Genomic DNA, 72,089 nt, shown 5'->3' with positions numbered 1-72,089 from the left:
ATATTGGTTTTTGTACATACTAGAAAGGCTTGATTCAAACAGGTCAAAGTTCATTTCTGACCAGGTTATCCAAGACCAAACTCTGCTTTACACAGAGCAGGAAAAATATGTAGTGGCAATAAAGACAGTCTCTTTTCCAGAAATGTTAAACTGAAGGTCTTGTTGGTTGTTTTTCTGCAATTTTTCATGAAGCTTTGCTGGTTTGTTTGGGTTTTGTTTTAAGCCAAATCTCTAAAACTCTCAGTTTTCATCCCAAACTAAATACACTGTTAGATTGCCCTTTTTTATCTTAAATGTTGCTGAAATTCTTCATCTTCATTTCTTTTTGTAAACATAATTCATGAGTAGGTTTCCTTTTGCAGCACTTGCACCAAGTAAGTCAACGAGGTTTTATATTTGTGCTCTTCATTTCCATTTTTATAAGGACATCATGGAAACCATAGTGTCAGCTGGGAAGCTGAGCATGTAGATGAGACTGTGAGCATGAAATATTCATGCTACATCTCCCTGAAAGCCTTGCATTGATGTAGAAGGGCTTGTTTTCTTTCCCTTTCCCTCATCCCCCATTATTTTGCACGGAAAAATTGGCACCATCTCAAAAAATAAACTGGGTCAGGAAGACGCAGGACATGTGAGTCTTTCTGTTCCTCTGCAGGGCATCGCTTGCAGCAGATTTGGGAGGAGAAACTCCTGAAAATCTGGTTTTTTTAGACTCATCCCCCTGCCCTGTGTTTCAGGAGGAGGCAGCTCAATGGTACTTGTTGCCCTTCACCTGCTCATTTAATCTCCTCTATGTTTTCAGACTGAAATTTTTTTAAAATTTGTCTTGACGTGATTTCTTGCAAAAAATTACAGTTCTGTATGCTTCTGTGATAGTGAGCCATTTCAGTCTGAAATTCTCATGAAAATTTTAACTTTTTGCAAACTGTTGTTCTAGGTAATATTATTGTTTTTTCAGGGATTAATTTATTAACATTTAAAAAAGTAAATCAGCATTGAACCCAAGGATATTCCATTTAAAAATTATAAAAATGGAAATATGTGTCTTTCTTCATTCTCCTGATAGTCTTTAAAAGTCAGTGTTCTTGGTGACTAAATTGTGAATGTGTGCTAGAACATTTTTTTCCCACTGGAAATGAATTAGTCATTTTTTTTTTACCAGGTTTATTTATTTCTTTATACATTCTCATGAGCATTTTTCTGGAATTATAACCCTAGTGTGCTTATATTTGAGACAATGAATGGGAATATTTTGATTTCTAACATATAAATTCATTCATTTATATGTTAGAGATCAAAATATCAATATATAGATTTCCATTATTTGTGAAAAATCTCACAATTTTCAGAGAATCCAAGTAATATGTTGCCTGAAAGACCTCTAGATCTAACTACTGTAGGCAACTAAATTTTTAAGCTATTTTTCCAAATAAGCAAACCAGGTTTTCTTTTACTAGTACTGTGCAGAGCAAAAATAATGAACAAATATAATTATACTAATATACACATATAATTATCATTATATGCACTAATATTATATATTATAATGATATACAATATATAATGACATTATGTTGTCTAATTAATAATTAATAATATTAATGATTAATATTTATTAATAATTTAATAGTAAATTTATATAATTGACTCCTTATTAGAATTATTAAAGATATAGAATTAAACATTAAAATTATATATACTAATTCTATAATATACATACTCTATATATATACTAATTATATACACTAATATGCAAATATAATTATATTTGTGTAATTTACAATAGAGAAGTAATTGAGTAAAAAGGAGGGCTCCATTATAGGCATTTTTGGCAGAATTTGAAAATGAACTTGGGTTTTCTTTGACTCATTTGTCCTTTTTCCTCTTGTGTTTGTTAGATGCTGTCAGTCATTATTTATGAATATATGGAAGTGTGCCACTGAGTTACACAACCTCGAAGTGGAATCAATCCAGAATTTTCCATTGTCTGTTCTTCACTGGACAGCTTGGGACTTAAATTTGGTTATGTCTGATTTCTAAGAAGCAAACTCACCTGAAGATTAAGAGGAGTAATTTTTTCTTGTTTAAAAGCTGTTCCATGGGAGTTTCAGACAGAGTGCAGCTGCTTTCCTTGCCTTCCTGAGCTGGGGAACGTGTTCCTTGCTGCATTTCTGTATTTACTGGATTAAAAGTGATCCCTCTGTCAGGGGCTGCCCAAACAGCCAGGGTGGTAAAGCAGGTGGCACAGGGAGTCCTGTAAAGATGAGAAGTGACATTGGTGCACCAAGGTGTGGGCTGTGAAAAACTGCTTTTCTGGTATTTGCTGATGGCTCAAGATTTATAAAAGAGATAAAGTTTATTAAACAGATCAGCTTTCTACAGTTTCTACCATAATATTCCTGTTCTGTTTATGCCTTTCTCACATTTGTCTGTTTGCAAGAGGAGAATATCTCTAAAACTGTTGGTTATTACTACTGATATTCATATTTTGAAAGTCTGCCCCTTACTCTTATAATGAAAAACCTGTGTTAGTTTCCTCATGCTGTGGTCCTAAAGCTAATTTGGTAGAGCTTACAAGCTGTTTGAACCATATCGAGTCTTGCCTCGTTTTTTCACGGTCACATTTGAAATGATCTGTCAAATAATCAAATATTGCTCACATTAGACCTTAGAGGAGAATAATCTGCACAAACTGTGCAGTTACTGATTGCCATCCCCTCACCTCCAAATAATAAATAATTTACAGCTATCACGTGTTCCTTCTACAGTTGAGTATAGAGGCAAAAAAAGAAACCATCTTCATTTCATCATTAGCTTAATCAAGGCAGTGTATCAGTAACCTGCAGGGAAACTGATTGCTGAGGAGCAGGGGCAGTTGATGGCTGAGTAACAAATGAGTTTTTGAACCTTAGGACTTTTGAATTTTAGTCAATTTTAGCTAAAGTTCCTGAATACTCTTAAGTTCTTTTCTATCAGAAGTTATGGTATTTTGAAAAGACTACATGAGAAAACAGTTTCGAAAATACTCAAACACCATAATTTCCTTGTTCCTTTTCCTTGTTTTTTCCAGTGTGAAACGTGATTTCTTGAGCCTTGCAGGACAGGGTAACCTTCAAATCCAGCATCTTTGACTGGCAAGGGGCTGCAGACCCTCAAGCCCTTTTCTCGGCTGCCCAGCATGGAGGCAGCAGTTCCAGAGTGCTGCTTTTTGTAACAAAATCTCTGGGTCTCCAGCTTTTCACCATGAGGTTGAGAGCCAAAATTCAACATCTGAATAAAGCCAAGGCTTCTGGATGGAAGCTGAAGCAGAGGAGCATGAGCCAGAGGACCCAGACCCAGAGCCCCAGACACCAAATCCACAGGGATGTGGAACTCGAGTCTCCCAGCCAGCCAGGTGATTGTGGCTGTTCTTGCAGAATTCAATGAACAAATTCACATAAACAAAATTTGAATGATCGTGAAGGATTATCTATTTTTTTTTGTTTGGGAGTTGTATGGCTATTTGTAGTTCAGAGGCACAAAAGATGGAATAGCAGAAACTCTTCATGGGTTATAAAAATATATTCACTATCCAAGCAACTTCAGAGTCATGGTTTTTATGTGAATTTTGCCCTTAAATACTTTGCTTCTGGATGATGAAAATAGTAGGCAACTGCAGTCTTCTCTTGGAATTACCCCCTTTCTTCTATAATAATCTGTTTTTCCCACTTTCTTCCAGACATCCTATGGCCATTTTTGTTCTTCTGTCTATCTCCAGGCTTATTTTTTTAATATTTTTTTACTTTCTAGAGTTTTAAAGCCCTCAGGTAAAAAAATATGAAGAAGGCAGATCTGAAATGCTCAAGAGAGTTCAGAGCCTATAAAAAGAGCAGTGAAAAATCAAAATTGGGAAAAAATTACTGAAAAGCACAATGCACAGGACCTAGAGGTTTAAAGAAGGCTTAAAAAGAGACTTTCAAAAACAAATTTTCCCTTTGAGAAGTATTCCATCAAAATGTTTCAGCTTCTTTTATCTCCTGTGTCTTCTGTGAGTTATGTTTTAACACTGAAATAGTCCCTTGAGCATATATAAACTCAAAATGAACAGGGAACTAACTAGAGATGCAGGATTCTCTTTTGTTCTTTAGATGCTCTGGTTATTGGTTATTTTTTCTTCACTGGGATGGATATACTGGATTTTTCTAGTTTAGAGATAGAGGTAATTCTGGAGTAATGGGTGGCAGCTTTTATTTTCCATGACAGAGCTAATTCCTTGCAAATGTTTTGATTGAAAACATTTGAAAGGCTTTTCTCAGCATCAAGTCACAACCATTTGCCTCATGTTATTTAAAGCCAATACTGTAAGAGATCTCAACTCAAGATATAAACAGTATGAGAGTGTCAAAATAGCTAAAGGATTTTGGGGGACAAGCAGCTAGGAATGACAATGGCAATCTCTAAAATTATGAAATCAAGTTACAGAAATATGAAATATATTGACTAAAGAACGGCATATTTTCAGTGGCATGAGAGATAGACCAGTCAGGAGTAAATTTTGGGCTGCTTTACTTTTCCTAAGATCCCATTAGGCCAGATTCTGACCTAGATCAGATAAATATCAAATCAGAGTAGAGCAGTAGAAATGAACCAGTTTGTAGCCATTGAAAGAGAGATAAGAATCAAATATGTTGATGTCACTGTGGCTGCAACTGAAACAACTCATTTCAGACTAAATAAAACATTAATACCTTCACACCCTTCTCTATTTCATGGAATGCTCCAATTAAGAGTTTGAGCATCCCCAGGTAGGTTTCAGTGCAGAAATTTGTTTGGAAAAGGGTCCACTGAGGATTCTGTGCTAAGTTATCTAACAAAGAATAAAGTGAGTCAGTGTCTCATATGGATTACTGCCTTGCTGAACCTGCTGCTGTATTTGGTGAGGTGTGAACAAAGACTGCCTTGATATAGATAATCTTGTTTAACAGTGTTAAAACACTGAGAGAGGATTGCAGCTGGTGGATAGGCTGAGGGAGGCTGCTGGTGTGAGGAGACATGGGGGCACTTTTAATTATAGCAGTAGGGAGGCCCTACCTGTGCGGGAAGGCTTTAGTGTGAAATTCAATCTGAGAGTTTCTGGCCTTTACAAATGTTCTCAGTACTTTTGTGTTCACAGAAGAGATTTATGATTATTTTTATTGCTGGTTGGATTACAGATAATGTAAAGGCAGTGTAGATACATAGAAGCTTAGAATCAGGGATTTATTGTTAGATGTCCAAATAATGTCTGGATGGACCTTGAATTCAGAGCTGATCCTGCAAATAAGACCAGGTAAGATTGTATTTATATATAAATTGAAAAAAAGGTGCCATTCTAAAACCACAAGAAAATATCTCTTATTTTCTCCCTTACTAAGGAAGACTGTAAAACACAAAGGCAGTGGTAAAATGCCATGGTTGAAAAAATGCTGAGGAGATGACTGAATGACCCTGATAAATCCCCTTTCCTAGGTGCTGGATAGAGGTTCCCTAAACACAATCTCATTTAATGGGGTAGGAAGCACTGGATCCCTCAGAGTGCAGGAAATGGGAAATCACAATTATTTATTGGGTCAAACACTTGATTTGCATTCAAATAGGGGTGAAAGAAACCCCATTGCTCTGTCTGCCTGACTTATTGAAGGCTGGAGTTTTTATTTATGAAGGTTTTTAAAGCTCTCATCAATCTGAGCAGCCAGGGTGTGCTGGTGAGGGCAGTTCTGGGGCTCTCCTGCACCCTGCCCCTGCCAGGCTGGGTACCACACACCCCTCTGGCAGCACCTCTCGCCACATCCATGGTCTCAGAGCGACCATCAAGATATTCTGTATGAACAAGCAGAAATTCTGGGCAGAAAACAGAGAACAGGATCTCCACACGGATTTATTTTTTCTCTGAGAAGTAGCTCGCACTCTCATGTTGGGTTTGAATTCCTGCAAACAGTTTTCTCAGAGTTTCTTCACCAAAATGATCTCTGTGTACTTTAATATTTCCAAAAGGAGACACTAGTGTGCAAGGCAGTCAGAGGAGATGGGAAGCAGATTTCCCTGGAGTGTAAATGGAAACTCAGAGCTGGGAGACGACTTTTGCTCTAGTGAGAGTTATTTTCCCACCCTTGAAGCACACCAGCCCTGGAGCTGACACAGCCTCAGTTCTGGCAGTGAAGATCAGCTCTGTAAATTGAGCAAAGAATCCCTGAAAGTCACTAGCCAGACAATCCTCCCAATATTGCATTCAGGTGTGAAAGTTTAAAACCACGTTGCTCAGGAAGGTAGAATCAAAATGCTTTTCTGCAAAATTACATTGATTCTCCTTGCTACATTCTGATGAACTTCAATAATTTTTTCCCCCTCCAGTGATCACTGATTAATCTAAAAAACTGTGAAATTAAGTTGTTTGAACCAGGAATTAAAAATTTCCAGCAATTAAAAACAAAGAAACAAACCAAAACAGCCACCAGCATTAGAAATTGATTAATCATGACAACAACTGAGATGCTGAAATTAGTTGTCCTTGTTCCAAAGGGTTTGTAACTAGTATGATGTTTTTGAAGCTATTAAATGATAGTTAGGCCGTGTTATTATTTGTAAAGCAGCTACTTTTGTATCCTGAGCCCACTGAGTAAATGTTTTGCACAGCAGGAGACTGTAACATAGCAAGCCTAATCATTGTCATTTTACTGTACAAGAGGTAATTTTAGAAAATGATTCTTTAAATTACAAGATTCAAACAAAGTCAAGACTCTCCAGCTGGGAACTTTTTTATTTTCTGTCATTGGAAAGTTTCTTTCTTCTAAATACTGTGAATCTTGGGCAGATTCACTACTACTGGTCTAAATATAGTAAAGGAAATTTAAAATTTTGCGTATTTAGTAATCTTTCTCTTAGTTAAAGTATAATGAGTTGTCCATAGAGAGGGCACTGGGCACACAATGGATCTGATTCCCTCCTGAGTGACTCTGGCTTGGCTCCAGAACATCTGTGCTGCAATTGATAACACAGCACTGCTGTGTATTTAAATAATGTGAGAAAGACTCAGATGAGAGGAATCTAACATTTGGATTAAGGGTGTGCTAATACTTATACACTTCTAGCAGTCTGGACTTTAATCAGTACCCCCAGATATGCAGATGAAAGCTGCTCTACTTTTGCTACACAGCTTTTGGAGGGTTGCAATGTAATACATACATTTCACAAGCTTTTAGAGTGTGACCTACCACAACCTCCTCATTTTCCTGTCCAGTGTTTTGCAGTGTGTGCTCTTATAAAAAAGATATTCCATTTTTGTGTAGTTTTCTGCAGTAAGATTACCTTATTTTTTTCCTAAATGAATTGCATAAACTTTTCATTTGGCTCCTAGTTCATTCAGATGATTTAAAATATTTTTCCCCTTCTATATACTGACTTTAACTTTCACCCTGATCAAAATGTCACCTCTATTTAGTATCAGATTTTCTATCTGGTTGTATTTCCAGATTACAAAAAATTTGTTCAAAATACATGTCTCGTTCTGAGGTTCCAACATTTGCCCTTCTGTTGGCATTTTTCCCTCTCTGCAGTCGATGTCAATGCATTGCTAATTTTGATGTGATAGCATTTTACACTCGCATTTCCGATTGCAATGCAAAGTGCAAGGCAGCAAGAATTAGGCCTGCAATGCACTGGGAGTCTCATGACAGTCAGCAGCTGATGAAATTTGAATTCCACCCCATCTCCTCAATTCACTTTGCACAGGGTGTTCCTTCCAAATGCTGTTGGTGTGGGACAGGTCTGTCTTATTCCCCAGGGCAGCATCTCCAGCATCAGCTGGTGAACCTGACATGAAACCCAAGGAGTCACTGAGGAACACAGACAAATCATTTAGCCTGCTGTTAGACTGAAAGGTTTTATTTTTAGTTTTATTTTATTTTATTTTATTTTTATTTTATTTTATTTTATTTTATTTTATTTTATTTTTATTTTTATTTTATTTTTCCTTGCTGGCTTGCACTTGGTTGCCAGAGTTGTCTGTAGGTGACCACTGCTCTGACCAGTAGGCGTGTGTGAATGTGCCTGTTGCCATCATCTCCCCAGTCCTGGATCACTGAGGATTGACATCCCTGGCAAGGAACAACTTTGGGAAAAGGCTGCATGCAGAACAATGCAGCTGTGCACAGGGAACAGTGTGGCAGAGAGGCAGGAGGAATCAAACAACTACTAGAGTTGCTAGAGGGGAGAGTTTAATGACAAGTTACTGTGACATTTATGACCAGATCGATTATGGAGACTGAAAAAATCTATGGTATATTTCCAGGGTATTACTGTAGAGCCATCTGATACAGGGGTTGCCATGGCAAGTACAGATTTTCTATTAACCAGGAAGGTGATTAGTCTCATAAAACCTATGGAAGTTGTTAGTGAATAAATTGCATATGGGAAGCACCTCTATTGATCCCTATGGAAATTTAATATTTTCAAACAAAGCTGTAAAGTCTTTTCCTTGGTTATTTTTAAAAAACAGTCTGGAGTACTGTCAAAAGCAAATGCACCATTTCTGGTATTCCCCATGTCTTGAATGACAGCCTAGACAGATTGGAAAATCAGCACTCAGCTAAAAATACTAGTGTGGAGGCAGCAGGGTAAGAAAGTAAGTTAGTGAATATTGTTAAATAGGTCTGTCTGTAAAGCTTTGATACTTGGTAAGGTTAAGATCTTCATCATCACAACCTGAGAACTAAAACAAATATACTTGCACTGTTTAATACTTGATTATATAATTTGTGACTAATATTTTAGGAGACCAGTAAGAACAGGAAAAAGCATTATTGTTAATGCAAATTGGATAAACTGAGCAAAGGAAATTTCATCAAGGATCTATATTTCACTCCATCCCCCCAGTGCTGTATGCACACAGAAAAGAGTCCCCTTGCTTATGTATTTTAACTGCACAGAAACAATCCAAGGATAGAAGGAACAGGTTGTCCACAGAATTTTTGGCTGCCCCATCCCTGGGAGTGTCCATGGCCAGACTGGACAGGGCTTGGAGCAGCCTGGGACAGTGAGTGTCCCTGCCCATGGCAGGGGAATGGAACAAGATAATCTTTTAAGGTCTTTAAGAATTCTGTAGTTCTGTACTTCTGTGCCTGGGTAAATTTTGAGGTGTCTTTCTCAGGCCCAGACATGCAGACACAAAACTTGCTGTGAGGTGCTGGTTGTAGCAGAATGGCAGGAACATTCCTGTGCTTTTGCCATCTTCTATATAACAAACACAGTGCTGTTTGCTTTTACAGCAATTTTGGTGTGCAGCAGAACAAAACAGTTGTTACTAGCAGTAGAACAATGAACTTTTTACTAAATACTTTGCTTTCACTGTGTCTCATGGAGTATAAATGGATCAGTAATTGTTGAGCTTGGGAAAGTCTAGATGAATACAGAAAATTTATTGATATTTCACTGGGCAGCTCTCTTGTTTGGTGGCAAGCATTTGTGCAAAGGGTCGGGTCAGATGCTGCCAGTCCAGCAGGAAATGTGTTGCAGCTGTGGATGTATTCACTGATGTGATAGAGTATGTTCTTTACATAAAGGAAGGCAAAATCATCAGTTGTGTCCCACTGTTCCCATTTCTCATTCATGCCAGAGCATGTCTGCTTTGACTTCTCTTCCCTGTCTCTGCTCCTGGCAGCTCTGCCTCTCTGGCCTCTCCATGTGAGATTGTTCAGGATAACAGGATAACAGGCAGGATAACAGCTCAGAAACAAGGCTGGGTTTGGTGGCCATGCAGCCTTCAGTGAGCTCTGCCTGTCCAGCAGAATGAATCCAAGCACTTGGAGTCACAGCTTTCTCTTATCTGCACCAGGTAATTTCTTGCTCACTATGCCAGCTGTATTTCTGTTAGCAATCATCTTCAGTCCTACACATCCTTATTAACAATTTATTTTGCCCATATGCTAAGGATCTGCTCTAATAATTAGCAATGTTGTGTATCCATTTAGCACCATATCTTTTTTAAATGCAGTATGTTCCTATTTCCTAGTCCACATATCTTCCCCCAAGCAATACCACAGGTGCTTCCTTTAGACCTCTGTTTTCCTTTGAACTACAGTGGTTCAGCTCATTAGCCTGTCTCACTTCTTATCAGTCACACTTGCTTCTCATTACTCTGGTTGCAGAGCTACCATAATTAGATTTTATATTTTTAGGCATTCATAACACTGCTTTAGTGTACACTGTGCTATCAGAAGCGTTTTAGAAAAACCATAAGACCAAACTAATTAAAATGTTCCACAGAGACTTTTTAAAGGAGAGTTGCTGCTGCTGCTGACTTGGTGAATTGAGGCACACGCAGCTGTGGGGGCAGAGGGGCTGACAGGGGAGGTCACTCAGCTCTCCTGCCTCACAGGACCCCACCCCACAGCTTTTGCCATTATCTCTGATGTCTCTCAGTAGAAGATAAGCTACATTTGGCTCTAAAGACTTGGGTTTTTTTTCCCCAAGCTTAGCTTTTCACTCCTGGAAAGGTTCTTCCCTCTTGCCAAAAGCAGTGCAGAGATCTTGAGCATCCAACTTTGTTCAGGTAACCCAAATACTTCTCAGAAACTGCAACCAGGGTGTCCCCACCCTATTCACAGATTGTGCTCATTGTATTCTCTCTCATTTTGTAGTCTCCTGCAAGAGACTACAGAGGTAGAATCTCTGTGTTCATTTCCTTTCCTGAACAGCTGCATTTTCCTCCTCCTATGAGTTGCTGCTCTCTTGTTCTTCTGGAATGGCTTAGATGGGCTGAGACTGTTTCCTCTCTTACATAGGAGCATCTCTAGACAGATGGACATTGGTGACAGTAAGGGAAATGGGTCTGGAAGGCACCTGCAAGGCTCTGCATACCAGTAAGAATTCATGGAATTATTGCTACTTCTGTTTCAAAATGGGGATTTTTGCAGGGGCATTTGCCACACACTCAGCAGTATCTCTGGAGATGTAACTTATTCAATAGTCTCTATATAGAATGGGATATTTTTAGATGGGAGCAATTTTGTACACAGGAAGCTTTAAGTTTACTTCCTTTACTGAAGTATTTTCTGTGTTGAAGAGAATCTGAGCTATTGAATTTCACTGGCTCCTAAAATAGCATGCACAGATGTATTTACGTTTATTTTATAACTTAATTTGTATAACTATGCTGCAAATATTCCTTCTGAAACAAGAAAAATGACCTGGTGTTGTAGTAGGTTGCTCATTTCCCTGGAAACCCAGCTTCTAACATGAAGCTTACTTGGAAATTAGTTACAACAGGTGTAATCACTCTCCATCCTTCATCTCATTTATTCAGTCTCTGCTAGCAATAGAAATCTTTACTTTGGGGAGGCAGAAAACTGTATTCTACCAACATAATCACATTCTTCTGTCATTCAGACACTTATTTTAGAATTAGCCAAAAAAGTTAAAGGTCTGCTTTACAATAATAAAAACTCAATTGCTGGAATCTCTAAAGGGAGTAAGTAGCAGTAAATATGAAACAAGTCTATTAGTATTTAAAAATAACTACTGCAGTGCAAATTTACATAAATAACTATTGTTCTTTCAGAACCCAAAGCAGTATATTTCCTTGCTTTTTCAATAGAGTGCTTGCTGCTGGGTTTTCATAACTATTTATTATTATTATTATTATTATTATTATTATTATTATTATTATTATTATTATTATTAATAATAATAATAATAATGTTGTTGTTGTTGTTGTTGTTGCTGCATTGTTGTTGTTCTTGCTGCTGTTGTTGTTTTATTAAATTTTGGAAAAGTGGAAAGTATTGTGGAAAGTATTGGCTTTTGAGAACCTTCTTGAAATTTCTTACATCTGTTTTATATCATGTTTTACACTAGAATTTTCAAGGCCATCTGTATGAGGGAATTGGAGGCCACAGATTCACTAAGGGACACTGGATTTGTTCTGTTTAGCGGAACAGAAACTCCACACTCAAGGGCTTTGGGAGGTCACACCTTGATACATGTAAATATATACACAAACTACAGGGTTGTTTCCATCTGGTGAAGTACTCTGCATCCTTGAGCAGTATTTGTTTTTTGCTTCTTCAAGTGTGTTGTGCCAGTGGACTCTGACAATTCAGCCTGTTTGTCCTGTAAATTTGAACCGAGAGAAGCCCCAAGCCCTGCAGGGTTGGGCAGTGTCCACATGGGGCTCACCTCTTCCTGGGCATGTGTCCTGGGCTCTCAGGCAAGTTGCATTTGCTCCTTTCTCTCATTGTCCTCTCTTCATATAAAGTGAAGGTCTCTTTTTTTTACAATCAGGTGGTTTGCTTTGTCTAGCAGAAGTAAGAGCTTGCATTGTTATTTCTGCCTTAATAGCTCAGCAGAGGTTTCAGTCTATTTAAAGATTCTTGTAATGATTTTAGTGGTTTTTATGTGTATACAGCATGGATTTATTGATGTATGAAAGCCAATATTAAGTGTCAAAGACATGAAATAAGAAATGTGCCCATGTATGCAGGCTTTGTATATAAACCTACAAACCATAATCAGTTGTTAATGATGTTGATTTTTCTTTTTCTTTCGTGCCATAAGAAGAGTTTCAGAGAGGCTTTGGAGCCTCTCTGGATCCAGCTGTGCCTTGTGCACTCATTGTTCATGGGCTGGTGATGACAGCAGCTATCAATACAACACCACAAGAGTTGGTCAGGGTCTGTGTGCTGCTTCTGGCTCTTCAGCTGAATTCCCCTCAATTGTTTTCTGTGTTTTACAGTCTTTCTCCCTGTATAAGTTGTCAGTTCTTTGTTTATACTGAGACCATTGTCTTTTCTAAAGCACTTTTCTCTAAAAATATTCTACTTCTTTAACTTCATAGTCCCAAGTCCTCACTGGGTGCCAGCTTCTGTCCTGCTGAGACAGGAGGGAGCAGGTGGCATTCATCCTAGAGGAGATGTGATCTACTACAAGCAGGAAAAATACAATAAAAAGGACAAATTAGGGTTGTATAAAAACGCAATGCAGTAATTATGGCAAACCTGATAGCTGGCATTATCAGCACAGGCTGATAGGCTGGAGTGTCTTTTGTTAGCCTTTTTGTTTATCTCTGGAGCAGTGGTCCAGCAGTTTGCTGGAATATGGTGTGAGTTGCTTTGCCCACAGGAGAGGAGGAGGTGCTAAAACAACATGGCTTCTGCAAGGCTGTAATTTGGATATCAGAGCAGAAAATGGAGCTGCAGCTGGCATGTTCAGGATGTTCAGGACAATTAAGAAACGTAGCTCTTCATTTGCATCCTTGCTGCACTGTTAGACAGCCCCCAGGAAAAGCAATTCTGCATTTCTGTATCTGGATTTTGAAAGAGGAGATGGGAATGGAAGCTGTTATCCCTCTGAGAAGAACATTTCCTGTTTGGTAAAGTGCAGCCATCCTTTCTGATGCAAGGAAAATTCATTGGTGAATAGCAAATGAACCTTAACAAGAACTATCCATTGAAGGGTAAGAGGAAATAGAGAGCTCATGGGTTCTGGTATGGACACATACTTTTCAAACAGATTAAAATCACTGAGAGAACATTTCACTCTTCTACTGGCAAATGAACTGTTTAACCAATGAGCTGTTGTATTTATTTTTTCTTTCCTATGCAGGGAAAAAACAGTGGAAATTCTTATGGCCAGGTCTGGCCTCTGACTTAATAAATTCCAGCTGAGATTCAGAGGACTCAACAGCTTATTCCATACCCAGTGGTCAGGAGAAATCCAGACCCTCTGTCATGTTGCCTCTGGAGAACACTTTACAGTCCTTGCTCTGAGGTTGTTCAGAATTGAGACCTGCTCCTTTCAACACCTTTCTGGTTCACATCCAGAATGTATCCCCAAAAACAAGGCTCAGCTGAGGTTTATGCAGTGTGGGATCTTGCACTGAGTGCACGTTGGCTCTTCAGCACAGAGGTGCTTGCTCCCAGGCCAGCAGCTCACACCTGACCTTAGAGGGTATTCCTTCTCATACAGCAGAATATTCCTATTGAAAATTCGTGGGAAATAAACAAGAAATGAGAATAATTCAACCTGCATCAACCCAGGATAGCAAACAGTGCTATCAGAGCAGCAGTTCCCTTTCCCAAGGCAGGTAACAGCAGAGCAGTAAAGGGCAGATCTGTCTCACTAATTGGCCCAGTCACAGTTCTCTCTCAGCAGCTGGAATATACCAGTATATTATATATATGTTATATATAATATAACAGTACCTGTGTGCTGTACATAAATTTCAGCAGCTGGAAAATCGTGCCCATGTACTGTGTAGAATGTAGGCACATGGATGTAACCATTTACCAGGACTCTGCTTGCAGAGTCTGGGGTTTTGTTTTGCCTCATTTCTTGAAGACACTTTTTGGAGTGCAGCATCACACAGAAAATCTTTTCAAGATCTCCCTCAGTTCTAGGTCAGCAGTGCTACAGAAACCCTCCTTAGGCCTAAACCATTCATAATATATCAAATATGTGCAAGTTCTGTAGACAGAAAATACCTTATTTCCGTAGTATTTTCTGAAAACATACTCAAAAGTCACTTAAAGAACTGAGCCAGAACTCACATGCAAAAGAATGTGCTTCCTTCTCTGCATTACAAGAAAGCAATTAGTGAACACTGGAGGCAACAGCTTTTGCTAATCAAAAGAGCTGAGTCTAACTTCTGTCTGCTTAAACAATTCTGTTTTGAAAGAAAAGGGAAGACCAGACATACTACTGGACTATCAATTAAAATGAAAACATGCAATGCAATGCAATTAATTCTTTTAAAAGCAAGAAATTTTCATTCATAGAGCAAATGTGTAAGGAAAGTGACATGGCTAATAGTCTTTGAACTCTGTTTTATGTGAATGACTTTCAAGATTCAATCTTTCAAGTTCATGTCTGTTGGTAGTGAAATATTTTTTGCTTAAATGCTTCTAGAACATTGACATCACATTTTCACCACCCTTTTGCATTTTGATTTTACTATTGATAGGGTGTTTCATCTTTGCTTTGCCATCACATGCTCTTCATGCTCCATAAGAAGAATTTGGTAAACTTTAAACAGAGGCTTGAGGAAAAATAGGTCTTTTACAGTTATCACTGCATTTGGCTGAATAAATATTGTCCTTTTTTACTTCCTCCCCTCTCTTTTCTTTCTTTTACTGTTGTGACTTTATAAGACATAAGGAAAATTCAAATTAACTTACTATTTTAAAACAGTTAGTGTTTTTCATGTTGCAGACATCAGGCCCTACAGCTTGTCCTGACAGTTTTATTTCCAGCCATAATAGTTCTGATTTAATCTTTAAAGGAAACATCCCTACACAGGATTTGTTATTATTCATTTACACATTAGCACTGAGGGAAAAAACCTCTCCTGGAATTTGGTGATATCCAAAAAAAATTCTTGACTTTGCCACAGATTTCTTGCTTGTTGAGTTTGTACACCTGAGATAAATCCTTTGATGATATAAATGTTACACAGTTGTAATAGTTATTACTCTATTGTTGTTTCTATCAGAGCAGTCAAAACCCCAAAGAACTTAAATTTTTTATTTCCCTACAGTCTTTTGACAAAGCTTTTGTCTCCAGCCGAATTCAGAGAGCTTGCTTGTTTGACAGATGCATTTTAAGGGCAGGTGAGTGTTTTTCATGGCTGGTTCATCAGTATGAACCAACCATTATATTGGCAGGCTAATAAAAGTTGGCCTTTAATGATCATTTTAGTCTTGGGGTGAAGGGATGAATTCAAAGAATTCTTTCTGTCCTGTCCTGTCCTATGCCTATCTCTGTGTAAAGTAACCTATCAAAAACTCTGCCAGTGTTCAATGAAAGAGGGAGATGCAGCAGCCAAAAACCTTCAGGTTATTTTGCTGTAGTCTCCACAAGGATAGAGTTTAGAGAGAAAAGAATGTATAATCTAATGTTTTGCCTGAGATGTGATGTCTGCTTTCCAGATTATCAAAATGTCACTGGTATATTTTTCCAGTCTGTTTTCTCTTTCTAATTAAGTTTCCTGTCTCCCTGTCATGCTCCCACCCCCCACTACCATTTTTGTTCGTCTCCCTCTCAAAGGTACCAAAGGAACAGGCCAGTTTTGCTCCTGCTGTGAAGTTAAAAAACTCCAGATAGTGTTAAACTGACATGGGCTGTGCTGCTCTGCCAATCTCTGAAATGTCATTGCCTGGGCAGCCCGCTGGGCTCAGCTCAGCACCACGGTGCCAAGACTGCTAATAACAAAAGATAAAGGTTAATGAAGGAGGGAGAGGATGGAGGATGTGTTATTATCCAAAATCAAGTTGTCTGCTTTCTATCTGTAAGGTTTGCTCAAGGCCTGAGGTTTTGATTTTTAATTCTTTGTTTTTCCCCCTTAGCAGTGTTTTTATTTAGTTCATAGGGTAAATCACAGTGGGTTCACCGGACCCACTCCAGCATTTTGCTTTCAGCATGGTGTCCTTGACTTCTCCAGTAGTCCTTGAAGTTTATGAGTGAGTTATCCTCAACTGGCCCTGTGTGATTGCAAGGCATAAATGAGGTCCTTTGTGGCTTTAGAGGTCCCTGTTTCTAGAAGCAAGAAGATGAGCATGCCCAGGGCCCTGCTCTGTCAGTGGAGATGCCTCTTGTCCCTTCCAGTGTAAATTGTTCCTGTGCCCTGGCTCTGCTTGCTGTGTGTTTGTGGTGTGAGGGTCTTGTCACAGCTGGGTTATTTCTCTGCTAATGTTGGGTGGTTGCTCAGGATTTTTGCCTGTTGAGCCCCATCAGAAGGCTGTGCTGCTGTGAGCAGCCTGTGTGCAGTGTAGGGGTGACTGGAAGAGAAAGAAAAGCCAAAGGCCACTAGACACAGGTTTTCTCTCCATCTACCAGAGCACAGTAGCTCCATTTCAGCTCTGGCACACCAGGCTGCTGCTCCCACCATCTGTTCCTGACCCTCTCCCTCCTGCCATGCCCTTGTGAGATGTCAGACCTGGCGTTTGTGCATTTGTTCCCACACCAGCCCTAACTCACACACAATTCCTTCATCCCAATACCCTCTGTGCTCTGTGATGCTCTGAGCTTGGACTGCAGCTGGTTCCTGCTTCTGCCTTGTTTCTCTGATATGACCTGACCTTTCTGCACACAGGAAGCAGATCTGCCCTTACTCTCCACCTTCTGCATCTGCTTTTGTCACTGCAGTCACAGCTGGCTTGTTGCTACAAAAAAAACCCAAAAAACAACACATAGGATTTAGGATTTTTGTGGGTCTGTGAGTCTCAAGCCCATGAATTTGGTTTTTATGGTGAATTTGCAGTATTAGGATATTGCTGGTACACAACTCCATAACTTTGAACTGCAGCCGAGATGGAGGCAGTTAAGTGTCTGTCCTAGGGTGAATTTTTATTTTTAGAATTATGAAAAATAACTTACTGTACAAAGGTAAGGATGTGTCTTACCTCTCATTCCACCTTACTTTAGTAACCCCCTGAAAAGCAGACAGGGAGGCTGACAGAAAAATTCTCCTCAGCAGCAAATAACAGGTTGGAATCTGACAGCTAGAAACTAATGTTCTTAGCTCTAAGTCATACTTATGGTAGCAGAGAAGTCTGAAAAAGTCCACTTTTTTACTTGTTGAAAAGCTGGTCCCAACTTAGGTGATTGCTGTAGTTATTGCTTTTTTACCTCTTACTGTAAACTGTTTTGCAAATATTACTTTACTGATTTTTAACAGATTAAAAATAATGTCATATCACAATGGAAACAGTATAAATTTGTGTGAGACCAGGATAAAAATGTATAAATGTATGTGCATGTAAATACAGCAGTGCAGGTACTCACCCATCAGTGTATCCATACAGATTTACCTATAGATATGCATCAGAGAGAGACCAAAAAGACCAGGTCTTGTTTGTCAAGCTTTATTAAACTGGAAGTCCCCAAACTTAAAAACAAGAGCTGTCACAACTGGAACAAACTAAATGGTTCTCAGAATTTGCAGCTCTAGGATGTTCCCTTTGTTATGTGAAAAATGACAGAAATTTACAGTAGTTGCTACCTGTTTATAAAATGAGTGGGAGGGTGGTGGGAGGAAAGGAGATTATTTTTTTAATCCTGCATTGCCACCAGTACATTAACAATGAAGAAAAGTGTTTAAAGAAAAAGAAAACAATGCACCTTACCTGAAGAGTAGAGGGATTTTGTTGTTTGTTTTTTGACTTTGAGGTTTTTTATAAATGAAATACTTTAGACTTGGGCAAAATACCAAAACAAAGTCCAAATTCAGCAGTTATAGGCATTCTCCATCTCTCAGTTAAGGCAATGGAAATCCTCCCATTGACAATCCCTGTACATTGCACAGTGCTGGAGGCAGAATACACAATGGGAGGGAAAACCTAATCTAAGTATTATGAGTAGATACACCCAAGTGTTGCATAAAATGGTTTTGTAGAGTATTATGCAATGTAGTAAAAATGTATGACAGTAAAATATGACTAGGGCTACTGTATAGAAATACCATAGAAATAAAATAGTTTAGAGCAGAATAAAAGAAATGGAACCAGATACTCTTGACAAGAAAGTAGAATACTGTGGTAAGGAGGAAAAAAAACCATGATAAGCTGAGTTTCTTGTTGAAAACAATTTAATATACAGCTTTATATTTTCAGTTATAAAGGGCACTGTTTTAGAGCCTTCTTCAAAGAACTCCACTATTGAGACTAACTCAAAGGAACTTTGAAACAGAAGAGCAAAACTCCCTTGAAGGCAGGGAGCAAGATCTCTCATTTGCTTTGGAGAAGCTGAAGGAATAAAATTCGTGCAGAGATCCCTCCCGTTCCCTTAATTTTCATCGAGCTTTTTCCCAGGCCGCTCAGAACGTGACTCCCTGGGGCACATTTTGCCAGCCCCCGTTATCAGCTGGAGTGGGTCGAGCTCTGGCCCTGCTCAGGGATGGCTGATTTGTCAAAGAGGGAGCGTGGCTGCTCAGGCATGTGCTGATGAGTGTGCTCACATCCCACATCCTGCGTGCCACACCAGGCATTTAATTGTTCTCATTGTGCTCCTAGAAACTCCTCACAGCCCGTTCAATAGCTGCTGCTCTCAGTTACATAAACACTGGAAGTTTGCTTGTGCTGGAGCTGTGTCCCAATTGCAGCTTCTCAGCTGAAAAATTAAAGGCAGGAGGAAAGAAAATTCCCTTCTCCCTCTCAGAGGCCCATCCATGGGGACATCAGCTCCTACAGAGGCTGCTGTGTTTTGTCAGACCCTAAAAAGGGCCATGTGCGTGGCCCTGTGTCACCTGTACAGAGTACATGAGGCTCATGGCTCAGAGTAGTGTTTCATCTGATTTTCATTTTTTTGCTCTAACCCTTTAGAGGAAAATGGTGAGAGAGGGGATCAAGTCTCTCTGTTTTGTCTCTCTGCTTGTCTCTCTGACAAGCTCAGTTTCAGGCATATTTGAAAAATGAAGATTCTGCTTCTTTATTATATCTGTTTAGAATGGCAAAGAGAAATTATGTTCCACTGATGTTCAGTGTCTCTAATTGTAATTAAATGTCTGAGAGTGAACAAATGAATTTGTATTCATGACTAAAGAAAAAAGTTTGCTAGTTCAGCTGCCTGTTTTTCGTGAAGTTGACTGAATTGGCATTTAGAATAAGAGCCATCACAAGGAAAAGGCATCTCTTCTACTTATGGGAAATAGATCTTGATTTCTTTTAAATATTATTTAAATTAGACCCTTCTGGCCATATCCATCCCTGCTCTCATTCTAACCAGCAGTTTCAAAAGCTGAGTGAATGACTATAGTCCCTTGTTTTTATGAGCTGCAGTTAAAAATCCATGAGTTTTCTTTATAGAAATGGTGTCTTTTGAAGCTATACATGAATTGCCTCTTTTCCCTAGGTTATAGGAACCACTGAATTAATCCAGAATCCACATCCATTTCTATCATCATTGCTGGGTTTGCTTAAGTTTAATACTTTCCTTGTCAGTTTCTTTTGTCTACTTTAATATGATTTTTATTTACTCTGTAGCAGCAAATACCCAGAACACCTATATTTGATTGAAACTTTACCATCTGTGATCTTCATATGTGTGGGACGTGTCTGGTAAATCCAAGTGTAACACTTTCCTGTTTTGCTGGTGCTGCAGATGGGAATTCCTTTTTGATGAGCAGTTGATTTTCCCAAGGTGCTGTAGGATCATGGCACTGCAAGGTAGCCTTGGTGTCCTCCAAATGTGAGTCCTCAGTGTTCTCCAAATATATACCCCTGACTCAAGGCAGCTTTCCTTGAGTTTTTCTTTCCCCCTACATTTTAAAGAGAACTGAACAGATCTTACAAAAAGTTTTGGTGGAAATTTCCTGACATTTATCCCAGTTACAGCCCAATATCTATTACTTAACTGGCAAGAAAATTAGATTCCTAGAAAACCTGATGTGTCTTTTATTTTTTATGTGAGGCTAAAGATTAAGAGCAAACTGGCTTTTTTTTTTGCACATGACGTGTGTGTAGGGTGGGTGGATCTGGATGTGCAGAGTCTGGAACCAAAATGTGGGAAAATCCCATGCACAGGCACTGGGTCAGACTGCACGTGGGCCAGGTTGGGTGCAGATACCAGCTCTTCACCCAGCATTTATCCCACACTGTTTCCACTCCTCTTGCACATCAGTGGGTGCAAACTACTACCCTTATGAGTGTTGTTACTATATTAACTAAAAGCAGACCAGATCCTAGTCCCTGGTGGTAGAATTCTCTGTCTGGTACTGTCAACCTGAAGCTGGAGATGGGAATTATGCTTTTTTTTTAGACAGGATTGGGAATGATTTTGGAGAATTTAGGTGAATCTTCACTTTGTTCTGCTTGTCAGGAGTATGGTTAATCTGATGAGTCAATGGAGGTGTATCCAACCCAACCCCTGCAGAGTTTTGCTTTATTGTCCTTGATAGTATTAAAACTGGATAATAATTTTGGTGAACTTTTTTTCTATGTAGGTTTCTATGTACTGAGTGCTATTGCCGAAACAAAAGTAAGGAAAATGTAAGGAATTTTGAAAGAATCAAAGGAAGCATTCCAAATACTCTCAAAATCTGTTAAAAATATAATTAGGAAAGGGAGTATGTAGTTGTCTTCCTCACAAAAAATGCATTGCACTGCAGGAGATTTATGGCAGTCATTGGGTTCAAATCATAAGATGAATCCCTTCAGGTACCTGTAGACATCTATAGGAAAAAACTTCCTCACCCTCCAGTGAGAGGAAAGTGATAGGACCAGGATGCTGAGATCACAGGCTGTGTAATCAGCACTTTCTTAATGAAAACCTTTACAGATCTTTTGATGATGCTATAGAATGAACATCTATCATATTGAATATACACATTCTTGGGGAGGGAAGGGAGTCTGAGAAGGTAAAAAGTACAAGTTTTAATTTAAAAACCACAAATTTTGCATTTTAAGAGCTCTAGTTGATTTTCAAGTGTTCTGTGGGATTTGACATATGGTTTTATTAGGTTAGCACAATTATCCTGGAACCACTTATGGACAGCTCTGACAAATGCAGCTCTTGGGAGTGTGATTATGAGAAGACACTCAATGTTTCTCAAGTGTTGTCTTTAGTAGTACTTGAGCAATTGACTTTGTAGAGTAATGAGACATCATCTCCAGACTATCAAGATTTAGCCAAGTAATTATTTCTTGAGCTCTAGTTCTGTACAAATATTTAGGGGCTTTTGCAGTGCAGTCACATTTGAATTGTAAGGGATGTTCCATGACTGTAGCTGCACAGGGATGCGTTTATTTACGTGGGATTTTTCAGGCAGATGTTGGAGCACTTCAGCAGGCAGATGTGATGTTTGTTTGGTTGAAGTGCCAAGCTGGCCAGGAGCCTTGTGGCTGCAGCAGAGCTGTTTTGAGCTCAGGATAATTCACTCTGCCTTTCCACAGGCTTTGGGAGCTCAGGCTCAGTGCCCTGCTAACAGGGCTCAGCTTTGGAGCTCCCTCGTGCCCAGCTGGCTGGGGCATGGAGAGTTTACACCAGACACCAAGTGGGCTTAGCCAGCATCTCCTTCTCTTCCCCATGGCCTAATCCAAATCCCAGTGGAGTGAAAAGGTGATCCCCCATTTATTTCATTAGTCTTTCAATCAGAACCTGGTAGAAGAAGAAATTCACCAGGACCAGGGTGTCCAGGCATTCACAGGACTGAGCTTAGGATGTTTGTCCTTACTGTGTCACATTTCTCTGATGTTTTCTTCCTTGATATAATATTTTATGTTTCCCATAATTACAGCAACTACAATTACCACTTCATTTCAAGTATTTTGCCCATGACTAGTTTTAATCTGTTTTAAGCTGCTTTCCTACCAATGGCTAATAAATTCTGAATGTGCAGCCAGTTTTTACCAAATCTAAAATGGCAGAAATTATCTCGGAGTCACTGAATTTCTAAAACTTGCATCATCATTATTATTATTATTATTATTATTAGCAGCAGCAGCAGCAGCAGCCAAGGCAGAGGTAGGAAACAGAATATGTAAACTTAGTGGTTAAACTCTGTGAAGGAACAGGGGCATTAGGATCATAGTTTCCTGTGACTGGAGAGTCAATATAAAATTCACATTGAAAAAAAGAGAACTGATGAGGATTTATTTAACATGGAGTAAGCCAAAAGCAGAGACTCTTAATTTTGCTTTACACAAGTCCCTTAATTTTTGCATTATCAAGATTTGAGACTGACTTTTGCAGGACATTAATATGAAATAGGGTGCAACTTGGGGTGTTTGTCTTACTTAATACATTTTCTGAAATATCTACATATTTCAGTAAAAATTCTTCTGATAACTTTAGTAGCTATATGGATAATGAAAAGTGTGTTAGGGCAGTGAACAGTCAAAAAAAATTATGTCCAAACTTCTAGAAGGTTCACCTTGTATTGTTCTATCCATCTTGTTTAATGGCTGAGGCTCATGGGGCTAAACAACATGATCATTTTTCTTTAAGCATTTAGTTTTGAAAATTTTGTTGACAAAAAAGCAGGACATAATTGAAACCATAACAACCAGATCAAGGAGCTCTGACCTGACACTCAGGCAGAGTTGGAGTTGGTGAAGTCCCCACCAGGGCGCCCTTGGTCCAGCAGCACGACGGCTGCAGCTCATCACACCAACCCATGGTGAGCTCCAGTGATCTCAGCCTAACTCAGAAAAGCCCTGGAAGGGATATCCCAGTGCTAACCACAGGAGTCAACCACTGCTCTGAATCAAGAGCAGTGTGACAAACTCTTGCCTGGAGTTAATGTTTATGGCTGGTTTTATAAGCTGCTGCAAAGCAGGACACATTGCTACACCCTGAAATATAATGGTGCCTGTGACTGGTGCTATAATAAACTGCAGAGCCTCCTCCCAACCTTTTGGATTAAGTAATAAAAGAAAATGATTAAGAGTGAAATCCCATCATTTATCTTTTGTTGAATAAAACACTTTTTTTTTTTCCCATCCCAGCTCGCTAACAGCGACAGCCATGAAAATGAATGATTTGGCTTCACCCAAAATGATGGATAATCCTGCTGGAAGAGCATGACAATGATAGACAGACATCTTCTGAAGGAGAAGGTAATAGAAAAGACTGACACTTTGATAGGCACCATGATGAACAAGGCCTGGGGGGCAGTGACTTAATAGGTTAATAGAAGTGTTCCGGCTCTCCCAGCCCCTTCTATCTCTGTGCCTCTTTTTGAGCTCCTTGGGCAGCAAAATAACATTGGGAACACTGGGAGGAGAGATGCATTTTGTAATTCACCAATGTGCTTTTTTCTGTATTCCTTCATGCTGTGGTGAAATTAGAATTAAACTGCTTCCTTAAGTGAGGCGTAGGGAAAGCCCACCCTGCCCAAACCTCATCAGAGCTTTGCTTTTACCTCTTCCAGCTCTCAGACTCTGCTTGCAGGTAATGCAATGTCCTAAGGGTATTGCACATGTTGAATTTAGTCACCTGGGAAATAGATTGGTGGAGCCCTGCTGAAGTTGATGGTGGGCTGCATTCTGACATGAACTAAACCAGAATTTAGCCCAAGTAGTTTTATTGATGTCAACAAAATATGTGCCTGGTTCCTTGGTCAGCTGCCAACAGAAATATTTGAATGTCAGGAAAATAAAGAAGGAAGATTTATTCAAATTATTTTTAATTTCTTATAGCTTCCTTATTTATTTCCATTTTATTATTTCATAAAACTGTAAATTTTTTTCTGATAACACAAAATAACATGTATCAATGTGTATTTCATTACTTATTTTACTTTTCTTTTTCCTTATTAATGTCTGTTTAAAAAGGTTAGGAGTTTGCAAGCCCCACCATCTTGGCTAGCAATTAAGCTAACATATGCTTTACAAGCTTTTTATGTCTTTTGCATTATGGAATATTTTGGTTTGAGCTAAGAGTTTCTTACTCAGTTTTTGCAACCAACTACAAGAACAGGTCTTGACATGAATGGCTTGTACAGTTTTACAGTTAAATTATCAATATAAGTCAGACTAACATGAGAAGAGTAACATAAGTGAGTAATGAGGTAAATAAACAGAAGAAATATAGTGTCAATAAGCAAGCTTTACAACTAAAGGAATTTAAGCCAATATATTTCAGAGCAAAGGAATGTGATGCACAGTTGGCAAAGTCTCTCTGAGACTATAATGAAGAGTCATAATGAAATACTTGTCTCTGTTACTACTAAGAAATAATATATGGCTCACTCTGTGGGCTGGTGGAGGACAGATCAGCTCCCTGACATGCTGCATTAACTGGGACATACAAAATCCTTCTCTGTATTTATCTTTTCCCCTGCCTATTTATTTTTAATGCTCCCGGACATGGATTGTCAACATGTCTGCCTGCAGACGCCACACTTCTGTATAACCTTAAAAGGATTCATGTAATCCAAATAAGCTTGGGGGGGTATATTTTGTAAGCACATGACAAATGCCTTTATTGATAGACTTGTAGTCTGGCTTCAGGACACAGCTGATATAAAATATACAGTACATGTTGAAAATAACCTTTTAATTAGTATATCTAAACTTTTTATTTGACCACAAATTTGTTTGCCTCATCTACCAGTTTTTTATTGACTTTCTTATTTAAGTGTTTTCATTAGGTATATCTATTACTTTCTCTTCATGTACAGGAGCATTTCTGCTCCTGTAGGGTGTGTTATGCTGTTCTTTAAAACAATGCAGAGTTACTACATCAAGTGTAAGCCCGGGTTTAGTGCAGCCCAAGCTGGTTTACATCACTCTCAGGTATTACTTGGCTTTCTAGTACACGACTGCAGGCTGCCAAGCAGGAGCACTGTGAAGCAATTTCATATGATGGAACAAGATCCTTCAGAATTACATATCCCATTACCCTGCTGGCCTCTGGCCTGACCCCCCTACACCGAGCCACAGGTTATAGGAATGTTAAAACAAGGTCAAAACAATGTCAGAGCAGAATAATTCACAGCACAAAGTGTGTCCTGGTGCAGAGAGTGTGAGGGCACACTACAGACCAGGAAGGGTGGCTAAATTGATCTCTGTGCTTTTGAAAGTTACTCTGGTCCCAGACAGTGAGGATGAAGCACACAGCAGATTATGAGGTTCAATCTCTTTTATTTCTTCTCACAGGATATTGCATATTTTTTTACTCTGTGATTATTATGAATTAATCAGTAGTGCCTGTGGATGGTACCACAATTAAAAGCCTCTGCTCCAGGGAGTTTACACAAATAGAACAGAGGACGCAACAACAGTGTGTGCTTCATAAACAGAGCACACAACAAAGTGCCAGGCAGGTACAGTGATTACAAAAGAGGTGATCCAGAACAGAACCTCATGGGTATCATCCCTGAACCTCATGGGTATTATCCCTACCTCATTTTCTTTCTAGCAATGAGCTGGTTAATTCTATCTTTCACTTGTAGAACTTAAAAATGTTCATTTCAAGGGCCTATGCAAGCTTGTGTTATATTATATTAACTAATGGTCCATGGAAAAGACAAGACATCCATCTTTCTGGAGCAAGTCACCCCATGCTTTTGTACCTTGGCCTTCCCATCTGTAGAATCTAAAGAATGACTCTGAGTTTCTTTTGTAAAATACCTGAAAGATGCAGATAAGGAGGAGGGTGCCACACTTCTGCAGTGTCAGCCTGGATGCCCTGGTACAAAACTCACTGCTGTGGTACACGGGAAATGAAAAATTTGATTTCAGCTCGTTGCCCTTTCAGCATGTGCAGGCAGTGACAGTCCTGGCAGGGCCATCACACTCCCTGTCTCACTGGCAAGGGATGGAAATGGAGGGGCTGAACCAGCTCTGGGATTTACTGCTGACAGAAATGTGGAGCTCAGATGCACTTCTGGCTTTATGCAGATCCTCAGGGCTGTGGCGCATTACATGGACACTTCAGTTGCAGACTGATTTAGAGCTTAGGCTTTTTGTGCTATTTTTATTCTAATAGGTTCATGACTGAGCCTTGTATCTATAAAGACAATTCAAGTAATAATAGTAATGAGCTGTAGATAGCTGTGTTTTAACAGCATACTGGCTGCACAACCCACTGGTACTTGAAAACAGAAATGCTTTTGAAATAAAACCCACTACACCTTTAGTCCAGCACAATTCCCAGATCACAGATTGTCCATCTCTTTCATTTTTAGTATGCCCTCAATGTCAATTACCTTTTTAGTTTACTGTTTTTCCCCCAGAAAAACAGAGTTGACATTAAGCTGTGTTCTAAAAGAACAAGCTGATCTGAATGTTAAATTAATACATATCTATGCATGCACATATATCTATTTTCACTGCGAGGCACATATTTCAAACGTATCAAAAGATTTTGTCATTTACGTATGAAAATTAATTCATAAATCTTTTTTGTATTTACAGCAGCCCTGGCAGAGTTTATCAAAAATGAGCTGCCTTACAGAACTATCAATGGATTAATAAAAAGAATCTGATCTAATATTCATGACACAGGAGACAAATGTAAACGGTCAGGCAACTTCATCTTTTTATTCTTGGAGAAATGTTGTTTTTTTCATAACTTTTCCTTGTAGGTTTTGTTTTCTCATTTCATAACTGCTTTAACAAAAGAACTGTGCCATCAATTTTGCTAGATTGCATTATTCATGTGGAGGTAATACACACCAAATTCAATGCACAAAGGAAAGAAATACAAAAGAACATTCTATATTATTATTCATATAAACCCAGAAAACTTCCAAAACATGCTGTCCTATCATATTTATGACCCAATAATATTCTTCAGCTGTGTAGTTCTTAATGTCCAAACACGTCTTGCTGCCCTGTTGCTCAGAGGAAATCTTGGTATCTATTTGTTTATCCTGATTACCTTTACAACTTGATTTTGCTCTGAGAGCCAGGCAGCCAATAACTAATTTGGGGAAAGGATCATTCTTACACTCAGGTCTGTGACCTGAGCTGCTGATTGTAATGGAAGCTATTAGCCTATTCCAGAGGAATGGGAAAATGAAATTTTTTGTTAGGATTGCACTCATGCTGGATTCTCCAGATACTTTTTGAGAGCCACTTTTGTGCTGATGGTATTAACTTTGGGGTGATCTTGAAATGAGGTTTCCTTAGGTTCTCCTAGAAGCAGGTCTGCCTGATGCAAAGGCTCTGCTCAGCTTCCTGCTCATATTTTCCTGTCAGCCTGCTCATTTCCTGCTGGACCTGGCCTAGGGGGAACCCAGCAGTGCTGGGTTAATGATTGGGCTCAATGATCCTGAAGGCCTTTCCCAACCTTCACCTTTCTTTTTCTGACCTTCCTTAATTATATTTCTGAGAAACCTCTCAGTCTCACCTAGCTGGGTGCTGGGGAATTTATCAAAATCTTTGTTTGACTACTGCATAATTCACAGGAAGGTGATTAATAATTTCTAGGCCAGATTCTCTTCTGGTGGAAAAGGGTATGGATGTCAGGCAGGCAGCTGCACTGCAAAGGGTCTATTGGCCCAGAGTGGCCATCTCAGAGTCACTGCTGCTCCTGGACTATGGGAGATGCAGCATTAAGCTTTTTGCGCTGCTCAGGTGGTGTTACCTTGCATTCAAAAGCAATTAGAGTCCTCAATACCATTTACTTGCTTTCTAATTTAGTACTATACTGAGGATAAATTACTTTCCAACAGAAAATGTCAATGGTTTCATAGCAACCAGAGGTACCTGAGAGCTTTCCTTTCATGTTAAATCCCATTATAAGAGCATCAAGCCTGGTGCTTTATGCCTCAGGTTGGTGTGAGAGAGTGACTGCTGCATCCAAGCAGCAGAGCCAGTCTCTGGAATCTGCTCCTTGCGCGTGCTGGAACCAAAATCTAAGAGGCCACCATCTTGTTCTGTCAGAAGTTGGGTGCTTTATTTTAATTAACTTCAACAATTGCTTCAACAGACAGAAGGTTGCTTTAAATGGGTTTCATCATCAGATCTTTTATTTTGTGGAATGGCTTGATTTTGTGCTCAGAAAGTGTGAAATGAGAAGTTACTGCAAAAAAATCAGTCAATATTAACAACCTTCCAGCTTCTTTCCTACTGAAACCAAATGGTAACCAAAGCTGCAGTCTGACCCAACACAGACTATTAGAGAGGCAAATAATAATCTTATTTTTGTTTCTTATGGTTTTCAAATGTATTGTGGCCTGTAGACTGTTTTTGCCATGAACTGAGCAAAGACTATCTGCATGGGTTTTAAACTGGGATTCTCCTGGGGAAAAGCCAGCTCCTGCTTGAGCAGCCTTACCCTGGGGCTGTGCACTGGTGCAGAAGGCAGGGAAAGCAGAAAGAGATGGGAAACCATTGCACTGTGAGATGGTGACAGGTAATTCCTTTTGTCTCTACAGTACCTGGGATGCACAATGACACGAGGTTATACCTGCCTCAGCTATTGCCTCAAGATAAACATTAATTTTCAGTGATTTATCCAGTTTTATAGTTCACTCTCCACTGCTGTGTGCAGGTTGCTTGGCCTCATTAGGCCCAGCACTATGTGAGTTTGTATTTTTCTCCCCAGAAAAAGGAGTGCATTTGGAGACTTGTCCCTGAGCAGGTGCAGAAGTTCATCTCAGCACCCAAATGCTCTGCAAATATGCAAGCAGCAAAAACATAGGAGCTTGCAAATGCTTTATATTGGTGGCATACAAACTTTTTTCTCAGCTCTTAATACAAATTGAGTGTTTAGTTTGGGTTTTATTGACTGGCTGTTACAATACTGAGGAAGTTTTGGGGTCAATTCAATGAAAAAAAAAAGGGACTGACTTCTGGCTTTGCTTCTTTGGTCAAAAATGAGTTATGGTCTCAATAAATCAGAACATAAAGTAAGAAATTTGTCTTTGTTGAGCTTTGTATGTGGAAAGAAATGAGCTTCAGCTGATGTGGGATTTGGTAAAATTAAATATGCCTGCTGGGAAAAGCTGTTACTGGATATTATAAGAAAAGATTGATTTCAAAAAGCTCAGACTGTTGTATGAACAATCACTGAAATCAGTATTTTTATACAGCAAAGGCATAAAAATTCCAATGAAACAATGAGTCACAGTTTCTTCATAGAAACAGGGTTCCAAAATACCTTGAGAAGAATGAGGCAGGTGCCCCAGGGTTGGCATAGTGATGAGCTTTCCTCTTGCTGTACACCTGAACAAATGAACAAACTAAATGTGCACATTGCTCAGCATGGCTACACCTTCTGTTGCCTTCTCTGCCATCTTTTTCAGTGCTTTTTTTGTGAACATGATTTTATTATCCTAAATGAAAAGCATATTTCATACCATATCTGGACTCTTCCTAAAACTTTAATTTCCTTACCTTCAGCTTCACATAGCTTATAAAAGATAATTGGGCTGCACTTGGGCAGACCCTGTGCACTTGGATGTGCAGAAAATTATTTTCCCCAAATAAAGCCCCTCACAGCAGACTGGCTGTGTTGTCATGTTGTTTGAACTTTGATTATGTTCTGAATAATCCTGAAGTGGTCCCTAATTTTTTTTTTTTTGTTTAGTCTGAGTCAGATTTGGGGAGATACTCATTTGATTTCACTTAATTGTGTTGTTGGCCATGTGAGAGATAAAACCAAGCATTTAAGTCTTTGACTGGCAGCTGGGCTTAGCTAGAAGTGCAGTTATAGGTTTTAAAAGTAGACTAAGATCTTTTAAAAATGTTTTATATGTCTTGTTTTATGTCACACATCACTTCATTTTTTATAAGCTAGGAATTATACTTGTGGACTGTGACTCATAATCTATAAGAAATATATATAGAGATTTAAGATTTCTAACAGAAATGAAGCATGACAGTTGCAGAACTAAAGCTGATTCTTGTAAGAATAATAAATCCATGGAAATCATAGAAACACAGATCATTGCACAGATAGAGACCAATATAACAAACCAATAAGCATAAGGATGCCCAAGGAGAAAAGTGATTATGAAAAATAACAAAGAGCTTATGCTGGTCCAAATCCATAAGAACAAGAACAAAAGAAAGTAAGTATGAAAATCGACTTGAATATTGGTACTTTGGCAGAAACAATAACTCCCCCAGGCAGCTATCCATCTGGTGCCCAGTTTGTGTCACACAAACCAAGGTCATCTTAACAAATGTGTGACATGTTCATGGCTAACAAGATTTGTAACCTGCATTGTTTTTTATATTTCTATAATGTTTATTTAATTGACTGTATTCCGTTAAAATTAAGCTTTGAATTTCATAAGCTTCAGAATTTGTTCTGCTTCTATGAATTCCCCACCTTCCCTCTCAGTAATTTTGTATTTTAACTTTTTATGGCAGGAAAAGCTGAAGTGTTCATGTTGCTAAAGAGTCTTAGGAAATGGTAATTAATTGTGTGACCTCCTTCAAAGTCTGCATTAGGCTGTTGGGGAGCAGAGTATTTATTTGGTCATCCTTTTAACTCTTGGGATATTAGGAAAATGCCATTATTAGCATAATATCAAATCCAAAAACCAAGGCTCTATCGTAGCCATGATTTGCTCAACTGAGTTATCTTTCTCCTCCTCCCTTTCTAGATCACTCCAAGATATGATCTGTTGAAAATGTATGCACACTTTTCAGGTAAGGAGGCAATGCTTTTTCCAGTACTATAGAAAAAAATTGTAACGTGTGGGTTGCTTATACAGCTTGCTCTGCAGGTTGGTCTATTGGGCTCTAAATCTGACCTATTATTTTTGCTTCCTTCAGTACATTGGCTTGCATTTAATGCCTCATCTCTTTTCCCTTGTGATTTCAATGGCAAAATTTGCTCAATTTTCATTATGGTAAAAATTCCTTTAAGGTTATGGATAAAACCAGAATTTAAAGTAGTATGGTGATATTCAAGTCTCTAACCGTTACAGATGAATAGCAGAATGTTGGGAATGTTCCTGCTATCTGTACTGCAGGAAAAAAAAAAATAATAAAAGAAAAGGATATGTACAAAGTAGAGGTACAAGAAGGTTTTGGAGGGCAGAGAAAATGCTTTCCAGTGGGAGATTTCTGTTGAGCTTATAAAAAAAGAAAGTTAAGCCTGTATAAACACCTTTCTGTGAAGAAAACATGAAATACTACAGGATTCTTTAATCTACCAAAGAAACATATAGCAAGAACCAGTAGCTGGGAGCTAAAGCAAAACAATTTCAAATTAGAAATAAAGCACTGCTGTTTTCTCTCTGTTTCAAAGAGATGGTAATTAAACTTTGGGGCAGGCTAAGTTGCAGTAGAAAATGGTAGGCATCATCTCTGGGGACTTCCAAACACAGTCTATATACTTTCTGAAACTTATTTTTGCCTGAACACAAGTAATGGGGGGCTCAATATCAGAGGTAATTGGATGGAATATAAGTATCTGAAACAAAAACTCAGTGTAGATGAACTAATCTCTTCTCCTGGCCTTAAATGTATGAAAATATAGATTACATTACTGCAATGGGTTTGTTTCCTACACCTAATTGGTTTTCTTTCAATGCTCAAAAATCTTTAGTGACTGCAGCTTGCATCACTAACCTTTAAGAATTCAAAACAATGCTCTTTACTGCCTGCTGAATTGTCACATACTGTATGTCTCTAAATCCATCTGAATGTGCAATTTCCAACTCCTGATTAGCACCAGGAGCCCAGTCAAGGATGACAGAACAGCATCCAGTTCTGTTGATCTCTACTGCAATTACAACAGTCAAAAGCTGCAGAAGGCCATCTTACAGCTTAAGGCTTTTCAGAAAAAACTGCTTGAAAACCTGTTATATCACAGGGGTTATTGATGGGAATAGGGTGATTGACAGGAAATTTTTAAAAACCCAAACCTTTCTAAGATGAATTACAGCACAAATACATAACCCACAGAGAATGGACTGACTTCAGTGTCAAATTCCCCACAAGTCACTGGGTAGAAAGTGCCACCAGACACCTCCAATAGTTCCAATCCCAGAGCAAGATGCTTCCCTGTTTCCAAGGACACAGTGATTTAAATGTTCCCTATTCTCCCTGAGCAAGTCAGAAATTGCACTGAGTTGGATGTGTGACAGTGAGAGTGTTCAGGCAAATTGGTGGGGTGGGGTTAAGCTATAAACTGTGTCCAAAATGCCCTATCAAGGAACTCAGAGGATTATTTTCTGAGGAGTGTCAGCTACTGTTGCAGTGCTGATTTAATACAAAAACGTGTGCACCTACTCTGCCCTAATCCCCATTCTTCCTTCTTATGCCTCGCTGCATTTTCCTCCAGCAGCTCTTCCTACCAGAATGTGGTTCCACTCTTTCAAACACTTTTTGGCTTGATTTACTTTGTCTCATAGAGTATTTATCTTCTTCCTATTTCTGATTGCCACTGATGTCCTTTCTCCTAGAAGATGTATTCATCTATTCATATATTCACTATTTTTTCAGATTTTATTTATATCAGGTCAGTAGAAAAATACAATAAATTGCTGTGACTCTGGAGTGCTCACAGGAATAAATTGTCCAAGACTTTTAATAAAATTATGCTGTCTTCTAAGCCAGGGTCTTTGTAAACAAAGGCATTACACCAGAATAAAACTGTCTAAGCTCTGATGACAGGTCTTGAGGCTGCCATGCTTTTGCTTCTCCAAACTTGTACATGGACAGATCATTGGCAATCGGCTTTTCCCAAACCCTGTCTGTAAGGAGGTTTCCATGGTAAGTGCTGCTATCAGCCCTAACTCCATGCTGCACTCCTGATCCAGATTTTGTCCCACTCAGGACAGAGTGAAGAGGGAGCTCCCACAGAAATGCCAGTGGTGCTTTACTTCCCCCAACACACTTCCCCTTGAAAAGCAGAGCTGTAAAAAAAAATTTAAAAAAATCTATCAATCAATCCTGACTAATCTAAACCTTCAATCCCAAACCCATCCCTTTTGTGGGTGTGACCTGGCAGCTGGTGGGACTCCTGAAGTTGAGAGCAAGTGTCCCAGCTATTTTACTTGTTTTAAGTAGGGAATAGATAGTTCACCTGAGAGTGCAGCTAATGCTAATTTTTTTAAACTCTTCATTAATTTGAATTCTAACTCACACATCTTGTTGTCAATTGAATGCATTATCTCCTTTTCCCACCACATGCTATTATATAGGTACTTCTTGGGTAAGAAATTGTCTCTATTAGCATTTCTGTCATGCAGAACAAGCATTCTGTCAGTGTTGGCAGCTCTTTTTTACTACAGGTCTCAAATGTGAATTGAATTTTATATAAATTTCATGCTGTGACTTAAATTATCTCCCTTGAAGAATGACTACCTGTAACACTCCTTTTAGTGGAGAGTCCTCAAAGAATCCCAACTATGGGACTTGGTAGCGGAGTTAAAAATCAAGAAGTGGGGTTTAGGTGAAAGAACATTTTATCCAAAGCATTTGTCACAGTAATTTCAGCTGTTCCATCATAAGGAGGAGGGCTAGCTATGATTTTTTTAGAGTTCCAGGTATTTCTGATGTTCTACATTACTAAATATCAGTTCCCAGGTGTGAAACTTGGCACTAAGTTGTTAAATCCTTCTGCTTTCGAAAGCTGCTTCAAAATATCCTTCAAATGTAAGGAAGGATAATTTTGGAAATCCAATCAGCAACACATATGGTGTGCTGACTGTATTTTTTATATCTCATATGCCTGCAGAAGACATGGGAGAAGCCCAGGAGAATCTTACATGGATTGTTAGTGCTGCCCAGGATTTCCCTCACAGAAAATTGGTGGCGTCACCCTTTAATAGTTTTGTTCCCTGAAATCCCTCTTTTGAAATTTAACAAAGGCCAATAACTTCCATCTCTTCCTTCCTGTAGAGGAGGGAAACTGGAAAAACAGTTGCAGGTGAGTGCACTAGGAAATTATATGATAGGAGCACTTTGCAAAACGTTTTTTAAAAAGCTTTTATCATGTTAACTGCTACAGCACCCAGCACAGGGTTGCAATCATGTTCCCTGTTAAAGAGAATTGACTTAATTCATTTTCATGTTGTGACCTGCAACAGTTTAATTTACCTGAGAGCATTCTTCCTGTCAATACAGGCTGGATGGAAAGATGATAACTTCAGGTTATGTTAAGTGTCTGATTTGTGATGCAGTTTACCTCTGCAATGACTGCACTGTTCAAATTAATTAATACCAGATCATTATCTTTAGATGGCAGGCAGATGCTGAGGTTATGGTGTTTGTGAACCCTAAGCCTGTCTTTTTTTTTCTGTACAGATAACCAGCAGTTGCTATATAAATTGGAGAGCCAAGGTCTAGGCCTTCTGGCAGTCAATTGGTTTTGTAATTATCTTAGTAATAGTTCTCAATTATTATTCAGTAAAGGTCATCTTTTCTCTGCTAATGGGTCATGGCACCCCCTCGGGACCCAGAGATGGGCCAGTTCTCCTTTTTATCATGTAAATGACTTGCCATCTGTGTGCCACCCAGGTTCATCCAAGGCAGTTCTGAAAACACTGATTATTAATATCAAAGCTGCAGAATCTGGCAGGATTGTAAAATCGGTTTAAAATATTTTTAAAGATGGGCTGTGTTTCCTGAAATTTTCAAGACTCTATTAAATGCTGTGGAGAGCTTAGTGGCAATTGTCTTCAAGTAATACAATGATTAAAAATGCAAACTTTTATTTTAACTAGTGGCATTTTTAGTTAACAAACCCTGATACCCTTTTTCCAGCCCATGCCTGCCTTCATTTGTGTCCTATTGTATTTACTTCTGCTATGTGATTGCCTGGGGGAAGTTAAATTACCAACCATAGTTATTACACTTGCACAAAACTTCTTTATTCCCTTCTCTAGATCATGTTTACATTGCAGGCTGTGCTGAAAGTGAATAAAATGAAAAAGTCATCATTTGTTTCAACTCTATTGTAATAGCCATGCTGTAATTGGTGCTGTTTCATATAAAATTACCATATAAATTGTGCCATCCAAAGCTGCAACAGAAAGAGCAAGAGTATTTACAATAAATGGCAAATCCCTGTTAATTATTGATAGCCTAATAAACACACCATTATAATTCAGTCTTATTATTCATTATTAATAATAACTCTTATTTACTATTCATTATGTAAGGATCAATTATGATTAACTGTTCTAAAAATGAATGGTCCACTTGCATGTTTTTATTTTCAGGGCCTTTTCCATTGAGGGAAAAGCTTTCTATATTGACATGCTCTGTCCAACAGGACAAAATATGGCTGTACCCAAACAGCTTTACAGGCACCAGTGTCCTGATCCTGGTGCCTGTGAAAACCTGCTGTGAGCTCTGTCAGAGGCCGTTAATGATTTTGTTTCTTTGGAGGTCATTACTTGGCCCAAAGGTGGTTGACTTTTGGCCTAGGGTGTTCTTGGCCATCTGGGCACACAGTAGTTTACCTTTAATAGTAAAGAAGCTTTGCTTCATTAAAGTAAAGAGGTAAAGCTGTGCTTTACTGCTTAGTAATGTCAGGGACCTCTTTTTAAAATAAACTCTGCCAAAAATTCATTGAGGCATCATCATAAATCTTGCTTTCAAAGCTTAATTTTGCTGGGGAAGGAGGCTGAATTCCAGGCATTAGAGTGACAATGTGTCCTTGTGTGGATCTGCAAAGTGACCATCAGCTGTTGTATGAATGAAGATTTCTCCAGAAATGATCAATTTATTGAGCCTTTGGCCTTATAATACTTTTTATGTAGATGCAACCAGCCCAGCCTTTCTAGACTGAATTGCCAGCGTCAAGACTTTCACCTTCTGGTGTTGGAAGTGTCACTGCTGGCTGTAGGAAGGACGGGACTAGAAGTATGGACAGCCAACACTGCTGCCTTTTCCTACCAGGCTTTTGATTTTCTGACATCTCTTCCAAGCATAACTCAACTGGTAATTGCCACTAAGGAATAGCACTAGAGAATATTGATTTCTTCACAATGCAGGCCTAATGCTTTCCTTCTTTGTTTCAGCTTTTATGCCTCAGACCTTACTTTGGCTGATATTTTGCTTTGTCCCTCATTTCAGGTTTTTGATGCACAGCTAACTCCACCATATCCCTTGTTAGATGTTAAATGCTGCAAATTCCATCTGAGATGCACTGAGACAAGAAGTCCCTGCCCACCAGTGCTCTTGGGGTGTGCCACACGTGGAAGTGCCTTGAAGTTTTCACAGGACATGAATATGGGGCAGGAGGGTGATCACTGCATGCCAAGGTGAGGCTTTCCTTCAGATCTGACTGGATTTCACACTGATTTATCAGTGGGGTTTAAAGTGCCAGCACTTAGCGCATCTGTAGGCAGCATTCTTGAGTTATCCAGAGTTTCTTGGCACAGAGGAGTTTCTGCATATGCAGTTTTTGTTTGACAAGGGTTCTCCACTGTCTTTCCCCAACTGCCCACATCAGAATTCAGAATATCTCTAAAATGCTCTGTATTTTTCCATGATGTGCCAGTTCTCACCAGCTGTGATTTTCCAATAGAGTAATGCACTACAAGGCAGCCAACTGACTTGTAAAAGGATATGAGTTTGTGTGCCAAGGAGAGTTTAGCATAATGTTTCAACTGGAAATATAAAACACAGTTTCAAAGTAGGAAGACAAGAAATTCAAAATGTATATAAATATGATATGTATAAATATTTTTTATTTTGTTTCAAAGTTTGTCTTACTCTGCTGTGTATGTGGCATCTGAGACACACTGAAAATTTTTAGCACATAAGAAATAATTCACCTAGTTTATGGACACAAAGCAGTGTATAAACCATGTAGCTCAATAAATGCTTTGTTTCCAATTCTTATGTGCATGACATATCTGGAATTATTCCAGAAATTCATACCAAGGTAAGTCCTGCCAGCAGAATGAAGTTACAACAGAAGCCTTGGGTAACTCGTGGCACCTGTACCAGCAGTGCAGGAGGAGTGTGCTTTAACCCACGCTGTGCCTCGTGTTCACCCCTCTCCCCAAGCTGTGCAAGGCCATAGCAAAGTGCCACTGCTTAACCACTGCTCCCATGGCCCAGGGAGCTGTCTCACAGGCTGGGCTGCACAAGCCACACCTTCCTATTGAGGTGTTGACACATCTTAAATAAGAGCAGAATTTGCTCTCTCTTTAACTGGTCAGTGGCCCTTTGCACGGCGTTCTTGGGCAGCTCTCCCAGCTCCTCCTGAGGTAATTAAATATTGATCTTGCCCCTTTTGCAGATGAAAACGCTCATGCTGTGTTTCAAGAAAGGATCACTTTTTCATGGTGTCATGGTTCAACCCCAGCCAGCAATTCAGTTTCACAGATCTGCTGCTCCCCAGCGGGGCTGAGGAGAGAACCAGAAAAGTGACAGGCGGAAAACGCATGGGTTGAGATAAAGACACTTCAGTAGGGAAAATTATAGCACACAGTGCAAAGCAAAGCATGGAATTCATTCCCCACTTCCCATGTCCAGGCAAGTGTGCAGCCATCCCCAAAAAAAACGGGTTCCATCACCCCTGAGGATGGCTTGGGGAGACAGACCATCCCTCTCTGCATGCATGTGCCCCTTGCTGCTTCTCCCCAGCTGAGCATCATGCCCCCATCAGGGATGGGACACCCTTGGGTCACCTGGGGTCTGCTGTCCCAGCTGTGCCCTCTCCCAAATCCCTGTGCCCCCAGCCCCCTTGCTGCTGGAGGGGATGAGGAGCAGAAAAGGCCCTGACAGAGTCAGTTCTGCTCAGCCATAGCTAAAACATCCCTGTGCTATCAACACTTTCCAAAACACAGCCCCACATTAGCTCTAGGAGGAAAATTATCTCTATCCCAGGCAAAAGCAGCACACAGTCTGTTACTCTAGTTGATATAATTTTCTAATTAAGGTATAATTAATATATAATGCAGTAGAAATACTAGGTAGGAGTGAAATTGTGACCATCTACTGTTATTGAAAATGTTCTATGAACCCCATTATGCCATTGTACAATTATTCTCTAAATGTCAGTGATGTGAGGAGCACAAACAAGAAGTCGCTGTTATTAGACATGCTTTTATTATGCAGCCTAACTGAGAGCAATATTGTGTTTAAGAATAAGCAGGGAAGTAAAATATGAGGGATTTTGATCACAGAGAAATCAGTTTGACCGTGTGCTGTAAATATTACTGAGGCAGCAGCGTGCCTACTTTTCAGAAGCCAGAAAACGAACAAAAAGAAGGCAGGAATATAATGAATTTTAATTTGCTGCAAATGCAAACTTTTCAATGTATTTAGTCTTTTGTTTTTAATTTTTTTTTTCTTTGTTTTGGTTTTTTTTTTTTAAGTAAGGTAATATACATATTTTGATCACTTTGCTGGAACCTCAAAACATGGAAATACAGCACCAATGAGACTCGAAAGCTCCATCAAATGCCTGCTGAAAAGTGTCTGTTGCTGGCACAACTGCAAGAGCTTTTGCTATTTTTTCAACCAACATTTGCAGCATTTCCCACCTAGTGCAGAAAATGGTGGCTGCTTGCATAAACATATATTTAAGGCTTAAAAGAGCCAACTCTGAAGTTAGTCCAACTGTTGGTGTTTACAGAGGAGTGAGTGTGTCGGGAGAGCAGCTGCCTGTTCATCAGCTCTCTGTGGCAAATCTGCCCTTGAATTCAGCAAAACAAGAGTTAAACTTTCATTCCTCTTGCAGCTGAAGTACAGCTCTGGTGCAGTGCACTCCTGCACCATCCTCCACCTTGCCTTTTGTGTATGGTATAATTATCAGATTCATAATAATAACTCTTGCATATAAGTACTGTACTTACCCGAGGGCAACCTGGGAGATTTTACATTTGCAAGCCCCATTTTGTTCTTCTGTAATAAAACTCTACACTGAACATAGGGTGGCACCAGGCAAACATCAAAATGTCTAATATTTAGTAGATAGGGGATGAAGACTATGATATACTCTTGCAGAGAAATGAAGACTGGTAGATTGAAGACAACTAAATTAATTAAGCCAAATACATAATTATTTAGCAATTTATTGACTAGATATTCAATGAATATATTCTTGTTTATCAGATTAAACAATAATTAAATTAGTCTTCATAACAGAGGAATGAGACAAAGGTTTTTCTTTAATTTTACATTCCCATTTAAGGTTTTCATTTAAGCAGATTTTAATAACCTGGGAATGCAGAACTGTACAATCTGTGGGAAAATAGCAGGACCAAGGAAGTTATATTTTAGTTTTATACAACAGAGTTTTGTTCAATAACCAGGTCAGCTTTCCTAGGAGAAAAGAAAGCAAACAAACCCAGCCTCCCACCCAAACTTAATTTGATGCAGATGAATGAAACGTCAGCAGACTTTTGGCCCTAAGTGGAAAGGGGAACAATGAAAGGCAGTTCTTTTTGTTGGGAGATAATTTTTTGTTGTTTTACACTTCTGAGATTTGAAGCCTGCCTGAAAAAAATTGCAACTCAAATATAGGTCTTTGTTTTTAAAATTTTGTTTTTCATTTATATGAACACAGGAAGCTTGGGAATATCTCATTTTATTGCTTCTGTGATTATAGAAAAGAAAAATCTGTAACTTTATGTGCTGTATTCCTGTGCCATATACTAGATTAATAGCAGCAGAAGATCATTATCCAGGCTAAATTTTAACCCATTCTCAGTGCAGTCCTTTGGGCCTGTCTCACTGGGGGCTCTCCTATAATCTATGGCATTCATTTGAGTCTAAACCTCTGGTTTTAATGGTGTTGTCTCCCTGAACCATGGGCTGTAGAGTGCTGAATACCAAACATTGTTCAGTACACCCTGATGTGAAATATTTCCCTCTCTGGTAGCTGTGCCACATCATAAGTGTTCCAAAAACCACGTGGATGAGGTGCTTAGCAAATGCTTCAGTGTTGGACCTGGTCCTGTAAGGTTGATAGCTGGTCTTGATGACCTCAGAGGTCTTTTCCAAGCTTAATGATTCAATGATCCTTATCTGAACCTGCACATGGCCCTTCCCAGGAAACTGAGTACAAAACTTTTGCTTTTCCAGCCCCTGGGTGCCTGTGTCTCTACTTGTCCCTCTCTTCTCAGCTGAAGTGGCTTTCCCTGGGTGAGCTGCCGAGGCAGTGTGATCCCCTGTGCTGCTGCTGCCCTCTGCATGGCTGCTTTTCTCACCTCAGAGCAGGGGCAGCCACCCCTGTGAGTCCCAGGTTTTGGGGAAACCAGGGAAGTCACAGAGAATGTGGAATTAGAGGCAGGTAAGGGCTGAGGAGGAGAACTGCAACAGCAAGGGCTGTGCTAGAGGGGGGCCAGGAGCTGGAGGGAGTGCAGAAGGCTTAGAGGGGTTGTTTTATTCTGAAAGCCCAGTTACTGCATGTACAGAAGGTATCACAACCCTGGGATGTGCTTTGGTATATTTTCTAATCTCTGTAGTGGCAAGGAATCAAACTAGTGCTGGCAGTGTGGAAGTGCCTCCAGCAGCCAGTGCAAGGCACTGAGGATGGAAACAGCAAAAAGCCTTAAAATGCTTCTCTAACCCTGAAATGAGCTCTTCCACTGCCCCAAGCCTTTCTAGGAAGGCAGGTACCCCCAGCACTGGGCACGTTGGATGCCATGGCTGGCTGCACTCGCTGGGGGAGCTTCATAACACTGACAAATGGCCTGGGGGGTCCCTTAACCAAGACCAAGAATGATAGCAGAGCTAATGCACACTCTCCAACACTCTGCACTGTATTTTGGGGTTTTTAGTGGTGTAGCCAAAGTGTAAAAATGGATGCAGGGCTTTAAAAGCTTCCCAATAAAGAGAAAACATTGTTTGAAGCCATGGAAGCTGCATATCCACTGGCACAGCAGCTAGTGCAGTTTGCTTTTCCAGTAGTGCCCTCAAGTACCTTTAGATATTCATATATAAAATGTAAGTACATAACCTGCTGTAAAAAGCTACAGCAGTGCCCTTGGCAAGCTTCCCTGGCCTGTGGAGGGTAATTAAATGTGGAACACAAACAGCTCCAAAATTGACCTCAGTAGATGTCCAGCTTTTTCTCATACAAATGCTGTGAAATCTATCCGTGCTAATAAGAGTATTTGTTGTATCTTGATGGAGAATTTTGCCTTTGTAACCTAATCACAGCTCACTAGGCAAAAAGGAAAAAAGGAAAAAAAAATGAAGATACTTTTCCCATCAATTTCAAGAAGGATTTAGATCCCTACAAAGCCCTGCCAGCCTCCAATTCCAGACTGCTGCTGGAGGTGAGCAAACCAGAAGGATCAGCTTGTTCTGGATGGAAATGTGTCTACAGCAAAGGCCAGCTTGGAAATACAGCTCTGTGTTTCAGCCAAAAATCAGACAGAAATGGTCACAGCTGAAGTGTTGCATCAGGCCCTGGTTACAGCAAACCACACAACTGCTTAGGAAGGCATGACTTCAAATCTGTTCTTTTCTGGTAAAACTGTGAATGTTCCTGTGTCATCCTCATGAGTGCCATGCTTCCCACAAGTGCCATATATAAACAGGAAAAAATGAGAAACATCTGCATTTTTAATATGCTTTCAAAATGTCTTCAGATAATTTTGTGATTGGAGGTTTTCAGGCATTTACCTATGCTTTTAATGCAATTATGAGATTTATGCTGGTAGATCACCCTCTTGGTCTGTCCATATCAAATGGCTAATGCTAAGCTAGTCAGAAGTGTTTATTAGAAACGGCTTGTGCTAGAATTATGAGTTCCCAATTTTTTTTGGTGGAAATATATAAGTTCTGATAAAAACTTTAAAGTAGCTTGATTACTGCTGTCCAGGAGGACTTTACTAAGGAGTTTATAAGAGAAAATTATTGGGAGGAAGAAAAACAGATCCAACAAATAATCAACTCAGGTCTGGAGGAATGAGATTCAAGTAGCATTTCTGAAGACAGACTTTTGGCACATAGACAGAGAAAGAAAATACAATTATAAATTAAAAAAAAAATTACTGGCTAAGAAAATGAGCAATTTGATACAGATTTACTGTTTAAAAATTGAGGTGCAATATTTGTAGTTAAACATTTATATAAATGAAAGCTGTGTGTATATTTCTGTACAAATGATGAAGGTGACCCTGATTTAGTTCATTAAAAAAAAATGGAACATTTAAATATGTAAATGATAGATGAGCTAAGTTTAGGGAGGGTTATCATAAATGTCTGTTATCTTTGAACATGAACATATGCTCACTATGCTAATTCTGTAGGATCCTTAGATCAAATGCTGGCATATTTCAGTGTTTTACATTGCTTTAAATTTTGACTTCAGATTTCATAAATTTCTTTATTTTAAGGTTATATTAAGGCTTTTTTTTTTTGTTCCAGTCACCAAATGACAAATTAAGAAGGACCATCTGAAGGAAGAAATTTTCCTGTGTTCCTCTGTTAGCCTTGAGAAGTTGCATCTTGCTGGACACTGCACTGAAAACAGTCCCAAATATGAGACCAGAACCTGACCACTCCATAATTCATAAGTACATTTAATGTCTTACAAAGGTTAAACTTTATTGAAATTTTCCTTAAAAATGCATGCCTTTTAAATTGCTAAGATCAGAATGCCAAATTTTTAAACAGACTGGTGGCTCAAGGTTGCTGGTGTCTGTATGTACTTGAAGTTTTGTTTTAAGAGATGATATTTGTCACAAAAGAAAAATATGATTTCATGTATGGAAAGAAATTCCTCCATTCCTAATTGTCCAAGAAACATTCCTGTGGGTTTATTCCTGAAAACTTACAGAAACAGATTTTTTGATACAATGAGGGGATGAAGTTTGACTGCTGTTTTATAAATCTCATTACCATTTTTAGGCTTTTCTTTAAGCTGAAGATGATAGTAGTTTATATTTTCATTTCAAACATGACCCACAAAACATTTTCCTATTAATTTAAGCTTTTGCATCTCTGTTTTGTGCCCCCACAAGAGCTTTTTTGTTAAGGTGTAAATATGTCCCTAAAATAATGAAAGTGCCATTATCACCCTTTTATTCATTTAGGTGCCCAGGAAAGGAACTGCAAATGCATTTATCTAAAAGCATCTTTTTAGTATAAAGAGATAGCATTAACACAAGATGTCTGCAGACCATTAGTCTGGTTCTTCTCTAATGTGCTCTCCCTTGAATTTTGTTTACCAGAGTACAGTGTGAGATAAATGGCAGGCACATCTGGCAAGAGGCACTGGAAGTTTTCACTCATTGCTCCCCTCTCTCTCCTGGCGCTGGGCTGATCCACAGAGTGAGTATTCATTAAATCCTTTTCTCCAAGCTGTCTTTGTCCTGTATGGCTGAATCCCAGCAGAGGAGAGCAGGTCACTTAGCATTAAGTGACATTGTAAAACTGCTGCCTTGTGTCTGAAGAATAAAAACCACAGGAGGTTCTACATGTTGTAGCATGAATCCTGAAATTCCTTTTTTTTTTTTACAGAGTAGACAGCTGGGGTTTTTTTTTTTGCCTCATCCACACTCTGTTCCCACATGGCTCCTGGAATGTTCTACAATACCTCCAGTGATACACTGTGGGAACAGGTGTGGACAATGGAACAAAACCTGGAACAATGTTGTGAAAAGATATCAAAATATTTCACTTAAGAAAAAATGTTCTGACTCTTTGTACTTTTTCAGATGATGGTATTTCGACCTTTTGGAAAAAAAGGTCTGAAATATTTGCTCTTTGAATTAAATGACAAATAGGGATTTTATGTGTGTAAGTATCCATTGCTTTCCTGGGTAAACTGTCCTGCTGGCTGCCTATCTGTGATAAACTCCTTTGAATTTGAGTTTTTTAGCATTAGCTTCTAGCCATTGCATGAAATTAAACAATATTCTACCCTTTATACCAACCATAAAAATGAACATTAGTCTGAAAATTTTACAAGAGGAGTCTGCAAGATCAGCCAGGCTACTGGTTATTGTATTAAAGCATTGACAATGATTTTTCTATCAGAGACAATGGCTATCAGGAGTTATGGTGAAGTGTGGCCTTGTAGGGCAGTCTTGTCACCACCCGTGTGAAAACAAAAAAATCCAAATAAGCTTCAGCATCTCCAATTAAAAACGTCAACTCTGTGGTTTTGTTGTCCTCTAAAACAATTTGGCAAAGCCTCTCTAGCACAGGGTTGGGTTTTTTCAGTCAACTTAGAGCCAGGCACTGTTCTTGGACTCAGGTTGTACTCCAGTCTTGGGTGCTTTAAGGATGTAAAGAGAGCAGAGGGAAATTTGAGGGAAATGACTTGGCATTTCTCAATTATTGCTAATAGGATTAGAAAAGTGTTGAATTGTCACTGGAGGTTTTGATATCTCCTAATAAAGAAGACAATCTGCAAGCAATACTTGCAACCAGCTGTTGATATTTATGGTGCAATTCTGTTTGGCTGGCAGAGCTGTTTGATTTCCAGCACTCAGGACCTTCACTGCCTTTTTTCCAGGCTGAGCCATCCAGGTTTGCCATCCTGCCTGGACCCAGCAGCTGCAGGGAGCCACAAAGTTGGGATGGATGTCCACTTTTAACAAGAAGGAAAAAACAAAGCAGGAAGGAAGATTTGTCTCAGGTTTTCAGTCTCAAATACTTTTTAAACTGATCAGGCTCTTTGGGTAGGTGACACCTGTCCAGGTGATTGTCCCCAAGCTGAGGGTCAGACCCTGAGGAGAGGGTTCAGTTGTGTTAATTTATTGTCTCTGCTTACAGCATGTACAATTTTGCCCCTGGTTTACTCATGATGTAACACTTATATAATTTACTAGATAATGTGGCTGCATGTCCAAAGTTTTTAAAGTTTCTCACAAAACCAGAATTCAATGAGGTTTTAATGATTTTCATTGTCCTATTTTGTTCATTGATAAAAGATATGATGAGAAGGAGATTTTTACCTTTTCACTGTCTGTGAGAAAGAAGCAAACTAATGTACGTATACTTGGACAAAACCTTTTGAAATACATCTTTCTTGGTTAAAATAGCAAAATCTAGCATATTAAATCCCTGAAATTTATGAAAATAGGCATAGTATATTGAATCTTCTTGACCCAATGCCACTCCAAATTTCCATTTCCAAATTAATCCATTTCCAAATTAAGACACTCCAAATTTTATTTTAATTTTAAGCTAACTAGGTAATAGTGTTTGCAGAGAAAAGTATTCATATGAGATAATTTTTTTTAGGTTTTAATAATAAAGATAGGTTATTTCATATATTACCTCACAGCAGTGTGAGGCTGGGAAATTTCCTTCCATTTATTCCTTATTTTTAAAAAGTTATGTGAATGTGATGAAGTTAAAACAAGTCAGAGAATTAGTTCTAATAACAGAGTGTGTTATTATTCAGTGGAGGTGCCAAGAAAATAAGTTTTCTCACAAAAAACAAAACTAAACAGTAAACAAAGGACACTTAAAAACATTTGTCTGTGGACAATCAGCTGGTCTTGGTGTTTAAACTGCACTGACAGTCCTTGTCCAAATAACAAAGGGTGAATGTTTAGACATCACCTAACCTATTGGAATAAATTGGAAATACCCTATTAAGAAAGAAGGGTTGACATTTTATGTTACTAACACTCCCTTAACACCAGGGAGTGTGTCCTGATATGAATCAATCCTTTGATAAAGACAGAACACAAAAAATTCAAAAAGCAACTCAGATTACCAGAATAATTTAAAGACATTTATAGCCCACTTTCACTGCCACATTGTGCCAGAAGAGCAAAGCAGCAGAAGTGATATATAGATCATTGATTTTTATCCCTTTCAGAGCAGCCCTTCTTAGTATTTTTAATGAAACATTAAATTATTGTAATGTAAACTGTAACAGAATGGCACAGTTTTATACTTTCTTAATTGGATGCTAATATCCATGTCAGTATTTGCATGAAAAATGGTGTACTAAGCCAAAATATCAAGGTTTTTAAAACTCATAATCATTCTTCTGCTGATACCATCTGTCAGCTTAATCTTCACCTCCCAGAATTCAACGAAGAGGGTGCCTTCAGGGGAAGGAAAAGAAAAAAAAATTACAGTTATGAAAGTACAGTAAATTGAGTTTAAACCATGGGCCTGAAATATACCCATTTGATTATATAGGAATTATTAGTTATTAATTGTCAAAGTTGGAAAATTATTAAGAATTGGTGTTGGGGCACTGTCAGTCGTCATCCCTGGAGGAGGGGATGGAGATGGGATGGAGGGATGGAGAAGGAAGGGATGGAGAGGGGATAGAGATCGGTTGGAGAAGGGATGGAGATGGGATGGAGAAGAGATGGAGATGGGTTGGAGAAGGGATGGAGATGGGATGGAGATGGGATGGAGAGGGGATGGAGAGGGGAGGGAGATGGGATAGAGAAGAGATGGAGAGGGGATGGAGAGCAGTGCAGATGCACGGCTGGCACAGCAAACCCCTGAGGAGGAGTCACAGATCTGCCTCTCTGAGAGCAGCTGGAATTCCCTCTCCAGCAGGGGAAGTCTGTGTCCCCTCTGCACTGAGTGGAGAGCTGTGTGTGTCTGAGCTGTGTGTGTCTGAGCTGTGTGTGCCTGAGCTGTGTGTGTCTGAGCTGTGTGTGCTCCTGCTGTGTGTGTCTGAGCTGTGTGTGTCTGAGCTGTGTGTGTCTGAGCTGTGTGTGCCTGAGCTGTGTGTGTCTGAGCTGTGTGCGTCTGAGCTGTGTGCGTCTGAGCTGTGTGTGTCTGAGCTGTGTGTGTCTGAGCTGTGTGTGTCTGAGCTGTGTGCCTGAGCTGTGTGTGTCTGAGCTGTGTGTGTCTGAGCTGTGTGTGTCTGAGCTGTGTGTGCTCCTGCTGTGTGTGTCTGAGCTGTGTGTGTCTGAGCTGTGTGTGCTCCTGCTGTGTGTGTCTGAGCTGTGTGTGTCTGAGCTGTGTGTGTCTGAGCTGTGTGTGCTTCTGCTGTGTGTGTCTGAGCTGTGTGTGCTCCTGCTGTGTGTGCTCCTGCTGTGTGTGCCTGAGCTGTGTGTGCTCCTGCTGTGTGTGTCTGAGCTGTGTGTGTCTGAGCTGTGTGTGTCTGAGCTGTGTGTGCTCCTGCTGTGTGTGCTCCTGCTGTGTGTGTCTGAGCTGTGTGTGTCTGAGCTGTGTGTGCCTGAGCTGTGTGTGCCTGAGCTGTGTGTGCTCCTGCTGTGTGTGCCTGAGCTGTGTGTGCTCCTGCTGTGTGTGTCTGAGCTGTGTGTGCTTCTGCTGTGTGTGTCTGAGCTGTGTGTGCTCCTGCTGTGTGTGCTCCTGCTGTGTGTGCTTCTGCTGTGTGTGTCTGAGCTGTGTGTGCCTGAGCTGTGTGTGCTCCTGCTGTGTGTGCCTGAGCTGTGTGTGCTCCTGCTGTGTGTGTCTGAGCTGTGTGTGCTTCTGCTGTGTGTGTCTGAGCTGTGTGTGCTCCTGCTGTGTGTGCTCCTGCTGTGTGTGTCTGAGCTGTGTGTGCCTGAGCTGTGTGTGTCTGAGCTGTGTGTGTCTGAGCTGTGTGTGTCTGAGCTGTGTGTGCTCCTGCTGTGTGTGTCTGAGCTGTGTGTGTCTGAGCTGTGTGTGCTCCTGCTGTGTGTGTCTGAGCTGTGTGTGCTCCTGCTGTGTGTGCTCCTGCTGTGTGTGTCTGAGCTGTGTGTGTCTGAGCTGTGTGTGTCTGAGCTGTGTGTGTCTGAGCTGTGTGTGCCTGAGCTGTGTGTGCCTGAGCTGTGTGTGCTCCTGCTGTGTGTGCCTGAGCTGTGTGTGCTCCTGCTGTGTGTGCTCCTGCTGTGTGTGTCTGAGCTGTGTGTGTCTGAGCTGTGTGTGTCTGAGCTGTGTGTGCCTGAGCTGTGTGTGTCTGAGCTGTGTGTGTCTGAGCTGTGTGTGCTCCTGCTGTGTGTGCCTGAGCTGTGTGTGCTCCTGCTGTGTGTGCTCCTGCTGTGTGTGTCTGAGCTGTGTGTGTCTGAGCTGTGTGTGTCTGAGCTGTGTGTGCCTGAGCTGTGTGTGCTCCTGCTGTGTGTGTCTGAGCTGTGTGTGCCTGAGCTGTGTGTGCTCCTGCTGTGTGTGTCTGAGCTGTGTGTGTCTGAGCTGTGTGTGCTCCTGCTGTGTGTGTCTGAGCTGTGTGTGCTCCTGCTGTGTGTGCCTGAGCTGTGTGTGCCTGAGCTGTGTGTGTCTGAGCTGTGTGTGCTCCTGCTTCATTCTTCACAGAGCTCAGAAGGGTTTGGACTGGAGGGGACCTTAAAGATCACCTCGTTCCCAGCCCCTGCCAGGGGCAGGGGTCTCACCCACTAAATCAGGTTGCTCAGAGCCCCACCCACCCTTGATTCTCCTCTGAGCTTGTCATTTTTACAGCCCCCCTGCACTTTGACAGGAGGTGATGTTTGCTGGAGCCTCCAAGGCAGCACCTGGGGAATCTTGGCTTCAGGTTTTCCAGCGGGGGTATGAGGTACAGTGGGAGGAGTGGGATCCAAGGAAGCCAAGGGGGAGAAGAAATATAATCTTCATATGGAAAAATCTTATTTTGGCATAGAAAATCAAAATTGTTCCAGCAAAATTTTCTTCCAGCCTCTGGAAGAAGGCTGGAAGAAAATGAGCACCCATGGCCCTCTCCAGCTCCTAACAGGGAAGAAAAAATCAGAGAGGATCAGAGCTATAGCATCAGAGAAGTAAGGTTTTTTTCATTAAAACTATTTTCATAATGTCCAAAGTAAAATGAAGCATGGGGTTAGCTGAACAGGGTGGGCAAGTTGGCATAGGGAGAAATAATGTTAGGTTCTGCCTTGCAAAGTAGTCTTTTTTTTGTCCCAGGATCTAGTTAATGTTTGATAAATCTTTGCAAATTTGAGGTTTCATAAGGTTTTTGTATGTATGTGCATACATAAATATACATACTTCTATATTTATTTATTTATATAAAAGACATTGCACTTTCATTGTACTTTTTACTTTGTACTGCTCCCCATGTCTCATACAAGTTTTCTGAATTATTTGTCCTATGTTTGCTTATCTGTGATTCCAGAATGACTTCAAGTGATCCTCCTGAGCAAATTTCCCAGGATCAGAGTCCTCAGACTGACATTCTGGTAAGTTAATAGCAGAAGACTCTTTCAGAATGCTTTAAAAAATGGGATCCTTATTTTTCTTTTCTCTTTCTTCCTCCCTGCCCTTTATTCAGAAGCAATTGCAGATAACCACAGGGAGGGAAGTGTCTCATATATTTCCTTGTAAGTTGTTTTAATCCTCAAGTAGTTTATCCTACTTCCATTTATTAATACAAGGCAGAGTCTAAAGTACACAGAGACACAACACATATTCATTTAGTAGTGACAGGTTAACCAGGCTTTCTAAAGAATATTAGAGTCTGTTCAGTCAGTGCCACTCTCAGGATCTTTCTTTGGTCCATTGTGGGGAATCTGAATGAGGAATTAAACTCCCCTATCAGATAATAATCAGTCATTCTGATGAGAGAGAATTTCCATAATTTATCTGCCAAGGTGAGTTTGCACACAGGGCAGAGGAGCAGCCAGAGGCAGGGAATCCACTTCAGCTGGCACGAGCCTATTGAAGCCTCAAACAACACAAAGGCTCTAGGTTGCTCCTTCCAAAGAGACTTTTTTACTGCAGGACATGGAATCACCTCCCTTCTGGAGAAGTTAATTGTGGTTACACCAAAGGCCAAATTAATTTCATCATCAGCTTACAAATCAAAGTTGGGTCAATAAGGACCTATGTACTACTTCAAATAATAAAATCCCTTAGAAGGGGAGGAATTATTTGCCCTCCCTTTGAAGTATTTCTCTTGGGAAATGAAATGGAGAAGGGCAGAAAATGACACCACCATCTATTTTATAAATTCTAAGTGTCTTTTCACATTCATAAGCCTATAAGCCAGAGCTTCTTGGCTTTTCATGTTTTTTCAAAGGTGATTTGAAACTGTTTTTTGTTAGCATGCTCATCTTACTTTTGGGTTTCACCTACACATTTCTCTAGAAGTCCACTTTAACTCAAAACCTGGCAAGTAATTTAGCACTTATTTATTGAAACATGTGCATGAACCTTAAAACCACCAGACAGTTGCAGCACAAACATCTGTCTCTTCAAAAGATAACACCCTGTCAAAATGCCCCAGAGCAAAATCCCTTGCCTTGGTTTGAAGTAGAAGCAGCAGCAGCAGCTACAGTAGTTAGAGAGCAAGTATTTTTGGAAAGATGACAGCTGGGTTGTCAGACATTAATGCTGAATTACACAATGCTTGTATGCTACAGCAGAGATGTAATAAGCAATTATTCTTACATTATCATATATGGGGCTGCCAAAGTACTGTCTGAGAGGCAAGATAAAGGGCTCGAGGTCTGCACTGGTTCCATTGATGCTGGGGGGTTTCCATCAAATGGAGTTAAGTCTATTTTCAGTCTTGTCATCTGAGGAAGTATCAGCTTAAACATCTGTCGTGGCAAAGAGATATCAACAAATGGCATCTCCAAGGCAGAATTATCCCCAGCATGAGAGAAGCAGGCAAGCTAGTTACTGTAACTGCTGCTGATCAGAATTTAGCTTCTTCATCAGCAGATTTAGTACGGAGAGTAAAATCATATTTACTTAATCTTCAGCGTTGGAACTCTCGACAAATTTCATTGTATTTCACATATGTCATTTTTACACAGCACTGTTAAAAAGATCACTGCAGTCTTCAAAGAAAGTAAGAGGTCTCTGGGTAGTATTTATTTAGATCTTTTCTCATCTGGAAAGAGAAAATAAAAGAACTCTAGTCAGGGAGAAGGATGAGCAAACATATTGAATAGCTCCTTTGTCAAAGAAAACAGCCAAGCAAGCCTAGGGCTGGAAAACAAATGACTGGGGGTGATATGGCACAGGTCTGTGCAATTATAAATAAAGAAATTAAGAGAAAGGAATTGCTCACTGTTTCTCAAAATAGAAGAAAAAAAGGACAGCAAATGGGCTGTTTGGGTTACAGGATCCAAACAATCACAAAGTCATTTCCCAACACCCAGTTTAATGATCAGTTTAGTTAGACTAGTTAGTTAAACAACTAGTCAAATTCATGGCTATGAGCCAGAAATATCTGAAGTTAAAACTCCAGCAGCAGAATTGATGGAAGGAAAAAACTCCATTGAAGACTTAGTAGATGTAATTTCTGCCTCAGCTGCAAAGTCTTACCCTTGTAATTTCTCCCTTGGTATGCACTGCTGGAGAGTGGCTGATGGCCCAAACCAGACCTGACGTGGATCTTCTCATGCTCTAAATCACAAGGCTGGGAATTTAACTCCTTCCAGTTGTCAGGAACCCACTGAAGTCAGGTGACCCATGCAGATTTATTCTGAGCCTCTATGTATTTGTAACTATCAGAAAAAAGGAAGGACCTCAGGAAAACAAAGAATATAACCAGAAAAGTTTCAAGAAAAGTTATTCAAAAGTCTTTTCATTACCTTAAAATTACAACTACCAGAAATTTTATTTGAAATAATTGTGAGGTTTTCCAAGAAGCATCATTCAACAGCTGCTCCATCTCAGCTCCTGGCAAAGCTGGTAAGGACAATTCACCAGACATGACTTTGCTAAACCAAGGCAGGGTGTTATTTTCAGTCAGATTCCTCAAAAATGATTTTTAGCCTCGTCTCATACTTCTGGTTTCTTAGATTTCAACTCAGATTAAGCAGTAACTCATTCAGAGAGGACATGAAAATAGTTGAATCCAACACAATTAAACAAATTCACAGTCAAGTCATGTTAAGAAAGCTCAGTGTTTTTCCCCTTCCACTTGGGACCATGCAACACCCAACTGCCCAGCTGTTTTTGGGAAGAATGACAGGCTTCAAGCACAATGGCAGCTAAGCAGAAGCATTACTTAGACTATCACTGATATGTCAGCTGAAGGCAGTTTTATGTGGTATAGATAGATTCAGTAAGCATGTCACTGAGACTCACTAAATATTGTTTCTCATATTAAATAGGATCTGCTTCCCCTTTCATTTTGGAGAGACCAAAACCTGTGAGATTCTGCTCCACATCCACTTTTCCAAGCTGAGAGAGAACTCTGTGCATGGCTGTCTGTCCAGCTGTGGAATTCTGGTTGTGAATAGAATACCTGATACCTCTGTTCCAGCACACCTGTGTTCCAGCTGGGCTCTGGCTTCATCCTGCCTCTGACTGACCCACAGCTGGGCTGGGAGCTGCCCAGGGACAGGCAGCAGTGCCAAATACACATTTAAGGGGGCCTCTAATGAATCCCCACTGAAATTCCATCAGCTGTGCAAAGTACATTGATTAAATGCTACTTGCCACACAGGTAAATGTTTTCTGGGGTGTGCATTTGTTGGTAAGAAAAATTGACTAGCAGGGTACCTGAAATTCATTCACAGCATCTATTCATAGCACATAGACACATTCTGCAATTATAGTCACTATTAAGAAAAATCAGCAAAAGGCTACAGCATTATCTGAGCTTCTCCAGCAATTTCCTCTCACAAATTAGGCATGCCTTACTTTTTCTTTTGTTGTCCAAGGAAGTATTATTTGTATAATGTTCCACTGTGCTTTAAATAGTTTTCCAGAGCATTTCTCAGATGAATTAAGAATAAAGTTACCTGCTATTGAGCTACTGTTATTCCTTTGTTGCCTCAGATTCTCAGTTTCAGATGTGCCAGGGTTAAAAAAAAGTCCTCCCTAACTCTCACAAAGCCCTCCAGGGAGTCTCTGTCAAATTTAATCTTTCCCTGTCTCCCTGTTTCTCAGGGTGGCTTCTGAATAACAGCAGTTTTGTCTATTTTATTTGCTCTTTCTCTTACACACACCCAGCTGAAGAAAAGTAATTGAAACTATGGCATCTCACCTTGCAGTATCTGTGTAGTTTGATCCGAGGTGTGTCTAGAGATCAAATTTCTGCTTATCAAGTGCATAAATGTGATCCAAAGCCTGGAGACATCAGTGAACTCTGCAGGAGTTCACTTGCTGAGCAGGTGTTCGTGGCCCACCACAGGAAGAGAGATTTGGGGTAGAAATAGCTTTTCACCTCTACAAACTGAGTAGCTTTTTGCTGCAATTTGCACCTCTGGACCTCCCAGTGACACCCAGGTTGCTCTGAATGGGTCTGGCAGCCTGGGCTGAGCGCAGCAGTGAGCCATCAAACAGCTCAGTGTCTCCTGCCTGGCTTTGGCTGTGAAACACAAACTGGTGATGCTGCAGGAGCTCCGTGTCCTGCTACACTTGAGCCACGGTGGCTGCATCTCTTTCCATGCCATGGTACACACACTTCTGACTCGCCATCAGAAAATTCTTCCCATTTTCTGTACAACTGACCATTTGCTTTAAGTTATGAAATTTTTTTTTTTTTAAGTAGAAGCTTGATGTTCTTTTTATGTTAACTTCTACAAATAAAACAATCACCAGTGTTAAGCAACCTCCTATAGGAATGAAGCAGAAAAGGGCCGGTCAGGCCTCATCAGACAAGACAATCTTCTGTTGAGATAAACCCTATTTCCCAGAAATTGAAGTCTCATGGAAATCATCCCTGCATCTGGAAACAGCTCTGAGCCAGGATTCACTAAGCATCTAGTCTGCCTTCCACAAAGGGGGAAACTTTGCACCAACAATTGTCTAATTTGATGTCTTTTTATAAAACTGCTCTGCTGGATGGAACAATTTTGGACCTTGAACATTGTCAAAGAATTCTATTCCCTAAACATCTCCAGTGCTGAGCTGCTCTTGTTTATAATTGTGTGTGCTCACATCCTCTCCTTGCTTTTCTATTGACAGAGACATTTAACACCATAAAGCTAATTTTTTTAATGAAATAATTGCATGTTAGGCTTCTGAAAGTCTCTTCTAGGGATTTATGGTTTAAATTCAATCTCAAAACCTTAGTCTTATTAAACTATAGTGTTATTGGGATATTAAAACATTAATTCTGTGATGATTTTTACTACTCCCATTTTCTTTCAGAACCTCACAAATTATCATTTTGTTATTATGGTCTTGTGGAAACCTATTCTTGGTGTGAATGATAAGACAGGTGTTTGTCATTTTGAAGACTCTGGTAAATGTATTTTAAGGCAGTACTTAGCAGCATAAATTAAGTGTTCTCTAATAATCTACGTGAAATGTTCAAGAATATTTTCCATGCAATTATGAAAAAAGGCTAGGGAAATTATACACATTCTCAGGACTGGATTACATTTTTATATTTTATCACAGAGCAGTTAATCTCTGGCTATTTCTTGCAGGACCTAACCCCAGGTGCTGGCTGTTTCCAGAGGCAGGACTTTGGTACAAATGGCACAGACAGGTAAGTTACAGAGGCATCAGTGTCCCAAGCAGCTCTTGGGATGTTTGTCCCAAGGCTTGGGATCACTTTGTGGTGGGAGGTTAGTGGCTCCAGAGGGGGAAACAAAAAGAATCACAGTGAAACACCAGCCAGAAATGGGTACTTCAGGGATGGAAATACTCTCATGCAGCACCTCTGATTGCTGCTTAACATTTTCCTCTGCTTCTGCCCAGCTCATTTTGTGTTTTACTGTATCCAGTGAAACAGGTCGGAGTGCTTCCCTCACAAAATCATCACGAAGCAGCCACACAACCTTGCATTTTGTACATTTTGTTAATTTTCCCTTCATTTGACCTCTCCTATTTACACAATGTTTCACAGTTCTTTGTATTCCAGTTCTAAGTATTTCCTCTGCAAACCCGGCCTTAAAATATCTGCTGGCTGCTTTCCCTGTTTTATGTTGTAGCCAAGCTGTATCTAAATTACCTTAAATTTCTTTTTTATCTCACGTAAATGCTTACAATTCTTTGGCTAGGTTTTTTGTGGGGTCTGTTAATGCTGTGCTTTGCCACTCCTCTCCCCACCAGGGCCCTCTCTCCCATCAGCAATGGACTTGTGGCACTGAGACGTCCAAGGGCAGCTCTGGATCACACCCTGAGGATTCCTGCCCAGCTTCTCTTGTGGAAGAGCTGGCACAGACAGCAAGAAAAGCTGCTTTTAAGGTGTGCTAAGATAAAAGAGAGCAGCAGCAGCTCTGTGAGAAACTCCAGGGTTGCTCTTGCTGCCCTAGGATAGTTGACTGTACACGTATTTTGTCTGGATGTCCATTTTTATTTTAGACATTCCTTAGAATGGGCCCCTTTTTATAAGAGATAATTTCTTGTTAAAGTTGGTCTTTGATCTCCAAGTGGAGGTTTGGGAACAAGAACAATTTAAAATATTTCTTAACAGCAGAAATTATAATAGTAGTTGTGTTGCCTTGTTTAAAGTAAGTTTTGTCTCTGCTAGTGAATATCTGCAATTTGTGCTATTGTTCCTCAGATGAAAGTGTGGGGTTTTTTTACAATGAAGAATTCTACTATCATAGAATTGGAGAGCTCTTTGGGTAAATAAACCTCCTTTAATCTCCTTAGCCTTTCACTCGGATCATTTATCCACTATAGACCTAATAATTGAGATGAAACCCATACAATATTTTATTCTTTAAACTGACAATGTGGGCAACATGACACAGCTGGCTTTTTTCCTTCTTTCACATTCATTTTGTGACAGTTGTGGTGGCCAAATGACACTGCCACAGCCCACTGTCCTGATGTCACTAAGGGCAATGAGGCAGTGACCTGGCTTTCTTTGTCCAGCTGTAACTTTTTAGAAGGTTTGGGAAGATTTATATTCTATGGGGGGCTATGAATTTTCATTTCCATTTAAAATTTATTCCAAAAAATGACCACAAGTCACTTTTAAACACAGAAGTTTTGGTTTTGTTTTTTTTTTTTTTAAGCTGCATAACTGCAGCTGTTTTCTGCCTGAGAACCTGGGTTAGCACGTGGTGTGAAATATTGCTACATGCATTTCAGAAAGTCAAAAGCCCAAATATTGTTGCTGTGCAGCAGAAGTGATGGGGTTCTTGAGAATATGAGTGGTGAGCAGTTACTCAGATTAATAACAGGATGTCTGCAGTCCACTAAAGAGCATTGGCAATCACTCAGACACCTGAGCACTGCACAGGGAGGACATTCACAGCAGAAAATGTTCAGATATATTGCTGAAAATACATAACATTTCTGAATAAATGAAGCTCAGAGTCCTGCTTGGTATACTCAGCATCTAACTAACAAAGAAGATTAAATGTGAGTGGGAGATGCATCACTTGAGACTTAATCAGTGGAAACGCACACAACAAAGTGAAGGAGTAACTGGTGAAATGTGTGAAAAGAGGGCTTGGGAAGTGGGTTTGAGCTCTGAGCATGTTGCTGGGGTCCCTGTGTGCAGTGTGGCACTCACTGCTCTGCCTCAGCAAAGGGGGTGGTGGCAAACTCAGGACTGAAACCCTGTACCTGAGGGAGCCACTTTGGCCTTTGTAATCAGGGTTTGTTCCAGGGGCTGCAGAAGGAGGAAAGGGTTCAAACCCACATTCCTCAATCAGCCCAGGTGCAATTTAGGGGCCTTTCTGCATTTGCAGTTCCCTGTGTCTCAATAGATAGTAGTTAATAGTTTTAATTATCTGCAACCAGATAATGAAATCTGATGGGCATCTTGATAGGAACAACTTGTCATGGCACAAGGCTTCATAAAGTTGGCAGTGGCTCTCTAGGCAGCAACTGCTTTTGATGGAAGATCTCCAAATTGCTTAAGGTGTGTTTGAAATATTAAAATAGAAATGGTTGCTTTGTGTCCTGGCTGGCTCCAGCTTGAGCATTAGGTCACATCAAAGTCAAAGTGTATTTTTAATGATAAGTGCTAGCTGGGGTGCTGAGCCTTGAGGGATGATGTGGGAAAAGGGAGATCAGGACTAAATTGGCTTCTCTTGAGGATGCTGGGAAGAGAAAGGCAAGCAGGAATGACCAGGGAGTGGCAATGATAATGTTCCATAGTCACTTTCCAGTGTATTTCCATCAGAAACAGAAACAAAATTCACTGACACTAAACAGATAATCCAGCCTCCATGCCTGGATTATTACAAACAATAGTTATAAGAAATATAATAATAAAAATATATGTGTGTAAAAACTAATATTATTCACAATGTCTGGTTGGACTTCCAATCCTTATTGTATTGTATCCAAGTTTGAGGTTAATGTCCTTAATTGACCATGATTTCTTTCATCCAACAGCTTGGCAAATTACACAATGGCAAGTCTTGGATAATTAAATAAATATATATAATTTAATTCCCAGTATTTCTCCATTCCACTGTCCAAATGACCTTTAAAAAACACATTTTCAAGGGAATTATAACTTTCTTTGTGTTATGAGTAATGCAATATTAAGCATATACCTCAGGTCTTGAATTATGGCTTTATCTTTGAGGTTAGTGATCAAATACCCATTGCTTTGATTATTCAAATAATTAGATATTTTATATTTTTCTTTAAAAGCTCAGAAATAAAGAGCCAAACCCCTTGAAGGGCTGTTCAATATTTATTTTACTGTCAGCAGAAGAATCATTGGGCAGGAGGATGCTGCAACAGGGGGAAAAAAGTATTTGTTGCAGGAAGTCTCAGATTTTCAAAGTGAGTGCTTTACGACCTTTGCTGTGGTGCTTCTTGGGAAAACAAACAAACAAACAAACAAAAAACAACAAAAACCAAACAAAAACAAATCAAACAAAAAAACCAAAACCAAAAAACCCAAAAAACCAAAAACTGGAGTCTAGACCCACACCTGAGGATACCTATCACAACTGCAGGAGCATTAAAGGAAGCAGAGCCATCTCTTACCCAGCTCAAGGCTCTGCTCAAGCACCCATTCTGCTTTGACTTAAGTGGTGTTTAAAGACAATAACATGAGGAAAATCTGCATTTCACTCTTGCAGAAGAGGTGATGCAAAGCTTCTATTTTTATGCATGAAAATAGAATTAAAGATCATATATAATTAGAACTGGAGATGTAAATTCCTCAGGTTTTTTTATGAACATCAAATAGTGACACCAATGAAATCCCAATGTTTTTAAGGTTATAATTTACCAGTGGCATGAAAAGAAAAAATAGTATTTAGATCTTTGTTATGCTTAATCATTTCAAGTTTTCTGACTGCTGTGAGGATGTCGGGGAACATTAGAATAAAATCAGCTCGATGCTCATGCATAATGTGCAAGAAGTTTTTTGTTTGCTATAATTTCTACTCTTTCATACTAATTGTCATCAGCAGAGGATGCAGGCTGTAGTCATCTTGCTAAATATATATATAGCTACAGTATTTTTGTTCAATTTATTCATTTATCTTACCCTGGATGTATACACCACATAAAATGTATTTCTCTAGAAAGATAAAGAGAGTATTCCAGTGTGTGTGCACTGTAGAAATGAGAGGTGTAGAATGTATGAGTGCTTTTTATTTTTATTAAGAAACAAAATATGAGAGTGATTGCCATCCCTTTCTGCCACAGATTTTGGTTATGGCTCCATGCTCCAGATGCTTGTGGAAGAGTGCAGAAATATATTCTCCAAAAAAGTCAGACGTGGCTTGACTTAAATATTAATTCTTTTAAAATTTCAATCATTTTAAGTATTATCTGTTAAAAAAAGTTCACAAATGCTTCATAATAAAACCCTGCTATACCTATATATCACTGTAAGCAACACTTTATGTACATAAGTTCATAATGAGATTAAATGTTTGATTTCACCATCCTGAACTACCCCATTGCAATGAATAATAGAAAGAGTTACAAACACAATGTGGGGTTTTTTTTAACTTAAGTGTTTGAGGTGCTTTTATGAACATACGAACAGTTAAGTCATTTCTGAAGAAAAATATGTACTTATCCAAAATCAAGCACTTCATTTTCAAGAGGCTTTTCTTTTTCCTTCATACTGACTCAGAAATAGAAAGATTGCAGTTGTTACAAAGTAGTCAAGGAGAAAAAGGATGACTGGGGGCATTAAAAGCAGGCGAGTGTTTTAATTTTCATTTTGGTTTGCTACCCTTCAAACTAAGACATGACTTCACTGTTTGCTTTCCTTCAAGAATGCAAGATTTTACAGAGAAGCCTGCAGTAGTGAATATGAGCAAGAAACAGAGATGCAGAAATATTCTGCTTGAAACAGACAATTAAACATGTAACTGTTCAAACTGGGAGATGTGAGTTAGCAGAATCCTAAGCAGAAATTCTATATATTTTTTTCTATTACTTCACACAACAAGATGTAACCTTTATAGTTCTCCAAGTGTTTAGAAAGCTGGATGCATAGTTCTAGAACAGACCTTGTCCTAGAGAAACTGCTGAGAACAGCTTTTATATTGTTGTATTAATGCATTTTATTTACTGTGAAATGTTCACATTATTGAATCCTATTTTTCTCACAGCTGGTCATACTGTGGAAAGCAAACCATCCAGCTTAAATAAATAAAACAATACCATTGTACTGGTAAATCAGAAGATAGCAATTCTGTGTAATGGAAATGCAAATACAAATGCAATTTTTATTTCATGGATAAATGGAACTTGCAAAAAGGTGGTGCAATGTTTTTCCCCTCTTTTGTTCATCTCATCATTAGGCCACACACTAACTCATCCTTCATTCACCATATTCCATATGTTTTGGTGCACTTCAAAAGGGTTTATGAACATTTCTCTTCTGATCTAGTAGCTTGGTGAGCAGAGGTTGAGGGATTGAATTACCCAAGGTCTTCAGAAGTTATTTCACAGACACATCCTCTTCACTGAAGATTACTTGAGATAATAGCTGTTTGCCTGTGGGTCTCTTTTTCCTGTTGCAGAGTATTCTCAGCACAATGTCCTTTTAGGCAGCTCTCAGCACTCCAAACAATAAGCTACTTACTCTGTCCTCCCTCTATTTTTGCACTCATTAACTTAAGATCAAATGTAAAAAGAGTCTTAAATTGCCAATAAACATTCTTATTGACATATTCCTTTAGGTGGTCTAAAAGATGGTGAACATTTTTCTAATGATGCTTCTTTTTTTTGTTGTTGGGTTTTTTCCCTACAAACACAATGAAGTTAAGAAAGGTCTGGGGTTATCAGAGTCAAGATTGCAAAGTTAAAGGTGGGTAGAGAACATTATTAGTGAGGGGCAGGAGCTGAAGGCTCTGCTGGGCAGATTCTCAGAACAACAATGCAATGCAGAATGAGGAAGTGAAAGCCTGGGTTTATTGTTTTTCATATTAATCCTCCCTTAGTACTTCTAATATGTGCATTGTCCTTGAGGAGAGGGGGCTGTGCACAGAACATTCCCACCTTGTCTGCAGCTCTGAGACGTGGGAGACTCACTCAGAGAGCAGCTGCTTTTCTTGGGGCTTATCCAAAGCAACTGGAGCTGTGAAGCTTTTGAGGATCACCTTTCACATTAAATCTGTTTTCTTCAGGAAATAAATTCTCACTTCAGCGTGGCCTGTGCTATATAAGTATACAAATCAAGAAGTGTTTCTGATTGAAAGGGCACAAAGAGATTGCTCCAGGCTACTAATACCATCCTTGTGTGAAACAAAGAGAGATAACCAAGAGAGGGCTCAAAAGTGATAATACACACACAAAAATGTGCTATTTTTTCCAAAAAAGCACACCCTCATCACCACTAGCTCCGATTCTTTATGTTTTGGCGACACTTACAAAAGTTCCTGCTAAAAGATGTAAAAGCAGGATTCAGTACCTGTGTTAAAGCTGCAGTATTGGAAAATAAGCTGATAAAGAGCTCAAAGATCTGGATGAGAATGGAAAAATATTTCAATGCAAAATTAATGCTGCAATGTAAGAAAAAAATTCAAACTATCTTCTAACCAAGGACTTTTATGCTCCTCTCCTCAATATCTTTGAATTCTAACCTCATTTTATCTTCTAGCTAAGTCTGATTCAATTCCCCTCTAAAGGACAGAAAAACTTTCTATTTGTTTCAGTGTGGGCTAAGTGAGGTGTCATGGACAAGGTGAAACAGATAAATGAGCATTTACAGAATCAGATATGAGCATTCCTGAATCACAGAGGGATGATATGGTAATATATAGTACCCAATGGGAATGCTGAGCACCTGGAGAATGATTTTCATGAGGATGTGTCCTACCTTCCAGCTGGGACTGTCTCTTCTGAGGTCATAATTCAGTAAATGCAGCCACACCCGCCTTACACAAACTGCCCCTCAGCAAGACAGTGATGAAATAGCACCACAGAAAGTGGGGTACCCCAGTGTGTGCTGGCTTCTGCACTGCAGAATAAAGCCTGAACCATTTCCACATCCTCTTGACCCAGGAGAATATCTACATAGCTGAAAGATTATTTTAAAATTCAATTTGTCCTTTGTATTCTATAAAGGTATTTCTTTAATTCAGCATGGTAGAACCAACTATGTAATAAGGCACTTCTCCTTTCATACTTTTTAAATAATACTTTCCCAAGCTATAGGTAAAAAGGTCATGATCTGCAGGAGATAAGGGTAGCAGATTGTCCAGTAATATGGATCATTTTACTTGCCTGTCTGGAATTTTTATTGCAGTGCTAGATCCTCCACAGAGCAAAGAAAATGACAGGGAAAGCATCGACAGAATTCTCCAGTGCCTGCTGAGGTCCTTAGCCTTTAAATATTTCAGGCAGCATCTCTGATTCAGAATGAAAATGGACAAATGAAAACATGAACTGAGTTCTTCAGGATGGGAGTTGCGGGAAGAGCCAGAGATGAGATTTATCAGGGCATGGAATAGGTTTCTAGTGGAAAGTTATGGCAAATTAGCCTGAATATAGTACTCAGATATATGGCAGGAAGCAATTCCAGAGAGTTATGGCAATAAGCAAAGTAGCCTGCAGGTCTTTTTCATCTGGACAGTTTGGGAATGAGTCTGTGATTGGTTTCCCTCATGGCACAGTCTGCAGCTGGTAAGCAAGGAGAGGAAGAAAGTCAATATTATTTTTTTTAAAGTGTTCCCATTATTTTGCTCTTTGGCCAATACTCATTACTGTGTAAGTCAAGTTTCCCACTTACTCCACAGCACCTTGGAAACAATTTTGACTGTAGAAACAACCAATAGTCTCTTGGAGGTGGTGGCAGGAAAGTAGGGCAGAATAAGGAGGGAAAAACCAAAACTGCTCATCTCATCACTGCCCCCCGTCCCTTTTATAAGAGGACTCGGCTCAAGAGGATCTTTTTTTCAGGCCATGTTCAATCTGCTGCAGTTTCAAAAGTCTCAAGTGATAGGGAATATTTTCTCACCATTTACTGGGAAGTTGGAGTGTGTCAGCTCCAACTAATAAATATCTGGTTTGACGGTGACATTTACAAGTCTCCTGCTCCACTGAGCTCAGTGCACAAGTTAAGAGCTCACATCCCAAAGTCAGTTCCTTAATTATCTTGTCCTTCCCCCAAAGATCTGTCAGGAATTCCTCTGATGATGCCCCAGACAGATGTAGTACACCAGCGAAGCAGGTTTTGCTTTCAACAGGACTTTTCTGGGTTCCTGAGGACACTTGACATTGCAGGAGGAAGTGACTCAGCTGTTTTTCAGTGCCTGTTCTCTGACCCCCCACAAGGTTTTCCTAAAAATGCATTTGCTTGACTGCTATTCAACTTTTTCATCACACGTTCAACAGAGAGAAAGAAAGAAGCAAAATCTTCCCTTGAACAATGTTCTGTATTATTGAAGGCAGTTTGGGGAAAAGATCTTGTATCTAGGACAGGGTAGAATATAAATTAACATGGAAAGGACAAGAGAAAGTTTAACACAGTGTATGGAATCCAGGATTTTTTCATAATTTAATTCTTGCTTCTTAAAGAGACATGGATTCTTTCTCCTTCTTCACAGATTTTCCACTGAAAATTTTTTATTAGCAGTCACAAGACAGGGAAAGAAGAGACCAGAAGATCCTATGGCTCTTTAATTGTACTTATCCTCCTGTCTCCTTCATGAAGTATTATAGGGAACAAATAAATAAAAATTTCACACTTCTGGAATGATACCTTCTTTATATGCAGAAATTAATTATAAATCCTTCCAAAGTAAATCCTTATGATCTCATCAAATTACTGTATTAAAAGTCATCATAAAAATATCTTTCCATGTGAGACTCTAAAATATATGAAATGTAAATTAATTCTCAGAAAAGCAGCCTGAATGAATGCATTAAGCCTATTCCGTGGGTGGTTATACAGACACTTTGAAAATTTTTTGTTCATATCTTCAATCACCTAAAGTGGCACAACAGTAAAACCCTCAAGCCCTCCATCTTATTTGCTGCAACCACAGCACAGAAATCAGACAGGAGACTTTGGAAGAAAAATAGGGATTTCATTAAAATATTTTATTCCTGAGCACCTGAAGTAAAAAAAAAAAAAAAAAAAAAATCCACAAAAGACTCAATATGTTGTTTGGCCAAATAACAGTTTAGAGGATAGATGCAGAAGGGAGCATCTCTATTTACCCTGAGAATCCAGCATACATAAAATCAAGGTGAAAAAATACCTACTAACACTAATCCACAATAGTACCAAAGTGTCTGAAAATGCACTTTCCTAGAAGATTTAATACTTTATCTAAAAGTAGGCAGGTAATTCAGACAGAGGCCTGTCAGTGTTTTCATTAGCTTAAATGATAGAAGATGTACTCATGTAAAATTTACAGCGTACATTAAACCATCAAGGGTGACAACATTCTTGAAGCCAGAATTAAGATTCAAAATGATCTTGATAAATTGGAAAGATGGTCAAGATACAAGGAGATGACATTGGGCAAGTGGCAATGTCCTGCTCAGGATGACAAGAGAAGAACAGAGCTGAAGTGCTTGTGAGTGCAGGGCTGTGCAAATCTCATCTTGCTCCTTGGTAACACCACTGGCACATATAAAACATGGGAGGTTATTATTCTTTGGTGCTTGGCCCTGATAAAAGTCTCATCCAGAGGACATCACTCAGGACTAAAGTATCTTGAGAAAAAAACAAACTGAAAACCTAAACAAAAAAAAGTGGATAAATTGGCAGGAGTTGAGAAGCATCAAGAACAACAGGAGTTTTAACAAACATCTCTGCATAAAGACAGAATAAGTTGCATCTTTTGTTTGTTTGTTTGTTTGTTTCCAAAAAAGAGAGAGAGAGAGAAGAAGAAGAGAGATGGGAATAATTACAATTTTGATTGTGAGAGTACATTTTTAATCTATACTCTATTAAATATCTAAAGATGCAACTGAGGACAAACAAACCCCAAAAGTCTGAAGACTGTGATCAGTTTATTTTGCTTAGGAACTATATAAAATAAGTTCAAAACCAAACAGCCACAAGTGCAAGATAAAAACTGTAACTCAGTCCTTGCTCGAGACATTGTTCTGTACCTTTTTTTACTTCTGAGAAACACTATGGCACTTGTGCAGAGCAACAGGAAGGAAAACAGTGGAACTGACATTAAACATACATTAGTCTCCACTTCAAATTTCCAAAACATTATCTACATTATTCACCAGGTTTGGCACTTGCCACAATAGTAAAACAAAGACTATTATTTCCTTTTTGTGACTCAACCTACAAAACCTCTCTCATTACAGAGGACAAGACACCAGAATTAAAATTGCATCCACCCTCAAACAGGCAGCTCCACAAAATTCTCTCCAGCTGTTCTTTCCCACACTTCTGGCACACAATGCAGGCTAAGAGCTTTTAGATGCTGAATCCCACATAATGATGCTAACAGCAATAAGTATCTCTGCTGACATGTTTTAAGGAATTTTCAGTTAATAGTTAATAAGGGCAAGCAGTAAGTATTAGACTTGAAAAAAATGCTTGAGCTAGCATTCCAAGGCGGGGGCTTTTTTTCATTTTTCAAACATTTCTGATTTGTTTATTTGACAGTGGCATTGACTAAAGACTGGAAAACTTGTGTCCTCAGTGGTGGAAATGTAAATGGTATTAATTTTTAGATCTAAGTAAATTAAAGTGCATAATTCCTATGGACTCTCATAAGTAAGGGTCTGTGTGTTCCTTAATGTCTGATCCCAGTCCCTGGTGCAGCCTGGCCCATGCTGCTATCTCAGCTGCTGGGGGTCAGTGATGGCTTTTCTGCCAGTTTGGATGTGGATGAAAATTTTCTACAGATCAAGCACTGGAAATCCCTTAAAGAACTAGAAATGCCTCTTCTGAGCTTTCCTTGCCTACATTTATTCTCTTTCCTTCTCTTGTTTCTATTCCTTTTGCTTTTCTGTTGTCTCTCACTGTCACAGAGCTGGATGATCTCCCATGGCAGGCACAGGCTCTGAGCAAAGCACGCTGAATATTGCAGTGCCTCTATTGAAATGACTCCTAGTAACCAAAAAAATACACCTAAAGAATGTCATTGAAGCATCTGTTGTTCCTCCCTGTAGAGTAGAGCTGACCATAATACTGGGCTCCTTCATAGGAATATTTGTGGGCAAAGCACATTTTAAAAAGAAAAGCCGATATTTTGAAATGAAAACACAATAAACATTAAAACAAGCAATCAAAGAAACAATAAACTCTTTTCTCACAAAAACAGTTTGGGGAACAAATTTCTTGGAAGCCTCCCTGTGTTAGTCAAGTTTCTCCTGAAAGGAGGCTTTGAATAAGGTACAACAATTCTGCTTCATTTCAAAGTTTTCTGTATAGAAACTACATCACTTGGTCTTGTTAAAGGGTCTAATTCAGCAAGAAAGAAAGTGAGGTCAAGAAGAATGGTAAACAACTCCTTTCACATCAGGTACTGAAATAGAGAATAGATTCCACTGTTGAAATAGATTACAATTCCCCCCATGAGTTGTACCCAAATATTTTTGCCTTGAACAAGAGACTACTGGAAGGAGAGCATTTGTGGAAGTAATTATAGAATATTGCAGTTACTCACTCTTCCAACTCCAGCTTCACCTGCTCCCTGCAGGTTTCCTGCTTGCTCAAGGCCTCTGAGGACTCAGATTACTCTTGTCAGCAGGAGTTAAAGACACTAGGGAAGAACAGAAAATCTCAACCTTTGCAAGCCAACCTCATCTGCCTCTCAACCAAGGCTTGCCCAGACCTTTTGGCCTCGTGCCAGAGAAATAGAAATCCTTCATATCAGCATCCTAGAAATCTTTACCCTTATTGAACCAGATTTCCTTAGAAGAGGAATCCTTTGTTCCCCAAATAGCCTACTCCATCTCAGATGGGAACTCAGAACATTTGGGAAGTGCAGCAGGCTGCTCTTTGGAAGGTTGTTATCCCACAAACTGTTGTTTTTCTTGAATCTTGCCTGCAAATCCCATATCACCATTCAAGAATCTTTCTGTGCAGCTGATCATGTTAAATTCTTCCTGTTTTCTTCCTCTTGCTCCTATTCTTTTGCTGTTTTTTGCTGTCTCTCTTGTTCCTGGCTTTGCGGAAACGTTGACCCAGTGACCTCTTGGGGTTTTATTGGCCATGTATTTAATTTAATTTTGTCATTTAAATTTGTCATTTAATTTTGGCTTTTGAGGTACATACCTTAGATTTGATAAAAACTCAGACTAGCCAGTCTTTTGGGAGCAGAGCTCACTGGACAGAGTTTGGGTCCTCAAAGACCTGGGTTCCTCTCCTGCCTCCAGACCAGGCCCACTCAGCAGCTGTGGATAAGTCGTATCTTCACATATTTGGCATTAATTTTCAAACTTTTTTTAGATTAAGATCATTCATTCCCATGTGCTTGTAGAGAACCTGCTATTATGTGGCCCTGATTTCACTTGAGTTTGCTGATGTATGAAGGAATAACTACATTTCAGAGGGGAGATAAAGGCTGAAATCAGTAGAACAACTGGCAGTTCTCATTAGACAATGATAAAATTGAATCTCACATTATACACTTATTTCTTAGCTAGTTCTTTCTTTAAGACCTAGTCAAAAATTATCTCCTATTGTAGTGTAAAGAGGAAATCTAGCAAATAATCCCAGTTTTTTGGAACTAGAGGGAGCAGGAAGCATTAAAAAAAGAAGTGATGTATGTTGAGACAAGGAACCAAGTTCATTTGCTTATTCTTGGAAGAGTGCATTGATGTTCTTCCAGTTTTAGAGATTATTTACTTTCTGAAATATGTTTTAGAGAGTGTATTATGGTCATATTCACAACTGGCCTCAGAGAGGGACACGTACTTGGAGCTTGTTCAGAGTAATTTAATCAATCTTATACAAAAAAACAACAGCCAACCGTTATGCCCCAAGTCAATACTAAAATGATTTCCCAAAACTCATTTCAAAGTCACTTCCAGGAATCAACTGGTAGCTTCAAAACACTGAGGCTCAAAGATAAATTTAATTTTCTCTAAAGTTGTAATTGAGCTTTTTTTAAATAAAAATTATGGTTTGTTGCCATCTCCTTTAATAAAATACTGTGCTTTGGGTGGCATGTCATTGAATTCCTGGTAACTCCTCATTTTTTAACATAAATCTAAATGTTTGGTATCGTTGGTAGGTACCACTTCATGGTGACAAGAAATACTAACAGAGCTCATTTTGTAGAGGGAAAACAAACACATGGCATATATTTAATCTGCCTGCCTGCCTACCAGATGGAGAAAAGAAGGGCCAAGACACTGATGGAGTAACTGTTTAATCACATCAGCTTGGTGGCTTATTTATAAACACAAACAAGTCCACTTGCACCTTTGGGAACTCACCATGTTTTCTCCCAGATTCTGAAGGTTCTTGGTGGTTAATATTCTATTTACAGATGAGACAGGTATGTGATATGTTCATGACATAACAAGGAAATAACATCTTTGTGACTGCTGGCTCACCTGGATACCTGTATCATAACTACTTGAGAGCTAAACTATTCCATTTCATGCACTGAGGATACCTCTGATTAATTTAAAAATTAAAAAGTAAAACCAAAATTTTTTGTTTGTTTTCCTAATTTTCCTGGGGTTCATTTAGACAAAAAGAAACAAAAAAGAAATAGAATTGTATGGAAATATCAATATAAATATGATACGAAAAATAAGCTGCAAAATTTAAAAAAACAATTACCTTTAAATCTACTTACCAAGCACCTGACGCGTTTTCTATTGCATAGCTGTTTAATAAGCTTGGTTTTTCAATAAAAATGGTAATTTAAGCAGAATTTGGGGGGTTGGTGGAGAAAGCATCAGGTGAACTTCTGTGGGCTTTGCTTTGCAGGCAGTAGGACCAGACCATCATCATTGCTGCTTCTGGCCTAAAATCCAAGAGCCAATGAATCACAGTGATGGTGCTGCTGCCAAGTCAATTAGCAGCACATAACCCAGGAGAAAGAATTAATTATCACAAATTCACCTTCTGCCTTGACATCTGTGGAACTTTCTATTGGGTCATTTGCCTGTGCTGGACTCTTTGGGTGTGTCACCCAAATCACTTCATCTGGATTCAGAAATCTACTTAGATCTACTTAGAAACAAAGCCTTTGGCTCTCTTAAATTTCTAAACTTGGATACTTTAGCTGAAAATAGACTCAGGGTATGTAAGGATTTGACACCAAGTTTTCCCTTCCATAGCTATGGATTTGTGGGGCAGGAGGTTACTGGGATCAAGTGAGCAGCTCCAGAATCTTGCTTGGACTTGTGAGACCTCTCAATTTCTTATTCCAACCTCCAGAAAGAAATTATCCAGTGCTCTAATCCTATGATCTTGATAAAGAGAAATGATAATGACTTTTACTATTCATAGAGCCACAACAATTTTTTCCCTTTAAAAAAAGCATTTTTTTGTTGTTGTTGTTCTTTATGCATTTTGCACAAAGCTCCCTATGGTGAGCTCAAGCAAAGTGAGGAGCAAGCAGGATATGCAAGGGTTCTGTCCCCCCTCAGATTCAATAAATGGATCTGTAACAGATGGCTAATCACAAAGATAACTGTTAACCAATCCTAGCAATGCTCAGCTCTTCCAGAGACATCATGGAGGGGTATCCTGGCACTCTGTGTTCCAGCACTGCCACTGAAGTGAGCCAAACATACTCTGCTCTAGGCTGGTGCAGAGATTGAAAAAAAAACAGAATATCTGATGTCCTGGTGGCTTATTTTGATTCTCTCTGACTGCTACCCTTTGTCAGCCATGGAGCTTTATTCAGGAGCAGCAAGGGCCGATTAATTGGATTTTCTTGGCAGGTAACCTTTCTTACTCTGCCAATTAGTCCAAAAGAAAAAAAAAGGGCTACTGATCTCCTGTGAGAAGAAACACCCAAGTGATCAAAGACTGGATTCCCTCTCCCAGCACTCCTGGCAGTGACTGTGTGTGATGCCTATGTGGACACACTGCTCATGCACCATAAATGGGCACATTATTGGGTTTTTCATTCATCTGGAAGTTGAATGTGAGTGATGGAGGTCCTGGATACTCATAAATATGAAACAGATGCTCAATATAATCAAATTTAGCCTGAAAAATTCTGGCTGAAGAAAGGAAACTTGTGTGGTAAAGGGATACAAAAATCTTAAAAGTGTGTGCTGTTATGGACAGGCCAGTGCTTTTCTCTGTGCTCTCTGGCCAATTAGTCTTAAACCCTTTCCTGCAGCTCCCTGTGTTCCATAAGATTGTTTCCCCTCTCCTTCCCCTTTTCCTGCTCTCACAGCTTCTGATCTATTTAGAGAGAGTGAAGTACAGATGGGCACCCTCTTAGGCAGATAGGAATGCTGACTGTGAGCTGCACCTTCCTGGAGGAGCAGAGCAGCCCTTGGATGGCTGCACAGAAGGTCTGGTGCCCCACACTGTGTGTGGCAGGAGCTGAGGGCTGCTGGGGCTGGATCACATTCCCAGGAACATCCACATCTCCCCAGATGGTTCTGTTCTGGGTGGCTCACTTCCCTCTTAGCCTTCTCACTAAATCCCCCCTTCAGTCAGTGACTTCTGCATCAGGAAGAGTTGAGGTTGTTTTGAGGGAGCCAAGGCACTTTTGAAGTAAAGGCAGAGATTCTTACTCTCCATGTTGCTGAGCTCTGGAACAGGGTCAGCCATAGGTGTCCCCCTTTCAGCCCTTCATGGCACAGCTGATAAATGGGATTCCTTCTCTCCACCAAGAGACAATGTTCATTTACGTGCTGCCTGCCCCAGGGAGCAAATCTGAGCCATCCACTTTGTCCACCTCACTGCACAGGGAACCCTGTGCCCTAATACAGTTTTGTGCTCATTCCTGGCAGCTGGGCTCACAAAGGCAGGAGCTGCAGAGAATAAACCAGTGGCTGGCTCTGGCTGAGCCTGACATCAAGAAGAGGAGCTGTGCTTTGGATTCTCCCTGGCTGATCTTCAGCTAATGTAAATCAACTTGATTCTGCTGGCATCAGTGGAAATGGGCTGATTCAGGCCATTTATAGTTTCTTCTTGTTTACTTACTGCATCCTAATGACTGCCAGGCACAAAAACACCTGAGGACATTAGACACAAAGGCTTTATACCCTTAATGCTTTGTTCAGTTAAGACTAACAAAGACAAGGACTTTACCTTCTGATGAGAAAGCCAGGCCCCTGAACACTTAGCACTGATAAGGTGCTTTTCAGTTTCTAAGTGCTTTACAAACATTAATTAATTATTCCTTTCAACAACACTTGGTTATTTTCAGTTACTAGAGTGCCTGTTTACCCAGTTAGCTCCATTGGTGCACAGAACATTGTTGGCAGCAGGCAGGAGCATAAATTGATCTATAACCACATGCTGTAATTTGCAGCAGATTTGCTTCACCAAACACCATCAGCACAGCTCCAGAAGCAGCTTGGAGGAGTGACCACTCCTCCCCGTGTCCTATGGTGGGGATAACCTTTACCTTCCCTGCTACACTGAGCAGAAACAGAGAATCTGTTCGCTGCACAGTTTAACTAATTCCATGGAAACATATGTCAAACAGGAGCTTCACACAGCTGCAAGAAAGTAGCAACAAATGTTGTATGTGTCACAAAGAAATGCCCATTACACTACAGAAATGACACAGAGAATAGGCAGATTGCTGGTTAGTGAGGTTGCCAGGGTGAGGCAGCAGAATTTCCTGCCTGCAGCAGTTATTAAAGATACAAAATACTCCTCATCTCTATCAGAAAGCTGACAACAGCTAAAGAAAAAAAAAATCTAACCAAAAATCAGCCAACCAACCAACAAAAAAAAAAAAAAAAAAAAAAAAAAAAGCATGACAGCATGACATACTACCCTACCCTAACTGTAACATGGCCAAGTTCCACTGGAAAGGAAGATGACCAGAAGGGAGGAGCTGGACTCTCACATCCTCACCTCAAAATGAAACAGTGCTACAGGTTGCCCAGAGTTGTGGTGGTTGCCCCATCTCTAGAAAAATCAGCTTGGACAGGGCTCTGAGCAGCCTGATGTAGGGGAAGGGGCCCCTGCTCATTGCAGGAAGCTGAACTGGATGACATTGGAAGGTCCTTCCACCCCAAACCATTCTATGATTCCACAATTCTCTGAATCATTCAGTGACCCCTGCTCTGTTCAGGTCACACTGAAGATGTGACCCACATCTTGGCTTTCTAGAAGAGCAACCTTAGCAACATGAGGTCTCATTTACTTTCCTATCCCTGTTTCTCTCTCCCCTTTACACCACATGCCAAAGGAAAGAAATGCTTTCTGCCAAAGTGCTGTCTAGACCAGTGTGTTTTCACTGGAAATGAGGATTTCAGTGGTCTGTGACAGATAATAGCAACTATTACCATGGACAATACCTCTGCAATAGAAAACAAGGTCTTGGGAAGTGTTAAGAGATCACTTTTTGATTAGACACACCCATCATTTCTCCAGGGAACAGACTTCTGACATAAAATGCTGAAAATATCAAGCTGCTCATAACTATCAGCAGAAACCAGGCACAACCTTCTGCCATGTCTCCTGCCCAGGTCCTGGTTAGTGAGGGGCTGGTGGCAGAGCAGCAAATGCTGCATGCA

General features: G+C 39.7%; 2 long non-coding RNA genes across 2 annotated transcripts; one reads left to right on the top strand and one right to left on the bottom strand.

The window, feature by feature from the left end:
* The first annotated feature begins 23,516 nt into the window (after positions 1-23,516).
* On the top strand, positions 23,517-36,599 carry LOC118690361 (uncharacterized). The gene is made up of 3 exons (XR_004980769.1): positions 23,517-23,558; positions 31,007-31,052; positions 36,438-36,599. It is a non-coding gene; the product is annotated as an uncharacterized LOC118690361 (long non-coding RNA).
* An 8,122-nt stretch (positions 36,600-44,721) lies between these two features.
* On the bottom strand, positions 44,722-51,639 carry LOC118690360 (uncharacterized). The gene is made up of 3 exons (XR_004980768.2): positions 51,465-51,639; positions 50,580-51,027; positions 44,722-46,342 (listed from the first exon to the last, which is right to left on the bottom strand). It is a non-coding gene; the product is annotated as an uncharacterized LOC118690360 (long non-coding RNA).
* Positions 51,640-72,089: the final 20,450 nt, after the last annotated feature.

Source organism: Molothrus ater, chromosome 10 (assembly GCF_012460135.2).
Source record: "Molothrus ater isolate BHLD 08-10-18 breed brown headed cowbird chromosome 10, BPBGC_Mater_1.1, whole genome shotgun sequence".
Classification (NCBI taxonomy): Eukaryota; Metazoa; Chordata; class Aves; order Passeriformes; family Icteridae; genus Molothrus; species Molothrus ater.
Note: the sequence above shows the minus strand (reverse complement) of the source record. Positions and strands in the feature narration are given on the sequence as shown.